We start from the raw sequence: 61,080 nt of genomic DNA on the forward strand, positions 1-61,080 counted from the left end.
ATACCCCAAGCTGCCCTCTCTCCACCACCAAGCATGGTGCTACAGTATATACCCCAAGCTGCCCTCTCTCCACCACCAGGCATGGTGCTACAGTATATACCCCAAGCTGCCCTCTCTCCACCACCAGGCATGGTGCTACAGTATATACCCCAAGCTGCCCTCTCTCCACCACCAGGCATGCTGCTACAGTATATACCCCAAGCTGCCCTCTCTCCACCACCAGGCATGGTGCTACAGTATATACCCCAAGCTGCCCTCTCTCCACCACCAGGCATGCTGCTACAGTATATACCCCAAGCTGCCCTCTCTCCACCACCAGGCATGGTGCTACAGTATATACCCCAAGCTGCCCTCACTCCACCACCTCCTGCCTGCTCCATCTGTCAATAGTGCCTTTTCCATCATTATTTAGAAATAAACACTTTGGCAGAAGGTAAGCACAGAGAGAGACGTGGCTAAATGAGAGACTTTAATGTGCTGCATGGGCCTCGAGAGCTCTCCAGGCCTGGTCCTTTTCAAGCTTAATCGTGAGCTCTGATGAGATTTTAAAAAGCGAGCTTAAGCTGTTGTATGCAATTTACACTTATTAGGAGGCCATTTCACAAGGATTAATTATCTGGCCAATTATTTTGAATTGTATCATGCGAAAGGTGCTGTAGGTGACAGGGGCGAGGGAACAGCCTGGGGCGGAGCCCAGAGTGAGCCTGTGCATTTTAATGCCGTCTGAAATTAACAAGCCTGCAGAGCAAATTACATTGACCTGGATCACACACACGTCAACAGTGAGGAGACAGAACCTGGCAGGAAACCTTTTAACCCTTTACCCGGCCATGGACACAGTCAGCCTGCCAATTGTACTTGCAGACAGACATGAATAGAGAGAGACATGGTCTACCAACACCACTGCTTGAGTTGAACAGTTTTTAATATTAATTTTCAAATAAGAAAATCGTGCAAAATGCACCTTTAAATGTCTACATGGCACAATGCTCATTTAAACTTCGGACGAAGATCTCCAATGAAAAGATGCCCAAGCCACGGGAAAAGAGAACTGCGAAGAGATTGTACTTTCAGACCAGCGGTACAAGAAACATGCCCTTATTTGTTTGGAACTTGTCTTCGAGTTATGGAGATTTGGTCTCACGCTTAGACTCCCAGCACAGAGAAATAAATAAACAATAAACAAACAACAGACAAGCAGGTCCCAATCAATACCCTGACCAGTACACCGGTATAACAGCCTTTCTTCCAAGCCACCCGCCCGAGCTGCTTGCGGAGGAGTAAGACAAACAGGGTTTGTGAAAGGGCTCCAACCCCCAGTGGAGCCAACCTGCCATTGATTATGGTGATGTCCTTTACCGTCCGGGCGCCTCGCTCTGCCACCACCCAGACAGACGGAGACGAACCAGACCAGTGGTCCACTGTTGATCTTCAGACACTGCATGCTTGCAGAACGATATGAATAAGCATTCAACATTTTTTTAAAGGGACACTTCACCTAAATGACAAAATGCATTGAACTATGGATAACTGGTTCAAACCACAAAGGAAGCACCTCCTTTACACACGTAGTCTTAATCCTGGTGTTGTGAATACATATTGTAGGTCTAACGCAAGACAGTTATACTAATCTCATTAAGGTATTTATCAATGAGCAGATAGAAATATCCCAGATTGTGTTTTTTAATATTTCAATAACCCAGACAGATGGACACCTGTCTAAAATTGTACCACAGACAGCCACAGAGTGGAGGCTCTGAATTGAACTTCTCAGCTCTTTGACTGGCTGGCTCTCTGGGCTGGAGTGTGTGTGACTACTGTATCTGCATAATACATCCTGTGGCATTTGCCACGGCTGGCGGTGGAGGGGGATGAAGGGAGCAGGCGGCTGCCAGTCATCCAGTGCTCAGTGTGACATTTGTTCCTCTTCAGTTGTCATGGGTACTCGCTGATGTGTTCACACTCCCGTTTTATCTGGGTTTTGGTTGGAGGGGGCAAGACACCGCAAATCTAACCCCTTAAAACGCTCATATAACCCGGTCTCCCTCCTCTCCCTCCCTCCTTCTCCCTCAGAGCAACCGTTCCGCTCCTCTGAATTTACTACTTTCACACCTCTTATTGTCTAATTCCATCTGCACCTGGGCCTCGTGATGAGACTTCAGCCCTGATGCTAGCCAACCACACACTACCAGCAACTTAACTCTCATTGTAAGACAAGGGTCTAAACATGAAGACAGAGACAGATATACAAATGCACCCAAACACACCCACACACCCACCCACCCACACAGACACAAATAGTTAATTTAAGTATGTCCCTCATATGTCCAATTAAAGAAAGTTGCCATTATGAGTTTTGTTTTTCCCACCCACTTTACACTGGTAAAAATACACATTAATTGAATTGCATTCAACATAGATTTTGTTACTGTCCATCAATTCCACTAATGGATTAGTGCTTGCTTGAACAACTAGACTGATGTGGACAAGGGTGGTATTGGACATGTCAAAGATGAATGCTTCCCAGTTGCCAAGTAGGAGATGGTTGCTGCACTCAATCTACTTGATGTGTGCACATAGAGCCAGGGCAGTAGCACTAAGGAAGCGAGAGAATGCTCTCCACACACTGCAAAAACAAGATTTTAAACTCATCTCATATTATTTTACATATCGCATAGTGGTTTTGTAAAAAATAACAATATAATTCAGGTGCAGGTTTTAGAGCCAGGTCAAGCAAACCGTTCAGGGTGACATTATTATCATCCAAGCCCACCCAGTTTCCCAGTTGGCCTTATGTAACCTAATCTAATTAATGGAACACAGAACGTTACCGTGCTAAGTGACTGTGTCCTTCTCTATTATCCTTGGAAACTCAGTGGCTAATCCCAGAAGCTAGTCATTTTGCACGTTCATGTACGGTATGTAGCCTCATACTGTAGTCTTTCTGAAGCAAGTCGGGCGGCAGGTAGCCTAGTGGTTAGAGCGTTGGACTAGTAACCGAAAGGTTGCAAGATCGAATCCCCGAGCTGACAAGGTAAAAATCTGTCGTTCTGCCCCTGAACAAGGCAGTTAACCCACTGTTCCTAGGCTGTCATTGAAAATAAGAATTTCTTCTTAACTGACCTGCCTAGTTAAATAAAAGGTAAACATTTTTTTTTTTTTTACTGAATTCTCATGCATTTAGATTAATGCAAAATGTTTTGGACACTGATTACCACCAACGATGACACAGCCTACAGGGATGAGGTGAGAGTCCTGGATGGGTGGTGCCAGGAAAATAACCTCTCCCTCAATGTCAACTAAACGAAGAAGCTGATAATAGACTACAGGAGACATCAGAGAGAGCACACCCCCCATCCACAGGACCGCAGTAGAGAGGGTCAAAAGCTTCAAGTTCCTCAGTGTGCACATCAATGACAACCTGAAATGGTCCCTTCAGTGCCTCTTCCACCTCGGGAGGCTGAAGAAATTCGACTTGGCCCCCAAGACCCTCACGAATTTCTACAGATGCACCACTGAGAGCATCCTGTCGGACTGTATCACCGCCTGGTATGGCAATCACACCGTCCGTTGCCGCAGGGCTCTCCAGAGGGTGGTGCGGTCAGCGCAACGCATCACCCAGTGTAACAGGAAGGCCAAGAAGATCACCAATGACCAAGCCACAGCCTGTTCACCCCACTACCATCTAGAAAGGTGGAGACAGTACAGGTGCATCACAGCTGGGCCCGAGAAACAGCTTCTATCTCCAGGCCATGAGACTGTTAAACAGTCACCACTAGCCGGTCTCCACCCAGTACCCTGCCCAGAACCTTAACCACCGCTGACTCTGCTATAGAGGAGTAATAAAGACCAGGTTTATTCATTTGTTGGAATAAAAATGTTTTACTTAAAAAAAAATATATATATATATATTGATTTATCAGGCACGCAGCACCCGTACTTCCTGCGGCTATGCTCTCTGACAGAGGAGTTATGGTGCCTTGGGGAAAGAAATGTAATGGATGGATGACTGGAGAAAATGACCTTACAAAAGGATGTTGCGACTGAAGTAAACTGAGAAAAAGCTGTATTTTCAAGGAGGATATCTTAAAATGCCTGCTATACATACACAAATGACAGGCATGCTCTCCCACATTAGACATTTTGTGAACCCTTCTCCCTTGAAAGGACTTGTACTGTGAGTAAGGTGACAAAAGAAGTGACAGATTTTGATAAATAACGTGTCTTCCTTTTTCTCCTATTTATTATATATTTACTAAATCCAAACTCAGTCACAGGTAGGGGGAGGAAAACCAAGGCCTTGTAAAAAATATTGACAAGATCATTTAAATAGGAAGAACGCTGGAACAAGCATCTGCCCTTCAATTTGCCACAGATGACAATTACTCACTGAACTGTGTTGAATATGTGCGTGTGCATGGGTAGACCCCAAAAAGGGAGAAATACTCCGTGTATGATTGGGGTGCCACCCAGTGGCTGAGAAAGCTCTCACTTTCAATCTCTCTACAATGGGCGAAATCCTCATAGCCCGGGGTTATTATTCAACAATGACATTTCTCAGCCAATCAATATCTCATCATTGGAGTCGACACAGCCTGAGGGGTATACTACGAAGCAAGCTAGATCTAATCAGGGTTTTCTAACCCTAGCCAGCTTCAGTTGGCTTCCCATTCCAGCTCAGGCTTCATTTGTACTACGTTGGGGGATTTTGCATGTCAACCTGCCGCTAACTCTAGCAGCTTTGTAGCTGCGCGTGGATGTTGCACGTGGCTAGTCGAACGCTTAACTCATCATTGAGACGATGCTTAAACATCAGTCCACATGGGCAAGTCAGTGTCACATTTTAATTTGTGCCGGAATCAAAATGAAAGAAAAGTTATTGCAAATTCAGCAGGCTATTGTGTGAAATAATTTAAAAACGTGCCGTATTTATGTTATTACTTTCGTGTGGTTATCAATGCACAGCACATTTTTTCACTCCCATTGATCAAATAATTGTATTTGAATTCTGTCTGTTTGAACGCCTATTTTTATATGTTTACATACCCCTTTATGTATGCAAGATTAACATATGACTGCATTGAGTATGAACTGTTGTATGCATTGCCCAGCCCAAATCAATAGCTCTTCCAGGTAAAACTACACATCAAGTGAAACACTGTTAAACTTTAGGCTGTTTAAGGTGGAAAGGGATGGTTTGATTAGGACATAATGACATAGGATATCAAATGTAAAAAATAAAACATGACACAAAAAAAATATTTTAACTCCCTCACCCCACTGTCTTGCAAATTGTGATACAGTTTTCCTCCAAAGTGACTGACAAGCCAGGCTTTATCGTAACCAATAGAAAGGCAAAACAATTAAGGCAGTTTCAGACACCGACTGTACAATGCCAATGAGATGAGATAGCTTTGTGACAGCACTGCCAGTGAGCAGGAAGAAAAAGACAGAGTGGGAGAAAGCATTGAAGAGAAAGTTCAATTTACATTTCGACCCATTTATGAATATGGAAAAATGTAAATACAGCCATTGAATGAATTATTGAATGTTCTATTGTATATAGGCTATGGTAGAGTATATACAGTGGCACACACGCACACTCTACAGCCCCTTACAAACCAGAATAAAAACACATTCAATTATATATTTTACACAACCTAGGCTACCCAACATTGAGAAAATACATTGTTACATATTTAATGAATTCAGTTTTATTTTCTACCACTGATCACATTTGACAACCAACCAAGTGCCAGGTGTAAACAAGTAAGAATAGTTTTGTGGTTACATACAGTGCCTTCGGAAGTATTCAGACTCCTTGACTTTTTCCACATTTTGTTACAGACTTATTCTAAAATGGATGAAAAAATAAATAAATCCTCAAATCAACACACAATACCCCACAATGACAAAGCAAAAACAGGTTTTTAGAATTGTTTGCAAATGTAGTCAAAAAAACAAACAGAAATACCTTATTTACATAAGTATTCAGACCCTTTGCTCTGAGACTAGAAATTGAGCTAATTCAACATCCTTGAGATGTTTCTACAACTTGATTGATGTCCACCAGTGGTAAATTCAATTGATTGGACATGATTTGGAAAAGCACACACCTGTCCATATAAAGGTCTCATTGTCAGAGCAAAAACTAAGCCATGAGGTCGAAGGAATTGTCAGTATAGCTCCGAGACAGGATTGTGTCGAGGCACAGATCTGGGAAAGGGTACGTACCAAAAACACAGTTGCCTAAATCATTCTTAAATAGAAGTTTGGAACCACCAAACACTCTTCCTAGAGCTGGCCGCTAGGCCAAACTGAGCAATCGGGGGAGAAGGGCCTTGGTCAGGGAGGTGACCAAGAACCTGATGGTCAATCAGAGCTCTAGAGTTCCTCTGTAGATGGGAGAATCTTCCAGAAGGACAACCATCTCTGCAGCACTCCACCAATCAAGACTTGTGGCCAGACGGAAGACACTCAGTAAAAAGGGCACATGACAGCCCGTTTGGAGTTTGCCAAAATGCACCTAAAGACTCTCAGACCATGAGAAACAAGATTCTCTGGTCTGATGAAACCAAGACTGAACTCTTTGGCCTGAATGCCAAGCGTCACAGCTGAAGGAAACCTGGCACCATCACTACGGTGAAGCATGTTGGTGGCAGCATAACGCTGTGGGGGTGTTTTTCAGAGGCAGGGATGGGGAGATTAGTCAGGATCAAGGCAAAGATGAATGGAGCAAAGTACTGGAGAGACCCTTGATGAAAACCTGCTCCAGAGCTCTCAGGACCTCACTGGTGCAAAGGTTTACCTTCCAACAGGACAACGACTAAGCACAAAGCCAAGACAATGCAGGAGTGGCTTCAGGACAAGTCTCTGAATGTCCATGAGTGGCCCAGCCAGAGCCCGGAATTGAACCTGACCGAACATCTCTGGAGAGACCTGAAAATAGCTGTGCAGCAACGCTCCCCATCCAACCTGACAGAGCTTGAGAGGATCTTCAGAGAAAAATGGGAGAAACTCCCCAAATACAGGTGTGCCAAGCTTGTAGCGACATACCCAAGAAGACTCGAGACTGTAATTGTTGCCAAAGGTGCTTCAACAAAGTACTGAGTAAAGGGTCTGAATACTTATGTAAATGTGATATTTCAATGAATTCTAACTTATTTTATTAGAAAAAAAATCTAAACCTGTTTTTGCTTTGTATTGTGTGTAGATAGATTTTTTTCCTCAACGTAATACATTTTAGAATAAGGCCTAACAAAACTTGGAAAAAGTCAAGGGGTCTGAAAACTTTTCGAAAGCACTGTATAAACAGAACACCGCCCTCAAGCAGAATTCTCGCCCAAACACTTTTCACTTACAGAATTCATTTTTATTTAGTCTCTCCTCCACAGCTTCTTTAGAAATCTATGCCAGAAGCAGTAAACTGTTATCCACACTCACACTCCAATGACAGAGAGAATGGCATTTTGATCAATTACATTTCAGTCCATGCTCAATTGGAATCATTTGTATCCAGAGATCCTTGCCAGAAGCCTGGCAGAAAAAATGTATTATCTGCCTGAAAATACCTTTTGAAAGGAAATATTGAGAAATCTTGTGGCTGCTGCCAAGAAGCCATCTACTGCCAGACAGTGTTTCTCTAGTTAAAGGCCTCCTTCGTGAAGTTCATTGTATTAATTCCGTCTTAATGGTTGCTCTCCGCATTTCTCCACCTAGAACTTACAAACTCAACCATACAACACGTACAGAAAGCATGTCAGAATATTCAGTAGGCTACAGTTGAAGTCAAAAGTTTACATAAATGACTTTTAATGACTCAAACCTAAGTGTTTCAACCACTCCACAAATTTCTTGTTAACAAACTATAGTTTTGGCAAGTTGTTTGGGACATCTACTTTGTGCATGACACAATTGTTGGAAAAATTAATAACAGTGAATTATAAGTGAAATAATTTGTGTATCACAATTCCAGTGGGTCAGAAGTTTACATACACTAAGTTGACTGTGCCTTTAAACAGCTTGGAAAATTCCAGAAAATGTCATGGCTTTAGAAGCTTCTGATAGGCTAATTGACATAATTTCAGTCAATTGGCAGTGTACCTGTGGATGTATTTCAAGGCCTACCTTCAAAATCAGTGCCTCTTTGCTTGACATCATCTGAAAAGCAAAAGAAATCAGCCAAGAGCTCAGAAAAAAAAAATGTAGATCACAAGTCTGGTTCATCTTTGGGAGCAATTTCCAAACGCCTGAAGGTACCACGTTCATCTGTACAAACAATAGTACGCATGTATGAACACCATGGGACCACACAGCCGTCATACTGCTCAGGAAGGAGACGTATTCTGTCTCCTAGAGATGAATGTACTTTGGTGCGAAAAGTGCAAATCAATCCCAGAACAGCAAAGGACCTTGTGAAGATGCTGGAGGAAACAGGTACAAAAGTATCTATATCCACAGTAAAACTGTGTAACCTGAAAGGCCGCTCAGCAAGGAAGAAGCCACTGCTCCAAAACCGCTATAAAAAAGCCAGACTACAGTTTGCAACTGCACATGGGGCCAAAGATCGTACCTTTTGGAGAAATGTCCTCTGGTCTGATGAAACAAAAATAGAACTGTTTGGCCATAATGACCATCGTTATGTTTGGAGGAAAAAGGGGGAGGCTTGCAAGCCGAAGAACACCATCCCAACCGTGAAGCACAGGGTTGGTAGCATCATGTTGTGGGGGTGCTTTGCTGCAGGAGGGACTGGTGCACTTCACAAAATAGATGGCATCATGAGGGAGGAAAATTGTATGTATATTTTGAAGCAACATCTCAAGACATCAGTCAGGAAGTTAAATCTTGGTTGCAAATATTTATAGTATTTATTTAGCTCCTTCGCACCCCATTATTTCTATTTCTACTTTGCACTTTCTTCCACTACAAATCTACCATTCCAGTGTTTTACTTGCTATACTGTATTTACTTTGCCACCATGGCCTTTTTTGCCTTAACCTCCCTTCTCACCGCATTTGCTCACATTGTATATAGACTTATTTTTCTACTGTATTATTGACTGTATGTTTGTTTTACTCCATGTGTAACTCTGTGTTGTATGTGTCGAACTGCTTTGCTTTATCTTGGCCAGGTCGCAATTGTAAATGAGAACTTGTTCTCAACTTGCCTACCTGGTTAAATAAAGGTGAAATAAATACAAAAAAATGGGTCTTCCAAATGTACAATGACCCCAAGCATACTTCCAAAGTTGCGGCAAAATGGCTTAAGGACAACAAAGTCAAGGTATTGGAGTGGCCATCACAAAGCCCTGACCTCAATCCTTTAGAAAATGTGTGGGCAGAACTGAAAAAGCTTGTGCGAGCAAGGAGGCCTACAAACCTGACTCAGTTACACCAGCTCTGTCAGGAGGAATGGGCCAAAATTATTGTGGGAAGCTTGTGGAAGGCTACCCGAAATGTTTGACCCAAGTTAAACAATTTAAATGCGATGCTACCAAATAGTAATTGAGTGTATGTAAACTTCTGACCCACTGGGAATGTGATGAAAGAAATAAAATGAGCCTGTGGATTCAGCAGACAGACAAGGATTGTTCTTCATTCCGAACCCAACTCTCCCTTCTTCCGATTCTTTCCCTTCTCTACCTGATTCTATCCTTTCTGTTCATTAGGCCCTCAGACAGTCTAGCCATCCATCCGCCACAGAATTGCTTTCTCTTTGACTGTGTGCAGACAATCACCCATTCCATTACTCTGGTGATATCATTTCTCCTCTCCATGCGAGCGCAGAATAGACTGTGAGATGGACAGTTCTCTTTCGATAAACAGAAAGACGGCTGATAATGAGAAACACCGCCAAGGTCATCTCTTTGAAAAGATGGTGGAGGAAAGAGGGGGGGGACTTTGGAACTGGGAAAACGCTCATGGATGCAAGTTTTTTTGTTGAGCAAATAACCCCGACCAGTACTTCTCTATATCAAAGCCAAGGCTCTAGATAGAAGCGCGGTTTAGATTTATTTTCAAATGGCAGTTGAACTGCAGGGCTGCTAGGTCATATAGTGGATCAAAGTCTCTGCAAGCAATGAGAACAGCAAGACGGATGATCATCCTTATTAGAGAAGAGAAAAGGTAACCTGCAGGTTCTAATAACTGGTTACTTGGTATGTTATTCTGGTGCGCTTTGAGAAGTTATTGAATCTGAAATACACATGGAAAAACACATATGCCAAGATTATGTTCAGAACAATATGCAATGTTGGTGTGGTGCTCATTTGAATTGTGGCAGTAGAAACTAATCTTAATTTAAATATAGTTGTGGAGTTTAATGACCAATCATTCAGTGCATATGTGTTGATGTCAATCCTTTCCTATCTGGTGGAATACCTTCCACAGATGTTACCTTGCATTTATTTTAATGTGGCACCTGTGATGCTTATTTACTCATCCCCAGTCGGCTGATGTGGTTGTGCGCTCAGTGGTATTTCTCTGTGAAGCAATACGGCATTAATATCTCCATTTCATCCCAGAAGCTCAGGCAGCAGACACTGCTGAATTAGACTGTCACAGCAGCAAATGGAGAATGCAATATCAACACTCACTCACAGCTTGCTTGTCTTGCATGAGTGTTCTACAGCGTAACTGAAAGATAACGGAGGGTGAGCGACAGAGGAAAAATGGAAGAGAGGCCACATTCGAGAACATATAATTACTTTACTGATCACTCTGTGCCAATCAATAATCACAGCGACGTCACCTATCAACAGGGGTGGCCTGTCGAAAGTCAAAGCACACTGCAACGTAAGCATCATCTTGCAAGTGAATACTCAAGAGTTCAGTAGGACATACAGTATATATTACACACATTGAATATGCATTTACAGCCTTATGCATAACATCAGTCTTACAAAGTTCCAGACCAGAAATGTACAATAACTTGGAATCCTACACATTACCGGTCAAAAACCTGCAGTCAAGATAGAGGGTTGTGAAAGCTGCCCAGGCCCACCCAGAAACACTGAACAAGAAGTCTTTCTTGTTGATCCATTGTTCAGAAAGTCTGGACTGAGGAGTATCAGTCTAGTGTTGGACAGATACTGAAAGTCCCTTTTTAGTCAGTGGAGGTGGATGGTTGGTTCCATCAGTAAAGGCTGCTGAGGGGAGGACGGCTCATAACGCCTGGATCGGAGCAAATGGAATGGCATTAAACACATGGAAACCATGTACTTGATGTATTTGAGACCATTCCACTTAATAAGCTCCAGCCATTACCACAAGCCCCCCTCCTATGGGTTCCATCTAGGTGAAGAGTGTGGTTGAAGCCATGTTGCAGAGGCCTACTGTGGAGTCACTGGTGCTTGTGGATCTTCTCCTGGTGTCTGTGTTTCGCCAGGTGCATCTGTCTGCAGTTCCGCCAGCATGTCAGTCAGCTTCATGCCCAACACTGGATCCCTGGTCTCTGACGCCACCTGCAGGTCAACCGGCAAAAGTGCAGCCATTCCGTTACAAACAGAAGGTCTTATGTTTGTAAGTGATTAGTATATACACACACACTATACAGTACCAGTCAAAAGTTGACAGCCCTATTCCTACTTCCAGGGTTTTTCTTTATTTTTACTATTTTATACATTGTAGAATAATAGAAGACATCAAAACTATGAAATAACACATATGGAATCATGTAGTAACCAAAAAGTATTTATATTTGAGATTCTTCAAAGTAGCCACCCTTTGCCTTGATGACAGATTTGAACACTTGTGGCATTCTCTCAACCAGCTTCATGAGGTGCATTTCAATTAACAGGTGTGCCTTGTTAAAAGTTAATTTGTGCAATGTCTTTCCTTAATGCGTTTGAGCCAATCCGTTGTGACAAGGTAGGGGTGTTATACAAAAGATTTGGTAAAATACTAAGTCCATATTATGGCAAGAAAACCTCAAATAAGCAAAGAGAAGTGACAGTCCATTACTTTAAGACATGAAGGTCAGTCAATCTGTAAAATTTCAAGAACATTGAAAGTTTCTTCAAGTGCAGTCGCAAAAACCATCAAGCGCTATGATGAAACTGGCTCTCATGAGAAACTAGCTTCAACAGGAAAGGAAGACCCAGAGTTACCTCTGCTGCAGAGGATATGTTCATTAGAGTTACCAGTCTCAGAAATTGCAGCCCAAATAAACGCTTCAAGTAACAGACGTCTCAACATCAACTGTTCAAAGACTGCGTGAATCAGGCCTTCATGGTCAAATTGCTGCAAAGAAACCACTACTAAAGGACACCAATAAGAAGAGACTTGCTTGGGCCAAGAAACACAAGCAATGGACATTAGCCCAGTGGAAATCTATCCTTTGGTCTGATGAGTCCAAATTTGAGATTTATGGTTCCAACTGCTGTGTCTTTGTTTGAAGCAGAGTAGGTGAACAGATTATCTACGCATGTGTGGTTCCCACCGTGAACCATTAAGGAGGATGTGTGATGGTGTGGGGGTGCTTTGCTGGTGACACTGTCAGGGATTTATTTAGAATTCAAGGCACACTTTACCAGCATGACTACCACAGCATTCTGCAGCAATACACCGTCCCATCTGGTTTGCGCTTAGTGGGACTAACATTTGTTTTTCAACAGGACAATGACCCAATACTTCCATACTGTGTAAGGGCTATTTGACCAAGAAGGAGAGTGATGGAGTGCTGCATCAGACAACCTGGCATTCACAATCACCTGACCTCAACCCAATTGAGATGGTTTGGGATGAGTTGGACCGCAGAGTGAAAGAAAAGCAGCCAAGTGTTCAGCATATGTGAGAACTTCTTCAAGACTGTTGGAAAAGCATTCCAGGTGAAGCTGGTTGAGAGAATACCAAGCGTGTGCAACGCTGTCATCAAGGCAAAGGGTGGCTACTTTGAAGAATCTCAAATAAATCAAAGTAACACTTTTTTTGGTTACTACATGATTCCATGTGTGTTATTTCATAGTTTATGTCTTCACTATTATTCGACAACGTAGAAAATAGTTAAAAAAAATAAAGAAATACCCTTGAACGAGTAGGTGTTTCCAAACTTTTGACTGTTACTGTATATGCAAAAGTTTTTGGACAACACTTCAAAATAGTAGATTCGACTATTTCAGCCACACCTGTTGCTGTATAAAATTGAGCACAAGCCATGCAATCTCCATAGACAAACATTTGCAGTAGAATGGTCTTACTGAAGAGCTCAGTGACTTTCAACGTGGCACCATCATAGAACGTCACCTTTCCAACAAGTTAGTTCGTCAAATTTCTGCCCTGCTAGAGCTGCCACGGTCAACTGTAAGTGCTGTTATTGTGAAGTGGAAACGTCTAGGAGCAACAACGGCTCAGCTGCGAAGTGGTAGGACACACAAGCTCATGGAACAGGGCCGCCGAGTGCTGAAGCGCGTAAAAATCGTCCGTCCTTGGTTGCAACACTCCCTACCGAGTTCCAAACTGATTCTGGAAACAACATCAGCACAACTGTTAGTCGGGAGCTTAATGAAATGGGTTTCCATGGCTGAGCAGCCATACACAAGCCTAAGATCACCATGGGCAATGCCAATTGTCAGCTGGAGTGGTGTAAAGTTCTCCACCATTAGACTCTGGAGCAGTGGAAACGCGTTCTCTGGAGTGATGAATCACACCTCACCATCTGGCAGACCGACGGACGAATCTGGGTTTGGTGGATGCCAGGAGAATGCTACCTGCCAACTGTACTGGGGCTGTTTTTCATGGTTCGTGCTAGGCCCCTTAGTTCCAGTGAAGGGTAATGTTAACGCTACAGCATACATACATACTAGATGATCCTGTGCTTTCAACTTTGTGGCAATAGTTTGGGGAAGGCCCTTTCCTGTTTCAGCATGACCATGCCCCGGTGCACAAAGCGAGATCCATACAGAAATGGTTTGTCGAGATCGGTGTGGAAGAACTTGACTGGACTGCACAGAGCCCTGACCTCAACCCCACCCAACACTTTTGGGATGAATTGGAACACCGACTATGAGCCAGGCCTAATCGTCCAACATCAGAGCCCAACCTCACTAATGCTCTTGTAGCTGAATGGAAGCAAGTCCCTGCAGCAATGTTCCAACATCTAGTGGAAAGCATTTAATACTCCATATACTGCCCATGATTTTGGAATGAGATGTTCGACGAGTAGGTGTCCACATACTTTTGGTCATGTAGTATGTCTGTCTATAGAGTATTTGGAAAACAGGCAGCCAGCATTAAAATGATTGAGTTGTATCATTTGAACAGTCTACTCACCGCAGGACCACCCCTCCTCCTTAATACTAAGCCCTCAGCAAGGAGAGCCTTCCCAGTCTCCTCAAACAGGGACTGTTTCTCCAGCTCTCCCCAGCTCTCTAACTCTGTATACTTCTCCACAAACCTACACAAAGGAAGAAAAAAAAACACTTTATAGAACTGCAGTAGTTAGGATCCAGCATTGTATGAGGAATCCTAAAACCTGACGAACCTATGATCAATGTGATTTATTGCCCATACCTTTGGCATGTTGAAACAAAGTTGGATTTGGAGAGATCAAAAGCTCTGGGCCCTGTTCCATACACCTCATAGAATTTCCTGGAACAGAGACCGATGCTGATCAACACATGTATATTCCTAACAGCTTTTGAATGGCAGTAAAAAGCTTAAGGCAACCCGTTTAATTAGCTTACGCTCTGATTTCATCCTCTCTGTAGAAGATGTCAGGCACAGCCTCTTCTTTCTTCCCATAGATCTTGGCCACTGGTCTGACATAAAGCGGGTCTTTCTTGGGTGGAAAGGCCTTGTATACATCATACCAAATGGGCTTGTCAGACTGTTTGACAACTCCAGAACGCATAAGATCTCGGACTCTGAAAATGAAACCAGTGCATTTGCTCCATTGTTGCATTCTCATTTTCACATGCGAAGAGCTAGACTAGCTAGCTAACGTTAGAATGTATATTATGCGGAACCATAGCCTTGATAGCATTGACTATCAGTTGCTGAAAAGACACTCCAACATCAAATAAAATTGTATCTAGCTAACCTAGCTAGAAAACTCTAAAGGGTCTAGAAAACTAGATGGCATCCTCCAGTAACCTTGAATGACAGAAATTAAGCTGGCTAACGTTAGCTAGCTAGCAACACGACATTTTGACCTACCGCGTGAACACTGTTCCGAATTTTTCAAGTCGACTTCCAGCCATAATGGACTTGAATTTAACTACACTATGCGCGTAAAATGCAGCTAGGTAATTATCCAGTAAACTCAAAGATCAGCGTTAGCAAACACCAACTACAGGGCCTCTTTTCACGTGCATGGACGACGACCACCACCACTTCCGCAAGTAATTTCTGCAGGGATAATTTGCACCAAAAGCGCACTGTAAACATGGGGCGCGTTCCAGAACATCTACATTTTAAGCGCTGCAGGCACGGATATTCTTCTTCTATGATCTCATGGCGGTCAGCAAACAATCATGTAAGTGCATGCCGCCACCTACTGTGCTGGAATGTACGCTCAATCATGATCTGCCCAATTCTGAACTACCATGAAAATTAAATAAAAAACATATAAATCCCTACTAACTTCTACCAGAAACACAAGCCCTGACATTAGGTCCACTTACTACAGGAGCAGCCATGGCAGCTCCATCATTCCACACTGTAGTTACACCAATCTGTCTTACAGCCTCTGCATACGATACATCATGACTAATTAAATATCTCTGAGCCTCTCTCTCTGCACCTAACATCCACCACATACTGCACTATGTTACCCCCACAATTACAACACTTCACCTTCACATTGTTCCCACATTCACCTTAATCATGTTCCTCTCCACACTTGGCATATATTTTCCTTCCTTTACATTGAACAGCTACATGTTCCATTCTTTGGCATTTAAAACACTGCAATGGGGATGGGACCAATTCTCTGACATTTAAACTAAGGAATCCTAGCTGTACTTTCCCAGGCAGAAACTCCTCAAACCTCAGCAGCACTGATAGGCTTTTACTTCTTTGACCTTCTTGTGGTCACTGATACTCTGAACCAGAGGCTTGCAAGAAGGCATCAACTACAATGATTATGTAATATTATTTTTATTCAAATTAATATTCACAATGAGTAAAACACATTCGGATTACAAGCATATTTCTATTATGTATAATTCAGATTCAACAATCCCACATTCTGTTATATTGTACAAACACTACATATACGTATCACCTATGCATCTATAATCTATCTTTAATATCATGACGTGAATGTAAATGTTATAATCATCTCTTTGAAATATACTTACAGTGCTTTAAAAATAAAAGTGAAAACAGTGAAATTGGGTACTTTTTCAAGCAGTGGGCCAAAGGATGGCTAGCTGGTTTGTTTGGGACCACCAACAGCTACAAACATGTTCCAAAGTGACAATCCTAATCAATCAACAAAAACAAAAACAGGGCATCACAAGCATAGAGGAAAATGCATGCTATGTGTCGATCGTTCTCCATCCCGATCACCTCACTTTTGAAACTGGGCTCCAAAAATGTCCTCATGGTACCTCTTCTGAATCTTCAAAAAAAGAAAAACATACAAACCATTAAAGCATTGTAAAACACTGTCCACTTACTACAGTATTGGAACTAGATTAAGAGGATACATGGCATTCACATTAGTTTTCATATTAGTGATTGAGAGGAAAGGTGAACCAACCTTCAGTTGGGCCAGGTATGCTCCTGCCTGTGTGAGGGTAATGCCAAGCTGGCTGCTCAGAATCTCCTGTACTGCTAGAGTAACTCCCTGGGCCATGTTCACACCCCCGCACACATAGAAGTGACCCTCTTTCTGTTACAACACACTCAGCACCTCCCCTGCCATCTTCTCCCTCAAGACATCCTGGACATAGATCTGCTGACACACAGAGGTCAAAGGTTAGGAATAGGAGGCACAGTACAGGGAGATAGGAAAAATGTTATGCTTCAACCTTCACTTGAATCTCAAGCCAATCAGATTCAATCAAGCTTTTCAAGTGCTCACTCAGTACATGATTTCTTTCAAAATGACAATGCAACAGTACCTTTGGGTGACCTGGCTAGCGGGAATATGTGGTTGTAACACTCTTCAGGACCCCTTGTCTTCTCATCTCCAGTGCCTCCTCTTTGTCTCCGAACTCTGGCAGCCAAACACCAGGCTCATAGGACTTCCAGAGAACCCTGCCAAGACAAAACCATAGATTTTGTATCAACAGACACACAAACAGACATACAGACACACACACACTACCTGGATGTTTCATGTCATGTAGCCGTTGTTGCCAGAAGCTTCGGAAGGGCGCAATGCCACTGCCAGCCCCCACCAGAATGACTGGAGTGCTGGGCTCTGCTGGGAGGTGGAACCCACCTGAACTGTAAACAATAACACAATCAGTTAACTTCACTTAAAATAATAATCTCAATCAATTATACTGGGGATAGGCTATAAGCAAGCATTTGGTACAATTGGAGAATGTACCAGCCTACTGACTGTATGTCAGTAGGCTGGTACAGTACAGTTACAGTACTACGTTCTATACCTGTAGATGAAACATGGTACCAGGTCTCCTTTCTTAATGGTATCCAGCCAGGTGCTGCAGACCCCGTGGTGAAGAGGACCCTGTCCATCTATAGGTAGTACAGAAAAATACAGTACAATTACTTTCACAGCCAAGAGATAGCAGTTCAAATTCCTTTCAAAGCATTTGATAACTGATGTATTGCAATTTCTAAGGTGAGTTGCCCTGTCCTGTACCTTGGATAAGAATGTTTGCTAAGTGACAAAAATGTCAAATCTAATGTCACATACCTTGTGTGTGATAGTTGAGCACCGTCAGAGTGAGATGTAGCTCATTGGGGTGGAGCTAAGGGGAGGAGCTGATGGAGTAGAGGCAGAGCTTGAGCAGGGGCAGCTGGCTGAGGAGGAAGGCTGCAGAGGGTTCTAAAGACGGGAACTCCTCCAGGACTTCCAGGAAGTTGGGAACACGGAACATCTTCCAGGTCGTGTACTCCTGAGAGTCCTGACGGCAAATTAAGACAGAAGCTAAATAACGAGAAATATCTGTTTATATAATTTTTTGGAAGGTTCATCGGCTTACAGAGTTATATGTATGAAACATAGTATTTTCTTCAATTCTATACAATTCCAAAGGGTGGTAGGTTAAAGTTTTTTTTCTTCATGATTTATCTCATTTTTATTTCAAGAGACAATAATGAACACAGTAGTCCTTGAGACAAACAGAAGTTACCTTTGCCAAGGTCAGCAGATGCTGGCAGTGCCCCTCCTGTCTTGCCAGCTGAGAGAGCTTGTGGAGGAGGTTCTGACAGGGGGGCGTGGTCACATCCAGGAAGTAGGTGAGCGCCTGAGACAAAGGGCATGCTGGGATGCGTCTGACAGTTTTTCTCATCATCTGTTGGGAAATAGAAATGCAGAGTAATTTTAACAGTGTCCATTTTTTGAAGATGATGTCTTCCTAAAAAAAATCTGATTTTACCATGGTTACCAATCACCACCATTATTACTGAATAGTGTTGTACCAAGGCAGGAGTCAGAGCGGTATTCCAGTTGTAGGCACTGGTTGGTTGGGAGTGTATGGGGAAGGAACTTTCGGATTCCAGCCACCAGTTGAGGGAGATTCCCTGGGAAAACACCAACATGGTCTCCTGGAGCAAAGTTCATGACCTCTGCACTTGTCTCTCTCTCCAGCTCCACCAGAATGGTGGGCCGGCTAGAAACAAGAACGACAATGCTGAATTAAACCCTGTCAATATTGAGTCCTGTCAATAATGTTAAAAGTATTGCAACAATAACAATGCTAGTGGGTAAAAAAAATTGTGTGGCAGATGACAAGAAATGAACCTTGAATGGGGGCTCTGCAGATTCTGTCTCCTCTTCAGTTTCATGGGGAAGACAGTTTTAGAGTGAGTGGCTGAAAGTGCTGCGAAAGAGAGGATAGTGAAAATCATCATGTACAACTGGCTGACTGAAATACAAAATTAGTTTATAATGCTTTAGTGCTACACCAGTCCCTTGTCAAATGTCCATCCCCTGGCCCAGGTGTAGTACCTGTGATGTGGTCCTGGGAGCAGCTACACGGTATCTCAGAGGTTCCCAGGCCTCGCAGAGTCACTCTGCCCCAGGGAGCTGCAGACTCAGCTGTCCCTGGATGTTGAACTCCTTATAGGCATCCTGGAAGCAGAGAAAGCGTGCTTAGGCTCAATTATTAAATACACTATGTAGATCAATAAGATATGCAAATGCTTATGAAATTAAAGATCATAACAGGTATTTTTTGTAATGTTACTTGAGCATATAGTAGACATACCAGGAGTATGTTAATATGTATACTATTAAATACACTGCAAAAAAAAAATGATCATCAACACGTAGCTAAGATCCACTTTTAAGCCAGAGAGCCATCCTTCCTTGTCTGCCTACCTTGAGAGCGGTGAGAGCCCAGGCAGAGAAGGCCTCCTCCTGTCCGTTCAGTTCATCCCCCTCTCCAGTGGGCGTCACCCGCTCTGCCCCCAGCTCCTCCAGCTTGGCATCCACAGCATGGGCAAACGCACAGAACTGTGGGTACATCCTCGAGCCCAGTCCAAACACACAGTACCTGGGGGAGAGGTGTCAGAGACTGAGCGGTGTCAGAGACTGAGAGGTGTCAGAGACTGTAGTCAAGCCACCACTTCATCAAATTAGTACATCTTAAAGACATGTACATCACCGGAGGTTGGTAGCACCTAATTGGGGAGGACGGGCTTGTGGTAATGGCTGGAGCAGAATCAGTGGAATGGTACCAAATCCATGGTTTCCATGTGTTTGATGCCATTCCATTCGCTCCATTCAAGACAATATTATGAGCTCCCCTCAGCAACCTCCACTAATGTACATGTACAGCACAGTACGGAGAGGCCTATGCAGAGAGAAATGCTTGAGATACTACTTACCTTAACTTGTTCCTGAGACACTGCAAGGAGAAAAGCTGCTTCTTGAAACTCTAGATAAATAAATATTAACATGTGGTGAATATTTAGACATTACATTTTATAAACGTGGGGAAAAATATTATTGTCAATATCTTCAAAATACAGAAACGCACCTCTCCATTTCTAGGGGAGTCTCCATTCCCAAAGGTGCTTGTTACCACAACCAGAAGGCTCTCCTGTTCCATGTCACTGAAGTTATAGTCCTCCATACAGAGCAACTTTGAAGATATACAGAGCAGCTTTAGTTAACTTTATAACATTTCTGGGAAATTCTGTATTTTGAGGACAGTAGTGACTTAAGACATCAACAGATTGTACATTGTACAAGCACATCTACTAGCTAGCTAACTTCCCATTGCTTGTTCTGTAAATTAACTCTAAATGAGCTCAATATAGTCCTCACATACATTTAGGTTCCAATTAAACTAGAGTTTTACATTGATTCACAGTGCTTAACACACACAAATGCCCTGAAGCATATTAGCCTGCGGCAGTAGGCCCCCTATCATCCTTCATAGAGATGAGATGGATCTCCTACCCTGCAGTTGAAGGCACAGTTTAGCATGGAGTTCAGTCTCTGGGCCAATGTCTGTGATTTCCCTGTTTCAGTAGCGTACAGGACAGTGCAACGCAACCTGTTAGCCAGCACTCTGCTCATAAGGGTTGAAGAAAAGAGCGCCGCACTATAGGAGGGAACCAGCCATGAATGATAATACTTTGTAATGCATTATGAGCATGGCTTGGCTCAACCTCAACCATTATATGCATTTATAGCTATGTCAATAATATGATTAGGACTGTATTCTAATTTATAACGCATCATGACTGTTTTCATAAAGCATTACAGATATGGGTGTCATAGTCCATGTAAGGTTACCTGGCCACCGCTTTGAAGCTGATCTGTTGCTTCCTCAGGCACTTCTCCCCATTTCTCCAGACATGGGTCGTCCAGGGGTCAGGCTTCAAACAACAACAACAGTTACAGATGATCATTCAGCAACTGCACTGTTGCCCTGGTGGAGCTTAACCAGATCAATGACATAACTTATATACTATGCACAGTACAAGATGGTGTCTCAGTATCTACCTGGTAGTAGAAGAAGGGAGAGAGGATGTAGTTGACCATCTCCTGGTGGAAGACGGGGGTGAGGGAGCCAGACATGGGAGGAACCAGCCAGGCCCAGTCTGCAGGGCAGCCGACACGCAGCCGGAACTGTGTCTCCATGTGCTTCATAAAGGACTCAGCTGCAGAGTGGTGGTCTGTGATGGTCACCTTGTTCTTCTACAGCGTACAGTAATGAGACAAAAGGAGTACATTTGTCTCAAGGAAAATTCCAGTTGATGGCTGAACAGTCGTAGCATCCTCCGGCTAAATATTATTGGATGGAAGTATCTTATTTAAAATTGTAGGTATTTAAAAAACGAATTATGTAACAAAACAGCAACAACAACAACATGGGATATCTACTGGGAAAAACATGCCTTTGGATTGGTCCTGTATACATGAAAATCATAGGTTACCTGGAAACTGTATATGACTGCAACATTGATGGTCACCAAGGCCTGGTCCTTCCACAGTGAGGACAGCTTGTGTGTCTCCAGGCCCATCCTGCGACCAACTTCCTGTACGGACAGGAAGCCAAAACATCTACAATCATTGCATCATTATCAAGTCAGCCAGGGTTGTGTTGCAGAGGTATGAAACAAGAAAACATTTTTAAACAGAAAATTATATTTTGGGTTATTCCAGACGAGGTTTCCGTCCATTTCAAAACATGCGCTACTCCTGCTGAGCACGACGCTGTGCTGTAGCCATGGTGAGTACCTGTGAAAGTGAGCCTTACCTCCAAGATGTTATAACGCTGATAGTCACAGAAATCCCTCACACCAATCTCAGTGCCCATGTACCAGCCATTAAAGGGACATGCTGGGAATTCAAGTCCACCAATCTCCAGCAGCATGTTGGACACCGCAGGCACAGCATACCACTTCAGTCCAAGGTCTTGGAACCACTTATACCTAATGAGGAAAGATCAACACAATATATCTGATAATACTATATAAAAGAGCATGCCCAAAAACACCACCACTAGGATAGATGTGTTTAGTTTCTATAGTGAATCATTCAGTCCTCATTGTGACACCTTTTTCATACAGAATGAGTTACACACACAGTTGATGTGCTCACTCTACCAAAGGTGCTTGAAACACTTGACTCAACTCAGTATTGTGTCCAGTGAAACGAATGAAGGAGCACTTTGGAGTGGTTAGACATTTAAATAAAAGAAAATGATACAGGTCATTGGGCCCTCCTAGACCTGGCTTTGGGAAACTATTTGGATAAAGGAATGTGCTGCGTAGTTAAGTTCTATAGAGCTCTTCACTCTCTCCTATTCAGCTCCATTCCTCAAGAGCTCCAGACGGAGGATTTTAAAACCTTTTTTATAGTTCAAGCTCTTGAGCGACTGGGGGCAATGGTTTGAATTTACCCAGGCAGCTACATAAAACATTGATTTAATTAGACAACTCCTACTTAAAAACATCACCATGGCTATGGAGGCCTGATGATCTGAATACTGTGTCTCTGATGAATCCAATCAATGGCAAATCTAGTATGGAATCAAACGGATTGCATACACGTGTCATAATATAACTGGACACCCCTTTTGTAGCGGTATCGTAACCAATGAATGTCGTTGTATGTAGTGGAATAGCTATGATGACACTCTGCAGGCTTAACATTGTATTTGTTCTCAAAAGTGTGTTTACATAATCATTCAATAGAAATGAGGCTAAAGTCACTCACTGAGGGTGTTCCATGGGAACCTCCAGGATCAGGTGTGGAGGGATTTCATAAAGGTCTGGGTCCTCCCCGTTGACCTGCAGGACTAGTGGCAATACATCGAAGAGGCCGTACTGAAGTTTCCATCCAAGCTGGATACAGATCTTTAAGAACACGGCACAAAAGTAACAGCAACTTTGAAAATGTATATTTTCAAACAAGTACATACAGTATGTGAGCCTGTTTGAATGCATGTTATTGAAATAGCTGGGTGGATCCTGGTGGCTATAGCTACTTTATATAGTACCTTAGTGAATTCTACACTGGATGGGTCTCCCTGGATACTGCCATCAGGCATCTGGTAACCTGCATACTCACCAACTGGCTGTTCCACACCCGGAAATCTTGCATGTCTTCCTTTCTCAGAGGGAAGACGGTAACCACAGACCTGAAATAAATAAGACAAGAAAGAAGAAGATATGTAATAACAGACAAACTGAAATACTCATGGAAGGAGCTTGTGAAACTGGCCCATAACAGAGTGAATATCCTACAGCAGGGTTCCCCAATAGGCAGCCCATTGGCAATGTTATTTCCAGAAAAAACAAAAAACAAATTGCCTAATAATTTAGTTGTTGACATAAAATACTAAAATCTAGGAAATCAGCTCAAAGTTATTTTAATTTTTAATTTAAAAACACATTAAGCAATATGCCTGGGGGGGGGGGGTAGTTAGGAAGAGTCTAAGGGCCTGTGACTGAGGGGCCCTAAAAAATTATTAGAACATTAGGTACATTTTTTTCAATATTAAATTATTAACCTATCATCATTAATATCTTATTTTACTTACAATGTACTAATAAAGGTAACTGTTTCTTTTTCTTTTCTTGTTTTTGGCAAAAAGTAAACATCCAGAGAGCCTCTGTATAGCCCCCCCAACCCCTCAAAAATGAAAAGAAAGAAAATAAAGACTGGAGAGAGAAAAGAAAGGGCGACAGTATGTCACACAATTTTTCACAAAGAAAGTGGGTGTAGTCCGTGAGTGGTGGAAATTAACCTGATAGCTTAGTCCGTAGTGAAATAGGCTACTTTTGCTCCCCTAACATTAGTTACTTAATATCTTCACAGAAAATTCAGGGTGTTTACATTTCACTCCTCTTTTAGCCAACATTTAATCAATGCAGGCAAACGTTTAGCAAGCTATTCATAATAAATCAGTTGTCCATCCCCCTGCCTGGTTCCGGGCCCAACAGATGCAGCTTCAGGCTCAGCAGCCCTGTCTCCCCATCCCCATACCCCTGAACCAGCCCTGTCTCCCCATCCCCATACCCCTGAACCAGCCCTGTCTCCCCATCCCCATACCCCTGAACCAGCCCTGTCTCCCCATCCCCATACCCCTGGACCAGCCCTGTCTCCCCATCCCCCTGAACCAGCCCCGTCTCCCCATCCCCATACCCCTGAACCAGCCCTGTCTCCCCATCCCCATACCCCTGAACCAGCCCTGTCTCCCCATCCCCATACCCCTGAACCAGCCCTGTCTCTCCATCCCCATACCCGTGAACCAGCCCTGTCTCCCCATTGCCATACCCCTGAACCAGCCCTGTCTCCCCATCCCCATACCCCTGAACCAGCCCTGTCTCCCCATCCCCCTGAACCAGCCCTGTCTCCCCATCCCCCTGAACCAGCCCTGTCTCCCCATCCCCATACCCCTGAACCAGCCCTGTCTCCCCATCCCCATACCCCTGGACCAGCCCTGTCTCCCCATCCCCATACCCCTGAAGCAGCCCTGTCTCCCCATCCCCATACCCCTGAAGCAGCCCTACTCCCAACTGAAGAAGGAGGTGAGCAGCATTGTGTTGAATGACATGTCAGTTGGCATAATTGCAGGTACTGCAATTCATTGAGAACAGGAATGTGATTCTCCAGTCAGGAAAAATCTCACTTGACACAGAGGCAGCCAATATCAGAGCCTTAAAGGAAGAGATGCAGGGTTCTTAGAGATGGATGGGAGTCTCTCCTGTCTGAGGCAACGTTACACCTCTATTTAACAAGGAACACAGCCGCCAGAGGAAAAGGAAGAGATTCCATGATGAGACCTCTCAAGAGGAGACAGCTCAGGACAGTGCAGCAGCGGTGTTTGGGAACACAGAGGAAAGGAAGAGATTCCATGATGAGACCTCTCAAGAGGAGACAGCTCAGGACAGTGCAGCTTACAGTGTTTCAGAACACAGTGTGTTTTACTGCTATGGACAACATCATAAGTAACTTGAACACTAGGTTCCAGAACACTGCAAAAATTGTAGAATACTTTTCTGCTGTTCTGAAAGATGGGCAGATTAGTGAGGATAAAGTCCCTTCTGTGTGCCATCCACTGATCATGAAGTATTCCAGAGATCAGAGATCTTACACCTGAGTTTCCAAATTAAGTAAGACACCTGAACACTGTATATGCTGCCACTTTCCCCCCTAACTTGTCCCCTCTTGGTCTCCTGAATGCAATTTGTAAGATGCAGATGCAAAGCATTTTTGGGGAAGTGTGCATTGCTTTACGTATATTTTGCACACTGCCTGTGAGTGTTGCTGGTGGCAAGAGAGCTTCCAGTAAGCTAAAACTGATTAAAAAAAACTATTTGAGGTCCACTATGTCCCAGGACAGGCTTTGAAGTCTTGCCATGCTGTCCATTGAAAGTCAGTTAGCTAGAAAGCTGGACTTCAAAGACTTGATCAGTGACTTTGCTAGCAAGAAGGCTCGGCGCTGGGCTCTGGGTGAATAAGGCTGAGCAAGGGCCAGTGATAACTGTTAAATGGCATGGCTATGGATATTGGATCACTACACACATGATGCCCACAGGCTGAGAACAAGACTGAGAACAGACTGAGAACAAGATATATCTCAAAGTAATGGCTGGATTGCCATAACATTTGCTGTGCACAATCAAGACTAAGTGGAAAAAACCTATTGATTTTGGTGACCACTTGACCTTTCCTCTAGCGCCACCATCAGGCCTTTTCATTTCTATTTTGTTTTCCATTTCCACTTTTACCACTGCTTATTTTCTAGTTGGTATGTATACTTAGATAAAAAAATTGGCTGCTGATTTTATTATTTTATTTGTTATATCATTCTATAGATGATAATGTTAATTTATTTTAATTGAAGAGGTTGATGCATATTTAAGTTATATTTATTTTAAGTTATTCATTAATGTTAAGAGAATTTTCCATTCAAGAATTTTACCATTAAAATTACATTTAGACTGTAAAAGATTTCTTATAGACGGGTGTTTCAGTTGTTTGGTCTTTTTTATTTGTTTATTTTATTTCACCTTTATTTAACCAGGTAGGCTAGTTGAGAACAAGTTCTCATTTACAACTGCGACCTGGCCAAGATAATGGTCTATCAATAATCAGATCAGTAGCATCATTTGCATGACCATACCAACTTCATCCCCAGGCTGGATGGGCGAGATGCCCAGAACCCTGCCCGCCTCCCCTTTATGATGGAGCACATCACCTGAGGTGTGCCTAATTTCATCTGGTTAGGTTCCAACACATTGTTTAGCAATCCCCATTTTAGAACAACATTGCATTCCCACAGATCAATATGCAGTGTAGAAACTATTTATAACTATGTTCCGGCCCCCAAATCCCTTCAAGGAAAAATCGGCCTATAGCTGAATGTAATTGGGGATCCCTGACCTACAGTATTGTTCTCACGGAGTAAAGGGTTGAAGGTCCAAGTCAAGTGCAAGAAATGACGCAATGGGACAGGAGTATTAGTAGAATTACTTTTACATTGGTGCATTTACATTTTAGTATTTTAGCAGACGTTGTTATCCAGAGCGACTTACAGTTAGTGAATGATTTACAGTTAGTGGGACAAATCTGTAGTTTACATTTGACACATTTCTAACTTCATACAGGGTTCATCTTTACTCAGTGTTTTCTGCCCTCTGCCTCATACTTCTCTATCCTTTCATGTTTCACAAAGAATGCTGCAGTAGTTAGGCTACCTCAGAAAGTAGGGCTGTTGGTCACCTAGGCCTAGATTCAATCTGTGTCGAAACGTGATTTAAATCGAAAGGCAATCTTCCCGCATTCGCAGAGACTGCATTCACGTAAACACTGCATATGATCTCTCAATCGAAAATGACCTTATAGTTTCAATCGCGCTATAACGCAGATGTTTGGATTGAAACTAGTCCCTGCTCTTTGTCCCAACTCTTTGTTTACCTTAGGTTTCCTCCATTTGTGGCAAACTGTGAGTGTTTGCACAGAGACTTGAACATATCCTGAGTAGTCTTGCACTTTCTGGCGTCAAACACCTGCAGAACAATCCAAGAAACATGTTGGTGAGTATTGGTTAAGTGGGACACCTAGCAAAGCTTTATAATGGATATCTTTAAATGTGTACAATAACATAACAAACGATCAATGCCTGTGTGTTAGTGAGGAAGTATGTGATGATAAAACATTGATTCAATGGGTGTGACATCATTGTGGGCGTGGCATCCCGTGTAATGACATGTCTCTAATGGTAAGTAAAATGACATAGGATTCTGAGATAAATAATGTTAAGCTTATAAAAAATTAAGAAAGGATATTCAGCTTTTCATTACAACATATTTTGTGAATGTAAATCAAAATAACTGTAAATGGTTATTTTACTACTCTCACCTTTTTAGAATATTTGCCTACTGCCAAACTGGGACACCCTGTTACTGTCACACTGGACACTCTAGGCCATTTTAAGGCAGTTTTTTCCCCCGGGGGATTATGAAATACATGTTGTTTTCTTAACAGAAATCAATTTTCTAAATAGGATCAAATGTTTTATTACATTTTCCTCAAATCTGCTATCATCTAGCTTGCAAGCAAAAGCAATCATTGTTGCATTTTACTTGGAAAGATATTACCTCACCAACATAAAAAATCCTAGCTAGCTATATTCATAACCATACAGGTAATATGATGATTAAAAAAGTTTATTTTGCTGTATTTGACTCTGGTGACAATAAAACAGTGATTGACATGTTTGAGGGGTGAGGTCTTAATGGTTTCATTCTACAAAATGCCCACTAGAGTGTAGTTTGAAGCTGGTGTACAAAACCTGAAAGTAAAAGACAATTTTTTTTTTTAAATTAAGAACTGGAAGCATTACAATAGCGCACATAGAACAGATCTACCACTTCTTAGACTTGCTTTCAGGTAGAATGATGGATCTATAACTCACATTTCTATGTGAATTTGGTTGGGTTACCCAAAAATTTACATATTGCCACTTTAATGTTCCACAAAATGACCTAAAGAATGTTTTAATACATTTAATTTGTATGAATAATTGAAGTTTATTATAAAAATATAGAAATTTCTCATATACTCTAATTTATCCTTCTTTACAATAAAGAATGAAGTGTCCCACTTTGATTATCAAGGTGTCCCAATTTGCCAGTATCTACAGAAAAAATGTGGTCTCAGGACAATTTGTGTTTGAAGAAGAGCCATCCATCCTGTGTTATATTGTTTGGGTAGATTGGAATGACAACAATGCCTTCTAATAATTTGAATGGAATATGTTATTAGTTATTGGTGGTTTTTAGATAAACTACTAATGCCATGTTTTAGTCCGCTGGAGAAAGAGAGTCATGCTCGCTGGGCTATATCGGGCTGTAAGGGACGCAGTGGGACATTTGAAGCCTGAATAGTTGGATTGGAGATGTTCTTTGACAGTTTCTGATTACTGTTGCTTGGTTTTATAGTTTAGGTAACACCAGTTAATTTGAGCATTAAGTTAATGTATTCTAACATTATAATCTGTTTCCATTACGTGGAACAATGTCCGGTCATTAAAGTGGATTGCAGTTTGAGTTTGAGTTTATTTTTACATGGACAGTGCACATTAATTAACGTTTCAGTTAAAGTTCCGGTTTTAGCCAGCGGGCTAATTTTCAACCGCAGTCCCTGGGCAGGTTATTAAAAACAATTACAATAACATTACAGACAATCAATGAGCAGTGAGCACACGCAGAGCAACATAGAACAAGTAACACGTAGCACGCAAAAAGCAACAAAACAAAATACATAAAAGTGTTTCCACACCTCACCAGCTACAGACAACATGGAAAGCATACCAAGGCCCATATCATGATCCAAACATACCAAGACAGTGGTGAAGAGGGCACGAAAAAACCTTTTCCCCCTCAGGAGACTGAAGAGATTTGGCATGGGTCCTCAGATCCTCAAAAGGTTCTACAGCTGCACCACCGAGAGCATCCTGACCGGTTGCATCATCGCCTGGTATGGCAACTGTTCGGCATCTGACCGTAAGGCGCTACATAGGGTAGTGTGAACGGCCCAGTACATCACTGGGGCCAAGCTTCCTGCCATCAAGGACCTATATAATAGGCGGCGTCAGAGGAAAGCCCATAAAATTGTCAGAGACTCCTGTCACCCAAGTTATAGACTGTTTTCTCTGCTACCGCACGGCAAGCGGTACCGGAGCGCCAAGTCTAGGACCAAAAGGCTTCTCAACAGCTTCTACCCCCAAGCCATAAGACTGCTGAACAAATTAATAAAATCGCCACCGGACAATTTACATTGACCCCCCCCCTTTTGTACACTGCTGCTACTCGCTGTTTGTTTGTCATTTATGCATAGTCACTTCGCCCCCACCTACATGTACAGATTACCTCAACTAGCCTGTACCCCTGCACACTGACTCGGTACCGGTGCCCCCTGTATATAGCCTCGTTATTGTTATTCCTGTTGTGTTACTTTTTATTATTACTTTTCATTTATTTTACTTGGTAAATATTTTCTTAACTCTTCTTGAACTGCACTGTTGGTTAAGGGCTTGTAAGTAAGCATTTCACGGTAAAGTCTACACTTGTTGTATTCGGCGCATGTGACAAATAAAGTTTGATTTGATTTGATTTGAAAGCGGTAATACACAGCTAGGGATTATTTTCACTAGTGTGATTGGCCTCTAGCCATGGGAAGCTCTCACAGAGAAAGCAGATTGACTAAAGGTGTTTTTCCTTAAGGGAACTATACAGACACCTCTCAAAGCAGACCTTGTAGATCTGCTGCCATAGGTTTGGGTTTTCTGTTTAACAAAAGTATTGAGTGGAGGGGGAGCCAGGCCACTTAGGATCTTGAATACAAGACATGCGTCGGTGTGTTGCACAAGATTTTTCCAACTAAGGAGCACATGCTTCCTGAGGATGTAACAGGTGATGATGGTTATTGGGCTTCCAATCAAGCACCCTGAGAGCCTGTGTGTTGACAGACTGAATGGGCTTTGATGTTGTACAGCAAGCTTGGGCCCAACTAGTCAAGCAGTATGTTAAGTGGGGGAGTATCATAGATTTGATGTACAGTTTTGCTACCTCTGTAGTCAAAAATTTCGTATATATATCGGAAATTAGCTAGGTTGAATTTGGTTATTTGAGTAACCTTTTTCACCTGCTTTTTAAAAGAGAGGTTGGAATCAAGTATGATGCCAAGGTACTTAAAATCGGATACCAGCTGGAGCTTCTCCCCAGACACATAGACATCTGGCTCAGTGGCATCAGTTGCCCTCTATGTGAGGAACATGCAGACTGGATTTTTAACATTGAGATGTGAACATGAGTCACTGAGCCACTTTGTAACCTGGACCATTACAGTAGTGAGTTCTTGTGTAGCTTGTTGTTTGCTCTTTGCATGCACATACACTACTGTTCAAAAGTTTGGGGTCACTTAGAAATGTCCTTGTTTTCCATGAAAACATACATGAAATGAGTTGCAAAATAAATAGGAAATATAGTCAAGATGTTGACAAGGTTCAAAATAATGATTTTAATTGAAATAATAATTGTGTCCTTCAAACTTTGCTATCATCATAGAATCCTCAATTTGCAGCAATTACAGCCTTGCAGACCTTTGGCATTCTTCCTGAAGCACCTCCCACAAGTTGGAATGGCTTGATGGGCACTTCTTACGTACCATACGGTCAAGCTGCTCCCACAACAGCTCAATAGGGTTGAGATCCGGTGATTGTGCTGGCCACTCCATTATAGACAGAATACCAGCTGACTGCTTCTTCCCTAAATAGTTCTTGCATAGTTTGGAGCTGTGCTTTGGGTCATTGTCCTGTTGTAGGAGGAAACTGGCTCCAATTAAGAGCCGTCCACAGGGTATGGCATGACGTTGCAAAATGGAGTGATAGCCTTCCTTCTTCAAGATCCCTTTTACCCTGTGCAAATCTCCCACTTTACCACCACCAAAGCACCCCCAGACCATCATGTCGCATCCACCATGCTTTACAGATGGTGTCAAGCACTCATCCAGCATCTTTTCAGTTTTTCTGCGTCTCACGAATGTTCTTCTTTGTGATCCGAACACCTCAAACTTAGATTTGTCTGTCCATCACACTTTTTTCCAGTCTTCCTCTGTCCAGTGTCTGTGTTCTTTTACCTGTCTTAATCTTTTATTTTTATTGGCCAGTCTGAGATATGGCTTTTTCTTTGCAACTCTGCCTAGAAGGCCAGCATCCCGGAGTCGCCTCTTCACTGTTGACGTTAAGACTGGTGTTTTGCAGGTACTATTTAATGAAGCTGCCAGTTGAGGACTTGTGAGGCGTCTGTTTCCCAAACTAGACACTCTAATGTACTTGTCCTCTTGCTCAGTTGTGCACCGGGGCCTCCCACTCCTTTTTCTATTCTGGTTAGAGACAGTTTGCGCTGTTCTGTGAAGGGAGTAGTACACAGCGTTGTACGAGATCTTCAGTTTCTTGGTAATTTCTCGCATGGAATAGCATTCATTTCTCAGAACAAGAATAGACTGATGCGTTTCAGAAGAAAGTTCTTTGTTTCTGGCCATTTTGAGCCTGTAATCGAACCCACAAATGCTGATGCTCCAGATACTCAACTCGTCTAAAGAAGGCCAGTTGTATTGCTTCTTTAATCAGTTTTCAGCTGTGCTAACATAATTGCAAAAGGGTTTTCTATTGATCAATTAGCCTTTTAAAATGATAAACTTGGATTAGCTAACACAACTTGCCATTGGAACACAAGAGTGATGGTTGTTGATAATGGGCCTCTGTAAGCCTATGTAGATACTCCATTAAAAATCAGCCGTTTCCAGCTACAATTGTCATTTACAACATTAACCATGTCTACACTGTATTTCTGATCAATTTGATGTTATTTTAATGGAATGGTAGTGCAGTGTAGTGGAGTTCTTAAGCTATTTGGAATTGTATCATGTTGGGGGTTAAGACAATGGGATGATTCTGTAAGGTGTTCCCGAAAGCATATTTTCAAAAAGTGTCCCACTTTACCAATACTCACCCTCATCATTCATTAGGTTAACCTACACATAGACGCCCATGTGCATGCATGAAAAACACATACAAGAATATAATTGATACTGATATTGATTCCTAATAGATAATGAGAAACGGAAATGTATCTTCTGCCTTGTTAGTATGTTTTCTTACTTGTAAATTGGACCACTGAATCCTGCCGATGCATCTTGGGGCGTTCCTCCATGCTTGTCGAGCACCAAACACTAATTCGTCCATAGTCAGCGAATATGTTCCTGTGGAACCTATCTCCATAGCAACTTCCTCCAATCTGACAAGGTGGTGTTCAGTTTTGGGGCTATGCATTTGGGATTAAATTAGGCTATGTGTAAATCATTGAAAACAAACAAATCATAAAATAGAGGGGATTTACATTTTTCCCATTGCAAACCTTTTGTAAGGCCCACATAGATGCTTCATAAATGATCTATAAGCAAATTCGTACAATAGGCTATAAAGGCTAACTGGCTTAAATATTTTCCCATACTGTCATAATATATGAAGCATCTAAGAATACATTGTACAGTAAAGGCTTTATAAAGGCTCATAAATGAAGTACAGAAAATATAGGCAACAATCTATAAATGCCTAAAAGGCATTAAACAATATTGCAATTTTAAGCAACAGTGTGTCTTTTACAGATTCCACACTTGGGTTGAACAATTTTGCAATAATAATAGTCATCGTCTTTAGAGAAGTATTACACTTAGGCCTATTAGTTACATTTTGAAGGACTTGTAGTATTGGTTGATTAGGTCGATCAGCTGAGGTAGGATCTCAAGAGGAGTGTCTTTGGGACAGCGTGTTAGAGCCTTGGGAGTCATGACAGAACCTTCACAAACTTGTGATGTTGTAACGCCCTGGCCACAGAGAGGGGTTTTTGTTCTTTATTTTGGTTAGGCCAGGGTGTTATATTGGGTGGGCGTTCTATGTGCATTTTTCTATGTTGGTTTGTTTCATTGATTTTGGCCGTGTGGCTTCCAATCAGGCACAGCTGTAGAGTGTTGTTGCTGATTGGGAGTCACACATAAGGAGCATGTTTTTCCTTTGGGTTTTGTGGGTAATTGTTTCTGTTAGTGTTTGCACCTGACAGGACTGTTTGGCTGTCAGTTTTCTCGTTTTGTTTTGTATAGTGTTCTTTCTGCTATTAAATATTCAATGATGAACACTAACTCCGCTGCACCTTGGTCTACTCTCTCTCACACGACAGCCCTTACAGATGTACATTGTTGGTTCTGCATATGAAATAAAATAAGACAATTTAAATTCAAATGTATTGCTTTATTTTATAGTGTTCAATCTTTACTGAAATAGAAAACACTCAAATTGAGGCGCGGCTTCATAATTTGAGCAAAAGAGCCAAGCAAATAAGTTGCGGTACGGTACCACGTCACACACAAAGCATCATAAACTGTAAACACACCTTAACTGCCTGGTGGTGCAGCATATCATTGAGACTTGAGCCATCCTTCACGTTACGCACAGGTATAGACAACGGACACCTGCTTGCTCTTGTTTCCCACTATGGGATGAACATAGAGGAGAAACGGGTTTAACATATGTCGCTTGCTTTTAGCACATTTTCTAATATTATTTCAGCTGTAATCTCAATTCGTACCTTCATTGGTTTAGTCTGGAGAGCAATTTTGGTTTCATCATCTTGAAGCACCATCTCCATAATTGTAAAATAAATGCAGTTCATTTTCATATATGGAAATGTCATTTATCTTAATAATTCAAACATTTGTGGCCTATTAGATCGAAATGTAAGTGCTTATAGGTTATTTTGCTTTGAGTAAAATCATTTTGAATTCCTTGGTAACAAAAGAAACATGAATATTTAGTTGAATTAAAAATGTTAAGTTAAAATGTGCTCAATAGCCTTCAGTGTTGTGGCATAAACTCTAAAACGATCGAATTCGAGGTGAGACAGGCATCAATTCCTCTCTGAAACTTTTCCTCCTGAGATTTTTCAATTTATACCTGCCTGTAACGAAACATGGGCAGGCTTGTAGGAAAATTCCCTGGTTGTGTTCCAGGTAGGTAGGCTAAAATTAATTACAATTAACATTTTTGTGGCCAACCGGTTTTTCAGTTGTTTGGTCTGCCAAGAATCAGATCAGTAGCATGACCAGGGCAACTAGACCAGTAACTACTGCAGTCCAGAGGAATGGGGGTTTTCCAGGAGTGTGGAGGTAATAGTGCTATTCGTGACATTATGGGAAACAAGACAGCTTCCTGCACTGTAAAAAATATGGTGCCCCTTTTACATAAAAAAAATGTAAGTAACTATTTGCATCATCTTTTAAGTATAATATACTTCGCTTTTAGTGTATGACAAACTCAAATATATTATGTGCAAACAACTAACTGGATCTCAAAAATTCCTTTAATTCTGTAAGGCGTGTATATGGGAGGCGGAGTCAAGTGCAGGAGAGCGGAGTATAATGAACAGGCGCACTTTAATACCGGTTAACATATGACAGCAACTAACACATACTAGTGCCAAAATCACGGTCTAAAACAAAAGTGCAGCGCCTGACAAATATCCACGTAACAATAAACAATCACTCACAAATACAACATGGGGAACAGAGGGTTAAAGAATAAACAAGTAAATTGACTGAGTGAAGCCAGGTGTGATAAGACAAAGACAGAACAAATGGAAAATTAAAAGTGGATCGGCGGTGGCTAGAAAGCTGGTGACGTCGACCGCCGAACGCCGCCCGAACAAGGAGAGGGACCGACTTCGGCGGAAGTCGTGACAGTATTCCCCCTTGACACGTGGCTCCAGCAGCACGCCGACACCGACCTCGGGGACGACCCGGAGGACGAGGCGCAGGGCAATCCGGATGGAGACGGTGGAAATCCCGCAGCAACTAAGGGTCCAGGACGTCCTCCACCGGTACCCAGCATCTCTCCTCAGGACCGTACCCCTCCCACTCCACGAGGTACTGAAGGCCCCTCGCCCAACGCCTCGAGTCCAGGATGGCTTGAACAGCATACGCCAGGGCCCCCTCGATGTCCAGAGGGGGCGGAGGACCCTCCCGCACCTCAGCTTCCTGGAGTGGACCAGCCACCACCGGCCTGAGGAGAGACACATGGAACGAGGGATTAATGCGATAATCTGGGGGAAGTTGTAACCGGTAGCATACCTCTTTCAGTCTCCTCAGGACTTTAAATGGCCCCACAAACCACGGACCCAGCTTCCGGCAGGGCAGGCGGAGGGGCAGGTTTCGGGTCGAGAGCCAGACCCGGTGCGGTGGCGGTCGGCGCTCTCTTTTTGCCGCATCACGGCCCAGTGTAGGTGCACATGGACGGCGTCCCAGGTCTCCTCCGAGCGCTTGAACCTCCGAGCGCTTAATCTCCAGACCCTGGACGTGAACTGGGGACCCCGATCAGAAACTATGTCCTCAGGCACCCCGTAGTGCCGGAAGACGTGTGTGAACAGGGCCTCCGCAGTCTGTAGGGCTGTAGGGAGACTGGGCAAAGGGAAGAGACTGCAGGACTTAGAAAACCGATCCACAACAACCAGGATCGTGGCGTTGCCCTGTGAGGGAGGAAGATCTGTCAGGAAGTCCACAGACAGGTGCGACCAAGGCCATTGTGGAACGGGTAGGGGTTGTAATTTCCCTCTGGGCAGGTGCCTGGAAGCCTTGCACTGGGCGCACACTGAGCAGGAGGAAACATAAACCCTCACGTCCTTGGCCAAGGTGGGCCACCAGTACTTCCCACTAAGACAACGCACCGTCCGACCAATGCCAGGATGACCAGAGGAGGGTGACGTATGGGCCCAATAGTACGTTCCAGACAGCAGACGGAACGTACAGGTGCCCAGCTGGACACTGGGGGGGAGTGGGCTTGGTACGTAACGCCCGCTCTATGTCCGCGTCCAGCTCCCACACCACTGGTGCCACCTTAGCGTTCTGGGAACCTGGTCTGTAGGATAGAGTGAAAACAAAACAGGTAAAGAACATAGCCCACCTTGCCTGGCGAAGGATCAGTCTCCTCGCAGCCCGGATGTACTCCAGATTGCGGTGGTCAGTCCAGATGAGAAAAGGGTGTTTAGCCCCCTCAAGCCAATGTCTCCACGCCTTCAGAACCTTGACAACAGCAAACAGCTCCCGGTCCCCCACATCATAGTTTCGCTCCACCGGGCTGAGCTTCTTCAAAAAGAAAGCACAGGGGCGGAGCTTTGGTGGCGTGCCCAAGCGCTGAGAGAGCACGGCTCCTATCCCAGCCGCGGACGCATCCACCTCCACTATGAACGTCAAAGAGGGATCCTGATGAGCCAGCACGGGAGCTGAGGTAAACAGAGCCTTCAGGTGACCAAAAGCCCTGTCCGCCTCAGCCGACCACTGTAGCCGCACCGGTCCCCCCTTCAGCAGTGAGGTAATGGGAGCTGCTACCTGACCAAAACCCCGGATAAACCTCCGGTAGTAGTTGGCAAACCCTACAAAACCGCTGCACCTCCTTTACCGTGGTGGGAGTCGGCCAATTACGCACGGCTGAAATGCGGTCACTCTCCATCTCCACCCCTGACGTGGAAATGCGGTTCCCTAGGAAGGAGACGGACTGTTGGAAGAACAGACATTTTTCAGCCTTGACATACAGGTCATGCTCCAACTGTCGACCAAGCACCCTGCGCACCAGGGACACATGCTCGGCGCGTGTAGCGAAGTATATCAGAATGTCGTCGATATACACCACTACACCCTGCCCGTGCAGGTCCCGGAAAATCTCGTCAACAAAGGCCTGGAAGACTGATGGAGCATTCATCAACCCGTACGGTATGACGAGGTACTCATAGTGCCCTGAGGTAGTACTAAATGCCATCTGCCACTCGTCTCCCTCCCGGATAAGCACCAGGTTGTACGCGCTCCTGAGATCCAATTTTGTGAAGAAGCGCGCCCCGTGCATTGACTCGATCACACTGGCGATGAGAGGCAGCGGAAGCTGTACCTCACAGTGGTCTGATTGATACGTGGATAGTCAATACACGGGCGCAGACCCCCATCCTTCTTCTTCACAAAAAAGAAACTTGAGGAGGCAGGTGAAGTGGAGGGCCGAAAGTATCCCTGCCCCAGGGATTTGGAGACATATGTTTCCATAGCCACCGTCTCCTCCTGTGACAGAGGATACACGTGACTCCTGGGAAGTGCTGCGTCTACCAGGAGATTTATCGCACAGTCCACCCGTCGATGAGGTGGTAATTTAGTCGCCCTCTTCTTACAGAAGGCGAGAGCCAAATCGGCATATTCTGAGGGGATGCGCACGGTGGAAACATGGTCTGGACTTTCCACCGTAGTCGCACAGATGGAAACCCCCACACACCTCCTTGAGCACTCTCGTGACCACCCCTTGAGAGCCCTCTGTTGCCACAAAATAGTGGGGTCATGACAGGCCAACTAGGGTAAGCCCAGCACCATGGGAAATGCAGGAGAATCAATAAGGAAGAGACTGATTCTCTCCTTATGACCCTACTGCGTAACCATGTCAAGTGGCGCGGTGGCCTCCCTAATCAGCCCTGACCCTAATGGTCGACTATCTAGGGCGTGCACAGGGAAGGGCATATCCACAGGAACAAGGGGAATCCCTAAACTATGAGCAAATGAATGGTCAATAAAATTCCCACCTGCGCCTTATGCTGGGAATGCAGGGAAAACTCAGGAAATGAAATAAACACATACATGTGAGCAACAGGGGGCTCTGGGTGAGCCTGGTGCCAACTCACCTGGGGTGACACGATAGTGCCCTGCCTGCTGCCTCGACTCCCTGAGGAACCCCCCCAGCACCGACCAGCAGTGTGCCCTCTGCGGCCACAGATGGTGCAGGGAATGGCCCCTCCTCCGGTCGCCCTAAGTGCAGCACCTCCCAGCTCCATGGGTGTCGGAGCGGAGGTGCTGGGGGATGGAACTGACAGGTACCGATCCGGACGTCCGCGGGCAGTCAGCAGGTTGTCCAGCCGGATGGACAGGTCCACCAGCTGTTCCAATGTGAGGGTGGTGTCTCGACAGGCCAACTCCCGACAGACGTCCTTGCGCAGACTGCACCTGTAGTGATCGATCAGGGCCCTGTCGTTCCATCCTGTGCTGGCGGCCAGGGTCCGGAAGTCCAAGGCGAAATCCTGCGCGCTCCTCGTCCCTTGCCTCAGGTGGAACAGACATTCACCCGCCGCTCGACCCTCAGGCGGGTGGTCGAACACTGCCTGAAAGCGGCGGGTGAACTCTGCGTAATGGTCCAACGCCACGTCTCCCTCACTCCATACAGCGTTGGCCCACTCCAGGGCTTTGCCTGAGAGGCAGGAGATGAGGGCGGACACACTCTCGCCCCGAAGGAGCCGGGTAGACGGTCACCAGGTAGAGCTCCAGCTGTAGTAGAAATCCCTGGCATCTGGCAGCCGTCCCATCATACTCCTTCGGGAGCGCGAGTCGAATCCCGCTGGGACCAGGTGAAAGAGGGGTGGACAGTGGGACCTGTTGTAGTGGGGCTGGTGGAGGCGCTGAAAAACCTCCTCCTCTCTCCACCTTTGCCTTCTTGGGTACAGGAACAATGGTGGCCATCTTCAAGCATGTAGGGACAGCAGATTGGGATAGGGAGAGATTGAATATGTAAACACACCAGCCAGCTGGTCTGCGCATGCTCTGAGGACGTGGCTAGGGATGCCGTCTGGGCCAGCAACCTTGCGAGGGTTAACACGTTTAAATGTTTTACTCACATCGGCCACGGAAAAGGAGAGTCCACAGTCCATGGTGTCACAGGTCAGGGTTTCTTCCTGGAGTGTACTACCTATGGTTGCCACTGGAGAGCACCCTTCAGTTTCCTCTAGTATCCAGGTGACCCTGATTGGGCTAATTGGGATTACCTGCTGGATGACTATTTAGGTTCCTCTGTGGACTGGGCCAGTTGCTCAGGTCTCATGTTTTGTTCAGTGATCTCGTGTGCCCTTGCTTTGTTGTTTTGCTATGAAGACCTTAAGTAAATATTCTGGATTTACCCTTACCTCTGCCTGCTGTGTTTCTCTGAGCCTGGGTCCAAGTTCGTACTAGCACTATTGTCACAGTAGACCTGAGCCCACAAAAATGGACCCAACAGAGATTTCTACATCGTCCGAGGGACACTCCAAGCTCTCACTCACCATGGAACAGTGATTGGTCGCCATGAGGCGCGGCTGAAGACTTTGTCGGAGGATTTAGGAACTCTTGTTCACCTCCCAGGACTTCCTCCCCTCGGGATCCTCATCTCTCAGCACTGGAGTTCTATGAGGGGCATCCTGGGAGGTGTCGTGGGTTCCTGCTCCAATATTCACTGGTCTTCGAGCTGCAGGCATCAACGTTTCCCACCAAGCGTTCCAGAGTGGCATATGTCATCTCCTTGCTCTCAGGATGAGCTCTGGCCTGGGCTACTGCCATCTGTGAGTAGCAATCAGACATTTGTTTCAATTGGCAAAGCTTCACCCAGGAGATGAGGGTTTTTGATCATCCTATCAGTGGTAGGAATGCTGCTCAAAGACTCATTGCGCTTTGGCAGGGCAGCCGGAGCATAGATGATTACGCCATTGACCTTCGGACGCTCGCCATTGACCTTCGGACGCTCGCCGCTGAGAGTGTTTGGAATATATCGGCACTTCACTCAATCTTTCTGAATGGACTCAGCGAGGTTCTCAAGAATGAACTGGCTTCCCGGGATAACCCTGACACTCTGGAGGAGCTTATCGTTCTGGCTATCCGGATTGACAACCGGCTTCGGAAATGTCGTCATGAGGGGTCCCGAGTTGGTTCCAGTGTTTCGGGCCCCGCTGAGGGAGTCGACTCTTCATTTGTTCCACTGCCATGTGCTGGGCCTGCTTGTCCTGCACCCCGTCAGGGTTCTCAATTCAGCTATGGTTCTCCTTCATATCCTTTAGAGGAGCCGATGCAATTGGGAGGCACCAGACTTTCCGCTCTGGAGAGTCAGATACAATCTCCTGCGTCCGATATGGTACGCACCTTGCTTCCGGCCAACCTGCGGTTGGACAAGGGACAGTTGGACATTCCGACTTTCATAGACTCTGGAGCTACCGGCTGTTTTCTGGATCGCACATTAGCTCGCCAACAGAGGCTGCCACTCACTAAACTGGACATGCCATTGTCGGTCACTGCGCTGGATGGTCTACTCCTAGGGTCTGGGAAGTTGAAGCAACTCACCATGCCTATCCAGCTACAAGTTCTGGATGACCATGTGGAGCTTATCCAGTTACATCTGGTGGACTCTCCTGAGCTTCCCCTGGTTCTTGGACATCTGTGGCTTTCCACCCATAATCCTCAAATTGACTGGCCTTCGGGAAGAGTTTTGGGATGGAATCCTTCATGCCAGTTCACCTACCAGCAACTCTCTCCACAGCTTTCCGGCCCTGCTCGTCTGGAGACTTCCGATCTTCCTGTTCCTCTGGGTGGGAATAACAAGCCTGATCTTTCCCGCATACCTCGGGATTACTGGGATTTGGGTCAGGTCTTCAGCAAAATAAATAGCCAACAAACTACCTCCTCACAGGCCCTACAATTGTGCCATCGACCTCCTGTCCGGCACCACTCCTCCGAGAGGAGGGCTGTATTCTCTCTCAGGTCCAGAGACTGCAGCCATGAACAGTTATATTGAGTAGGCGCTGGTGGCTGATTTATTCGGCCATCCACTTCACCTGCAGGAGCGGGTTTTTTCTTTGTTGGGAAGAAGGATGGGGATTATGCCTCTGTATCGATTACCAGAGTTTAAAATAACATTACCATCAAGAACAGTTACCCCCTTCCTCTTATGTCATCAGCTTTTGAGAGACTCCAGGAAGCTACGGTTTTCCATAAATTGGATCATCCCCAGGTCGCTCATCCTCGCGCCGGTGTCCTGGGGTATAGAGACTGTAGTGAGGGAGGCAGTTCCAGACAGCTGTCCATCTAACAGACTTTTTGTTCCTCTTGGGGCACGGTCCACTTCAGTGGGCTCACTCGTCGCGTCTCACCTTTCATCCGGGAGGGCAGCAAATGCTAGAGTTTTTTGAGGTTGAAGTAATAGTGGCCCTCGGCAGAGGCGGACACTCTGTGGCTGCCTGTCCGACATGCGCCCGGAACAAGACTCCTCGTCAGCAGCCTCTGGGGCTTCTTCATCCGCTGCCAACACCTTCTCAACCATGGTCCCGTCTCTCTATGGATTTCATCACGGGCCTTCCATCTTCAGAGGGACACACGATCATCCTGGTCATTGTGGACTGCTTTTCCAAGGTGGCACATTTCATTTCGCTGCCTAAGCTTCGATCTGCCCATGAGACTGCTCAGCTAGTCATTCAGCATGTTTTCTGCCTTCACGGACTTCCTCTGGATATAGTCTCCAACCGGGGTCCCCAGTTTGCCTCCAGATTTTGGAGGTCATTCTTTACTCTTCTGGGGTCATCAGTCAGTCTGTCCTCGGGTTATCACCCTCAGTCCAACTGTCAAACTGAGCGGGTGAACCAGGATCTGGAGACCGCCTTAAGGTGCTGTGTGTCCGTCAACCCCGCCACTTGGAGTCAGCACCTTCCCTGGGTGGAGTATGCACACAACACTCTCCAGTGTTCCTTCACTGGCCTGTCACCATTTCAGGTGTTGTACAGTTACCAGCCCCCCCCCTCCCCGTTTCCAGATCAGGAAATTTAAGTGACGGTTCCTTCCCCTCAACGCCTCAACTCTCGTTGTCGCCGGACCTGGAAGAGGGCTTGGTCAGCGCTCCTGAGGTCCTCAGCTTGGGTTCAATGACAGGCCAACCGTCATCACCGCCGAGTCCCCTCCTGCATCCAGGCCAGATGGTCTGGTTATCTACTAGGGATCTGCCTCTACGCATGGAATCTAGGAAGTTGGCTCCCTGGCCATTCAAGGTCCTATGGCGCATCAATCCAGTGGCCTATCAACTTCGTCTTCCCCGGTCATGAGGGTTCATCCCACCTTCCACATCTCCAGACTCAAGCATGTGGTGTTCAGTCCTCTGGTTCCTGCTGTTTCTCTCTGCGCCTGGGTCCAAGTTTGTACTAGCGCTATTGTCACACATGGTAGCGGGCCACATCGGTGGCACTGTGTTATCCTCAAAGCATGCGAAGAATGTGTTTAGCCTGTCCGGAAGCAAGACGTCGGTCTCGGCGACGTTGTTGGTTTTCCTTTTGTAGTCCGTGATGGTCTTTAGTCTCTGCCACATACGTCTCGTGTCTGAGCCGTTGAATTGCAACTCCACTTTATCTCTATACTGATGTTTAGCTTGTTTGATTGCCTTGCGGAGTAAATAACTACACTGTTTATATTCTGCCATATTACCGGAGTGAATAACTACACTGTTTATATTCTGCCATAAAACAGTGCCCTTCAGTATCTTTCCCAGCACAGGAATAAAAAGTCCTTCCTCCTCCAATTGTGCAAGATCTTTTAAAAGTGGTTCTAGCACCTTTCCATATCTATGTTTTAACATCAACAGCCTTGAAGAGAACAGCTAAGTAAATAGACTTGGGTGTATACCTAAACTGTAATGGGACCTTTGCTAACACCCAATAGACTCCTGTGATTTTGTGCTTTTTGTGGGATATTCCCACAGGGGATTGCACACTTCAAAGTCAACAACATAGTGAAGTAAAGATAAACATTTCAGTGAAATGTGTGTCATCATAAAAAGACTCGTATCGAGAAACTATTTTTTTAAAAGCTTTCTCCTGAATGTCCTTGTTGCTCAATACTTGTAATAGTGACTGTGGAATAGGAGCATACTGAAAGCTTCTTCCTTTCTTTGCATATATTCTACCGGCTCCACCACAAAGTTTTTCTTAAACTCCTTCCGCTTGTACGGTGTGGCGAGGGGTCCATCCGGCTCTAAAACTGTGCTCATGGGATTTGTCTCACAGACATCTTGAACCAAATCTGAGATCATGTCATTGTCAATGACACAGCCATGTTCCCTGACACAGAGCACGATATGTACTGCAGCTCCTCTACTACCTCATTGATACACTCGTTTGACACGTTGTAAATACTTTCCAATTTGAGCAAAAGGTGACCTTTTTTTTGGTCAATGTCATTTTGCAATTCTGGTTCTTCTAAAGTTTCCTCCTCTTCATGGACTTATGTATTTGAATGTTCAATATGTTTTTGTATGACTCCAGTTCTAAAGTTGCCCAGAGTATGAGGATTGTGTTTTCGACTCCTATTAGATGTAAAGGTACCATATATATTTGTTCTAAATCCGCACTTCTCAACGACGCAGAGGACCGTTTTGTGTTTCCAAGGTGTTCAAAAAAAACTTGTCTGTTGAGAAACTGCAAGCTCTGCAAATTTCACATTTAAAAGGAAAGACCTCTCCTGGCCTTACTGACTTGTCAGTTGCATGTTGCCTTGACAAATGTACTTTAAGGGGACCCCATGTTTTGAAGGAACAGATGCAATCTGGGTGGAGGCAGGGCAGTGGTTGATTGTCCATGTCTCAGTCTATAGTTTTTCAAAAGTTCTGTTTGTTTGAACGCAGCAAAACTGCAGATCTTACATTGCATGTGCCGCCTGATCCCCACGGAACTAAGATGAAATCAATAATTTTTTGTGTATACATAAGCACTACAAAAGCTCAAAACATATTATTACTTACACATCCCATATGTTCTCATTCTAAAATAAGGAACACATTGTCAATACCTGCCTGGGCGACAACGCATTGTGTAAAACACTAATAGGGCCCTATGAAATCCTTGTTATTTTTTCCCAAATGTGGTTTTATTTTCCGGAATTCCGTGTAAACTTTTTGTTGCCTAACATGTTCAATCCATTTGGTTGATTTAAAAATACAGTATATATGTAATACCTATTATTCACACTAATGTTGGGTTACTGTAATAAAAATATCCTGTGTATCCTGTCCGAGGGGTACCGTGTATTCTGTTGAAATTTCTGAATTCCATAGGATTCTGTCTGAGTTTTCCGCATTGCGGAAATCATAGGGCCCTACAAGCCCTAATGTGAGCTACAATGAAAATACGCAGACATTTGAATACATTTACATACCTTGTCAATGTATTCTGGAAAATATGGTCTGTCCAGTATTCAGGAATGTATGAATACCTATACCTAAAGAAGAGGAGTTGAATTAAAATCTATGACAATGTCAGGAAAATAAAACTTGAATGACTTCAGCTTTAGCTAGTTAGCTAAACGGATACATTGCAATCCTAGCTGACTTAGATAACAAGCAGCTCTTCCATCTTACTAGCCAGCCCAGTTATTTAATTTAGCTAGTTTGGCTGTTAGATTATTGACTAGATAACTACTACACAAGGTCAACGTTTGCAGTGCTGCCTTGAACATGTTGTCAATACGTGTACAACAAGAAGGTTTCTGCAAGGACAGGTGTAGCTAGATAGCTAGGTGTAGTTAGCTAGCTAGCTACGTATTGTTCGTTCCTGTCTCTGCCTTGCTAGCTTGCCTAGCAGGTAAACATTCAATTGTAGGGGCACCATGTGTTCAGTTCTACTGTAATGTTTGCTGATGATGCATTTTTTGGTAAGCTTGGTAGCTAATATGTTACATAGCTATTTCGGCTAATATAAACCTTACACAAAAATAACAAACGTTAGAAACAGCGCTGAGGTGAGTAAACGCACTGCTAACTTACTAGCTAGTAGCATGCCCTCCACTAGCTGACTATACAGACACCACAGCTGTTAACTAGCTAGCTTATCAACGTGCAAATATATAACGTACTCTGGCAACATAGCGAGCTAAAGGCTTTTCATACTTGAAGAATATTATTTAATGTTTTCCACTAATATTTTTTACATTTCATTGAAAATATGTGTAGAGAGATCCAAACTACATTCCAAGTTATAATTTGGTCCTTACCTGCCACATGGCCATTCCAGAGGACAAAGATCAAGACGACGTCCGTTGAACTTTTCCAAGCACAATTGACGTTCAGAACTAGATCTAGCATGTCAGTCCAACATAATAATGATAATTTGAATATCCTATTTTTAAGTTGTTGGTTGTTACTTAGAAATATTTGTTCAAATTTAGCAGCATATTACCTTGGATTTTTATTTTCAAAAGCCAGTCTTTTTCAACACACATCATTTAGGTACTATATACAAAACTCTAAGTAAAACCAGAAACCTATTATTTTAAATAAAAATCAATCAATCAAATGTATTTATAAAGCCCTTTTTACATCAGCCGATGTCACAAAGTGCTGAACAGAAACCCAGCCTAAAACCCTGAACAGCAAGCAATTCAGATGTAGAAGCACGGTGGCTAGGAAAAACTCCCAATAAAGGCAGGAACCTACAAAGAAACCTAGAGGGGAACCAGGCTCCGAGGGGTGGTCAGTACTCTTCTGGCTGTGCCGGGTGGAGATTATAACAGTACATGGCCAAGATGTTCAAACTTTCATAGATGACCAGGTCAAATAATAATAACCACAGTGGTTGTAGAGGGTGCAACAGGTCAGCGCCTCAGGACTAAATGTCAGTTGGCTTTTCATGGTCGATCATTCAGAGTTCGAGACAGCAGGGACAAGGTAACACGTCCGGTGTACAGGTCAGGGTTCCATAGCCGAAGGCAGAACAGTTGAAACTGGAGCAGAAGCACAACCAGGTGGACTGGGGACAGCAAGGAGTCATCAGTCCAGGTAGTCCTGAGGCATGGTCCTAGGGCTCAGGTCCTCTGAGAGAAGAAAAAGAGAAGGAGAGAAAGACAATCAGAATGAGCATACTTAAATTCACACAGGACACCGGATAAGACAGGAGAAATACTCCACATATAACAAACTGAACCTAGCCCCCCGACACAAACTAGTGCGGCATAATTACTGGAGGCTGAGACGAGGGGTCGGGAGACACTTTGGCCCTGTCCGACTATACCCCCTGACAGGGCCAACCAGGCAGGATATAACCACCCACTTTGCCAAAGCACAACCACACACCACTAGAGGGATATCTTCAACCACCAACTTACTACCCTGAGACAAGGAAAAGTATAGCCCACGAAGATCTCCCCCACGGCATGAACCCGAGGGGGGTGTCAACCTGGACAGGAAGATCACGTCAGAGTAGGGCTGGGCGAAACGGCCAAAATCTCATATCCCGACATACAGTTGAAGTTGGAAGTTTACATTCACTTAGGTTGGAGTCATTAAAACTCCTTTTTCAACCACTCCACAAATTTCTTGTTAACAAACTGTAGTTTTGCAAGTCGGTTAGGACATCTACTTAGTGCATGACACAAGTAATTTTTCCAACAATTGTTTAACCTGTTTGGGCTTGCCCCCCTTCTTCTCAATTTCCGCCTGAAGACATACCCTAATCTAACTGCCTGTAGCTCAGGCCCAGAAGCAAGGATATGCATATTCTTGGTATCATTTGAAAGGAAACACGCTGAAGTTTGTGGAAATGTGAATGTGAATTGAATGTAGGAGAATATAACACAATAGATCTGGTAGAAGAAAATACAAGGAAAAAACATACGTTTTCTGTTTTTTATTGTTGTTGTATCATCTTTCAAATGAACAAGAACAGCCAAACATTCAGATAGGATGCTGGGGATAATTTCAATGAAGAACATAAGAGGGCAACAGAAGTTGAGCAAAGTTTCAGACAGATAACTTCAGGAATGAGTGAGCTACATGACTGAGCATGAAGTCACCCAGGTGTCCCACACAAGTTGCCCAAAAGTTGCCCAAAAGTGGCCGAATTTGTACAGTGATACATTTTGATGCAAATAACTATATACAAAATACTAAAATGTTATTCTAACACACCCCCCCAAAACATTATACATTTATTTTTTTTGAAAAATTGATACAAAATAACAAGGGTAACTATTTACACACTTTCAATTCACAATATTGTGAAGACCCTCAGTCCTCTACACAATATTGTGCTGCTGATGCCATAGCCCATAGCAGTCTCTTTCTGGGTCACCGAACAAGTGGTGCAGGTGCCGGGGGATTTCCTGTGGCAAAGAGCACAACGACACCTCCCTACTGTGCCCTTTTTGCCCTGAGGCACATTCATGCCTGCAGAGATGAATTTGGGCAGGTGAACACCACTGGTTGAAGGAGCAGAAGGGACAGAGGTAGAGGGGACAGAAGGTGATGGAGTAGACTTGCTGTAGCTAGCAAGCTCCTGGATGAGCAGCTCTCTGAAGGCTAGCTGTGAGATGGGGGGCTGTCCACAGCTTTTAGCCATTTCCTTCTGGAGGATGAATGAATTCACCACAGCAATGTCAATGAAATGATAGAACAATGTCTTGTACCATTTCATTGTCTTGTGGAGAACATTGTAGTAACCTATCAGCGCGTCTGACAGGTCCACACCTCCCATGCTCTTGTTGTAATCCTTCACAGCAGCAGGAATGGGGACATTTTTGGTGGTCCATGCCCCAGTAGCGTCCTTCACACGCCTGACGACGTGATCGCCACTGAAGGACTTGTGGATAGTGGTGCACATGACCACCTCTCTGGTATCCATCCACTTCACAAAGAGCAGGCCATCTCCACGAAACCATCACATGGTACCCCGATCAGCCCGCTTAGGCATGTCGTTCACCTTGGTTTTTGGAAAGCCCACTCTGTTGGTACGAATGGTGCCACAAGCCCACATATCCAGCTTCCTCCGGTCTGTAAACAGGGTAGGGCTTGTGTAGAAGTTGTCCACAAACAGTTTGTAGCCCTTCCCCAGCAATTGAAAATCCAATAACTCCATAACAGAATCATAGCTAAGTCCCTTACCGGTTGCAAAACGGCTCTTCCCCTCATAAACAAAAGAAATGCACGTGTATGCACACGCAGAATCAGCCAAAACAAACAGTTTGTAACCTCATTTAGTAGGTTTGTTACGCAAGTAATGTTTGAGGCCAATTCTGGCCTTTGAGGCTACCATCCTCTCATCTATGGAGAGGTTCTGGGCAGGCTGAAAATAGGTCTTGCAGGCCTCAACCACGTTGTGGTAAAGAGGTTGGATTTTACAGAGCCTATCAAACCTTGCTGTGCCTCTCTTCTTCTCATTGTCCTCATCAACTTCTGGGTCACTAATATGAAGCGCCCGTGAGATAGTCAGAAGCCTTTTGGAAGATATGACAGTGGTGGGGAAAGGCAGTTGATAGAAGGGTGCAGTTTTCCAGTAGTCCTTCATGGTTTTTAGCTTCACAAGACCCATGTAAATGACAATTGAAAGGTAACAAGAAAGGTCTGGCATGGAAATGGGCTTCCATGCCTCTTTCTCGCCTGCCCACTTCTTAGCACCATACTTATTAGTGTTAGAGACCAGGGAATCAACAACTGACGAGGTGAAAAACAGCGGAAAAAGTTCAGGGGGGCTGTACTTTGCAGTCATGTCTAGCTGAGGGCCTGGCTGCCTTTTTGGTCGAAATGTTGGTGGATGTGGCACCACATCATCTTTGAGCACAGTGTGCCAACACCCCTCTGGCTCTTTTTCAGCAGGTTTCACACTTCCCCTCCTCCGCTTCTTTGTCACTGACTTCACACCTCTTGATGGCCGGGCGGGGGTAGGTGTGGAGCCGGAGACAGCAGGGGTCTGGCTGGATGAACCAGCTTCAGTGGGGGATGGGCACCTTGGCACCGGGGGCTCCCAGTCAGAGTCGGTAGCACTGTGAAAGACAGAAATTCAGTAAGAATACTTTCACGTCTGAGCCCTGTATCAACACGTAAAATAAACAGATATGTATTATATATTATATAGAGAAGAGGGAACCCAATCACTATGGTGAGGTGCTGTTCCATTCTACTCCATTCCATGTTTATATAAAATAAATAAATAAAAAATCTAATATATACACACACACACACACACACACACACACACACACACACACACACACACACACACACACACACACACACAGATTATATAGAGAAGAGGGAACCCAATCACTATGGTGAGGTGCTGTTCCATTCTACTCCATTCCATGTTCAAAGGTAAGTGATTTATCTTATTGCTATTTCTGACTTTCGTGATTCCTGTGCTTGGTTGGAAAATGCTTGTTATGCTTTTGTAAGTGGGGCGCTGTCCTCAGATAATCGCATGGTATGCTTTCGCCGTAAAGCCTTTTTGAAATCTGACAAAATGTCTGTATAAACAACAAGTTAATCTTTAAGCCGATGTATAACACTTGTATTTTTTATGAATGTTTATTATGAGTATTAATGTATTGTGAACTTGACACACTGCAATTTCACCAGATGTTGTCGAGGTGGGTTGCTAGCGGAACGCCTGCGCCAAAGAGGTTAAAGAAAGATTATTTCACTTATAACTCACTGTATCACAATTCCAGTGGGTCAGAACTTCACATACACTAAGTTGACTGTGCCTTTAAACAGCTTGGAAAATTCCAGAAAATGATGTCATGGCTTTAGAAGCTTCTGATAGGCTAACTGACATAATTTTAGTCAATTGGAGGTGCACCTGTGGATGTATTTCAAGGCCTACTTTCAAACTCAGTGCCTCTTTGCTTGACATCATGGGAAAATCAAAAGAAATCAGCCAAGACCTCAGAAAATAAATTGTAGACCTCTATAAGTCTGGTTCATCCTTGGGAGCAATTTCCAAACGCCTGATGGTACCACGTTCATCTGTACAAACAATAGTACGCAAATATAAACACCATGCGACCACGCAGCTGACATACCACTCAGGAAGGAGACACGTTCTGTCTCCTAGAGATGACAGCAAAGGACCTTGTGAAGATGCTGGAGGAAACAGGTACAAAAGTATCTATATCCACAGTAAAACGAGGCCTATATCGACATAACCTGAAAGGCCGCTCAGCAAGGAAGAAGCCACTGCTCCAAAACCGCCATAAAAAAGACAGACTATGGTTTGCAACTGCACATGGGGACAAAGATCGTACTTTTTGGAGAAATGCCCTCTGGTCTGATGAAACAAAAATAGAACTGTTTGGCCATAATGACCATCGTTATGTTTGGAGGAAAAAAGCGGAAGCTTGCAAGCCGAAGAACACCATGCCAAACGTGAAGCACGGGGGTGCCAGCATCATGTTGTGGGGGTGCTTTGCTGCAGGAGGGACTGGTGCAATTCACAAAATAGATGGCATCATGATGGAGTAAAATTATGTGGATATATTGAAGCAACATCTCAAGACATCAGTCAGGAAGTTAAAGCTTGGTCACAAATGGGTCTTCCAAATGGACAATGACCCCAATTAAACTTCCAAAGTTGTGGCAAAATGGCTTAAGGACAATAAAGTAAAGGTATTGGAGTGCCCATCACAAAGCCCTGACCTCAATCTTATAGAAAATGTGTGGGCACAACTGAAAAAGCGTGTGCGAGCAAGGAGGCCTACAAACCTGACTCAGTTACAGTGGGGGAAAAAAGTATTTAGTCAGCCACCAATTGTGCAAATTCTCCCACTTAAAAAGATGAGAGAGGCCTGTAATTTTCATCATAGGTACACGTCAGCTATGACAGACAAAATGAGAAAAAAAATCCAGAAAATCACATTTTAGGATTTTTTATGAATTTATTTGCAAATTATGGTGGAAAATAAGTATTTGGTCACCTACAAACAAGCAACATTTCTGGCTCTCACAGACCTGTAACTTCTTCTTTAAGAGGGTCCTCTGTCCTCCACTCGTTACCTGTATTAATGGTACCTGTTTGAACTTGTTATCAGTATAAAAGACACCTGTCCACAACCTCAAACAGTCACACTCCAAACTCCACTATGGCCAAGACCAAAGAGCTGTCAAAGGACACCAGAAACAAAATTGTAGACCTGCACCAGGCTGGGAAGACTGAATCTGCAATAGGTAAGCAGCTTGGTTTGAAGAAATCAACTGTGGGTGCAATTATTAGGAAATGGAAGACATACAAGACCACTGATAATCTCCCTCGATCTGGGGCTCCACGCAAGATCTCACCCCGTGGGGTCAAAATTATCACAAGAACGGTGAGCAAAAATCCCAGAACCACACGGGGGGACCTAGTGAATGACCTGCAGAGAGCTGGGACCAAAGCAACAAAGCCTACCATCAGTAACACACTACGCCGCCAGGGACTCAAATCCTGCAGTGCCAGACGTGTCCCCCTGCTTAAGCCAGTACATGTCCAGGCCCGTCTGAAGTTTGCTAGAGAGCATTTGGATGATCCAGAAGAGGATTGGGAGAATGTCATATGGTCAGATGAAACCAAAATATAACTTTTTGGTAAAAACTCAACTCGTCGTGTTTGGAGGACAAAGAATGCTGAGTTGCATCCAAAGAACACCATACCTACTGTGAAACATGGGGGTGGAAACATCATGCTTTGTGGCTGTTTTTCTGCAAAGGGACCAGGACGACTGATCCGTGTAAAGGAAAGAATGAATGGGGCCATGTATCGTGAGATTTTGAGTGAAAACCTCCTTCCATCAGCAAGGGCATTGAAGATGAAACATGGCTGGGTCTTTCAGCATGACAATGATCCCAAACACACCGCCCGGGCAACAAAGGAGTGGCTTCGTAAGAAGCATTTCAAGGTCCTGGAGTGGCCTAGCCAGTCTCCAGATCTCAACCCCATAGAAAATCTTTGGAGGGAGTTGAAAGTCAGTGTTGCCCAGCGACAGCCCCAAAACATCACTGCTCTAGAGGAGATCTGCATGGCGGAATGGGCCAAAATACCAGCAACAGTGTGTGAAAACCTTGTAAAGACTTACAGAAAACGTTTGACCTGTGTCATTGCCAACAAAGGGTATATAACAAAGTATTGAGATAGACTTTTGTTATTGACCAAATACTTATTTTCCACCATAATTTGCAAATAAATTCATTAAAAATCCTACAATGTGATTTTCTGGATTTTTTTTCTCATTTTGTCTGTCATCGTTGAAGTGTACCTATGATGAAAATTACAGACCTCTCTCATCTTTTTAAGTGGGAGAACTTGCACAATTGGTGGCTGACTAAATACTTTTGTTCCCCACTGTACACCAGCTCTGTTAGGAGGAATGGGCCAAAATTCACCCAACTCATTGTGGGAAGCTTGTGGAAGGCTACCCGAAACGTTTGACCCAAGTTAAACAATTTAAAGGCAATGCTACCAAATACTAATTGAGTGTATGTAAACTTCTGACCCACTGGGAATGTGATGAAAGAAATAAAAGCTGAAATAAATCATTTTCTCTACTATGATTCTGACATTTCACATTCTTATAATAAAGTGGTGATCCTAACTGACCTAAGATAGGGAATGTTTACTAGGATTAAATGTCAGGAATTGTGAAAAACTGAGTTTAAATGTATTTGGTTAAGGTGTATGTAAACTTTCAACTTCAACTGTGTGTTTGTCAAAAGAGAGATCAGGGTTACACCGAGGTCCTTTACAGTTTTATTTGAGAAAACTGTACAACCATTAAGATTAATTGTCAGATCCAACAGAATATCTCTGTTTCTTGAGACCTAGACCTAGCATCTCTGTTTTGTCTGAGTTTAAACGTTTAAAAAAATGACGCCATCAACTTCCTTATGTCTGAAACACAGGCTTCCAGGGAGGGCAACTTTGGGGCTTCACCATGTTTCATCGAAATGTGCTGTGTGTCGTCCGCATAGCAGTGAAAGTTAACATTATGTTTCCGAATGACATCACCAAGCGGTAAAATATATAGTGAAAACAATAGAGGTCTTAAAACGGAACCTTGAGGAACACCGACATTTACAGTTGATTTGTCAGAGGACAAACCATCTACAGTGACAAACTGATATCTTTCCGACAGATAAGATCTAAACCAGGCCAGAACTTGTCCGTGTAGACCAATTTGAGTTTCCAATCTCTCCAAAAGAATGTGGTGATCGATGGTATCAAAAGCAGCACGAATGTCTAGGAGCACGAGGACAGATGCAGAGCCTTGGTCTGACGCCATTAAAACGTCAGTTACCACCTTCACGAGTGCAGTCTCAGTGCTATGATGGGATATAAAACCAGACTGAAGCGTTTCGTATACATTGTTAGGCTTCAGGAAGGCCGTGAGTTGCTATGCAACAGCTTTTTCAAACATTTTTGAGAGGAATGGGAGATTCGATATAGGCCGATAATTTTTTTTAGATTTTCTGGTTCAAGGTTTGGCTTTTTCAAGGGAGGCTTTATTACTGCCACTTTTAGTGACTTTGGTACACATCTGGTGCATAGGGAGCCGTTTTATTATGTTCAACATAGGAGGGCCAAGCACAGGAAGCAGCTCTTTCAGTAGTTTAGTTGGAATAGGGTCCAGTATGCAGCTTGAAGGTTTAGAGGCCATGACTATTTTCATCAATGTGTCAAGAGATATAGTATTAAAAACTTGAGTGTCTCCCTTGATCCTAGGTCCTGGCAGAGTTGTGCAGACTCAGGACAACTGTGCTTTGGAGAAATACGCAGATTTAAAGAGGAGTCCTTAATTTGCTTTCTAATGATCATGATCTTTCTTTTTTTTTTTTTTATATATTTTATTTTTGCATTTTCCAATTAAGAACATTCAAAACAAAAGTGAAAATATGTTAGACAACAAAGGACAAAGTGACGGTAACAGACGAGCGTAATAAAAAATAAAAATTATATATACGGGCATACATAATACATAAAAAACATACATGATACATAAATCATAATAAAGAGTAAAATAAAAAATAATAATAATGAGACATTGAATCATATGGTCACCTGCTGTAAGCTACATATTATACTTTACGTGTGAAACATTATGTAAGAATTATATAGAGATTCAATCAATGTGATTTGAGGGGAGATTCTCCATATAGTCAATAAAAGGTTGCCAAATTCTGTAAAATGTCTTTAACTTATTCCTCAAGCAGTAAGTGATTTTCTCCAGTGCGATACAACTATTAACTTCCGATAGCCACATTGCAACTGGCAGGAGGGAATCCGATTTCCATTTCAAGGCAATACATTTCTTGGCAATCGCTAGCAATATTTCTATTAGCTTTATAGTATGACTTTGCCTAAGATTGGTGTTAGTAAAGTTACCCAGTAGACAGACCTCCGGGTCTAAAGGGAATGCAACCCCGTGGATTGAGGATATGGTATCGCATACCCCCTGCCAGAAACCCTGTAGTTTTGAACACTGCCAAGTGGAATGGAGGAATGTTCCTTCATCTGAGCCACATCTAAAACATAGGGAGGAGATATCAGGGTTGAACCTGTGCAGTCTAGATGGGGTGATATAGAGCTGATGGAGGAAATTAAACTGGATCAGTCTGTATTTGGAGTTCAATGTGGATGTAACACCATCCCTGCATAGGTCACTCCATAGGCCCTCATCAAGATCAATACCCAGATCTTTTTCCCATCTAAGTCGGGGTTTATCTAGCTCAGGCAGTGTTAGTACTGACATTAGAGCATCGTAAACACGGGAAATGGTCTTGAATAGTGGTTGGTCTGCATGGCAGAGTTGTTCAATAGGTGACATCTTAGGTAGGTTCCATTGTCCCTTGAGAGTCACCCTAATAAAGTCTTGTAGTTGTAGGTAGCTAAAGAAGTCCCTGTTAGACAAGTGGTATTTCTGTTTCAGCTGTTCAAAAGACATAAGAACTCCCTCCTCATAACAGTGTTCCAGAAGAGTGATCCCCTTATCAGACCATGGTCTAAAGTTACTATTCTGGAAGAACATAGGGATCAATCTATTGTTCCATAAAGGGGTTTTAGGGGAAAGAAATCCCCCTCGTCTGAACAGCTCATGCAGTTTGCACCATGCCAGGACAGAATGTTAGATTAAATGGTTGTCTGTCATGGTTTTTATAGATTTTCTGTCCCATTTGTAAAACAATTCTGCCCCCGTGTCATCATTCATCTCAAGCTTTTCAATGTTCAACCATGAGGGAGAGGGACCATTGTCAAACCTCTGAGCCAGATCCTAGACTGTGCAGCCCAGTAGTACATTCTAAAATTGGGGAGGTTTAAGCCCCCTTGACCGTAATCTAGGGTCAGTTTGTCCAGGCTAACCCTGGGGGTTTTGCCATGCCAGATAAACCGTCTGGTCAGCTTGTCGAGAGAGGAAAAGAATGCTGCGGGCACAGGGATAGGGAGAGATTGAAACAAATATAGAAATCTGGGCAGGATATTCATTTTAATCACATTGATTCTACCCAGTAGGGTGAGAGGCAAGTCCATCCACCTACACAGGTCACCCTCCACCTTTTGCAACAAGCCGGCCAGATTGAGTTTATAGAGGTTGTTCAGGTTACCATCCACCATTATGCCCAAATATGTGAAGCCCAGAGGCGACCATCGAAAAGGAAACTTGTGCTTGATGGTATGATGGTCAAAGACAGACAACGGTAAGATTTCGCTTTTATCGAAGTTAACCTTATATCCAGAGAAAGAACTATAACACTGTAGTAGGATCTGTAAGTGAGAGAGGGAGTGTTCTGGGTTTGTTAGAAATAAGACAAGGTCGTCCGCAAAGAGTGATAGTTTATGGGTATGGGGGCCCACCTCAAAGCCATGTATGTCAGGGCACGATCTAATAGCCTCAGCCAACGTTTCGATGGCGAGGGCAAAGAGGTGGGGGCTAATTGGGCAACCTTGTCTGTTCCCCCTATAGAGAGGGAAAGAGGAGGAAGTAATCCCATTGGTAGCAATCCTATCTTTAGGAGATTTGTAGAGTGATTTTATCAAATTTACAAACACGGTACCTAAACCAAACTTTTCCAAGACGCGAAAGAGGTATGGCCATTCAACCCTATCAAAGGCCTTTTCAGCGTCGAGGGAGACTGCGACACTAGGTATTTTGTTTTTGTTAGCAAGGTGAATTATATCAAAGAACCTTCTGAGATTATTGGAGGACAGTCTATTAATTATGAAGCCAGTCTGATCTGGGTTGACCAGCAGGGGAAGACATGACTCCAGTCTCTTAGATAGCATCTTGGTGACCAGTTTACAATCTGTGTTAAGGAGAGAGATTGGTCTATAGGAGGCGCACTTTAGCAGGTTTTTCCCTTTCTTGTGGATTACAGTAATCACTGCTTGAGAGAAAGACTCTGGAAAGCAGTTGTCTTCCCCGGCTTTTTGAAGTACCTCCATAAGGTAGGGGACCAACAGCTCCCTAAATTCTTTATAGAACTCTGGAGGGAAGCCATCCTCCCCAGGAGATTTATTAGAAGGTAAGGATTTAATGGCTTCCACCAATTCAGGAAGAGAGAAGTTTTCACTCAGGAGCTCTCTGTCTTCCTCTGACAGGCATGGGAGGTTGAGAGAGGAGAGAAAGGAGTCGATCTCTGATAGATCATCGCTTGATTGGGAAGTAAAGAGGTCTTCATAGTATTTCTTAAAGGTATTATTAATTTCGGTAGGGTCGAAAGATATCTCATTAGTAAGAGTTTCTATAGCATTAATTGTCCTCTTACTTTCCTCTGCTTTCAGTTGCCATGCCAATACTTTGTGAGCTTTCTTTCCAAGCTCGTAATAACGCTGTTTTGATTTAGTGATGGTCCTCTCAGCTTGATATGTGTTCAGAATATTATATTTCAGTTTTTTATTTACCAAAAGCCTATATAGATCTTTAGTCGGGCCTCTTTGGTAGGTTTTCTCCAGCTCAGAGATTTCAGATTCAAGGACATTCAGTTGCGCACCGTGTTTTCTCTTCAACCCTTTAGTATAGGAAATGATCTGTCCCCTCAGATAGGCTTTCAATGTGTCCCAAAGAATGAAACTGTCAGGTGCGGAGGGTTTGTTTGTCAAAGTAAAAATATTGATCTGCTCTTTGATAAATGCACAGAATTCAGGTTGCTTTAGGAGTGTAGGATTTAGTCTCCATCTATATGCTCCATTTACCTTGTTAGGAATGGAGATTGATAATACCAGAGGAGAATGGTCGCTAAGCAATCTGGGGAGATACTCGATATCTAACACTCTATGAAACAGTTGGGTCGATAGTAAAAAGTTATCTATGCGTGTGTGTGTCTTGTGTGGGTGTGAATAAAAAGAGTAGTCCCTATCCTATGGGTGCAACTGTCTCCAGATGTCTAGTAAATTAAGATCTTTCATGAATGACATGGTGAGCTTGGCGGCTTTGGTAAGAAGGGAGGGTTCAAGCATCCTGGTGGTGCTTGAGCGACCTGAAGGAAGACATTCTGTATAAACATATGGTCATCGAAGTTAGGAGCATAAATATTCAACAGGGTCCAAGACTCTGAAAACATATGCCCCTGCACCAAAACAAACCTGCCCGAGGGATCAGAGATGGTGTTGTTGACGCAGAAGGGGATGTGTCTACTTATCAAAATTGCAGTTCCTCTTGCTTTGGAGTTAAAAGAGGACGCAAAAACTTGTCCTACCCATTCCCTCTTCAATTTCTTGTGTTCGCTGGCTGTAAGATGTGTTTCTTGTAGAAACACAATGTCAGCCTTTCATTTCTTAAGGTATGTATAGACTCTTTTCCTTTTAATCGGGCTGTTAAGGCCTTTTACGTTGAATGTGACATATTTTAGTGGATTAAGCATAGGTTGGGTTTCAAATATGTAACCGAATGGAAATCTCTCATATGTAAATAGTCAGGAAATGTTTCAACTTTAGTTTGAACACAGAAGTGACCTATGTGTCTCTTTAGGAAGGAAACAACAATAAACATGGAAAAAAAAGAAAAAAAAATCCCACCCACCCCGATTGTCAGACTAAAACAACAATCCCAACAATCAAACATGAATACACTTGTAGAGATACGTTGCTGCTCGCTTTCCACCTTACTCTTACTAGCTAAACCTTGGCGTAAACTAAAACCTGCAAGCTCTCTAAATTGGAAACAAACGTTGTGAATAGACATTTATGGCTGAATAATTACTGCCCACGGTAAGGGCTGCTTGAGTCTCTTTTCGGGAGAGGAGAAACATAAATGGAGGGGGGGAAGCGGTGGGCCTAAACCCACTTATTGCTTCGCCCAGTGGATAATGACTAAACCAAAATATAGTCTCCTGTAAATGTAATAGAACTCACCCCGGGGAAAACGGTTAGTTGAAAATGTACAAATCAATTATAGCGACCGGATAGCGGGGTAAACGGATCCGATATCAGCAGTTCAGTCCAGATAAGAGAAAACAAACAGATTGGATCTTATCCCCCAGAGAGACCGTTTTTCAGTCGCGGTTCGGTTCTTTGAGAAAAGTGAACACTTCTCCCGGTGTGTTGAAGATATGGCATCGGCCTTTGTACTGAACTTTCATCCGCGCGGATGAGGTAGCCGGTGATGTTCTTCTCCTTCAGTGCATTGGTGGCAGGTCTGAACTGCTTGCGACGTCTGGCGAGATCGGCACTCATATCCGGGAAAAGGCTGACCCTCTTGCCATCGAAGGTGATGTCCCCTTTGGCTCTTGCGAGTTGCAGTATCTTCTCTCTGTCTTGGAAACGGAGGAACCTGACCAGAACGGCACGTGGGGGCTCCTCTGGCCGGGGTTTCGGCGCTGATGTTCTGTGGGCGCGTTCGATTTCCAGCGGCTTGGTGAAGTTGGTTATGCCTAGGACATCCGGGATCCATTGAGTGAAGAAAGTGACCGGGTCACGGCCCTCGCTGTCCTCTTTCAATCCCACCACACGGATATTACTGCGTCTGCTCTTTTTCTCCATCTGGTCTATTTTGTTTTTGAGGTAGGCATTATCCTTCTGCAGTTCTATCAGAACCTGGTCATGTCGAGCGACGGTGTCCTCAACTGTGCTAATGCGCATCTCGGCCTCAGTCGTTCTCAGAAGGAGATCATTCATGGAGGATTTCAGGTCGTTGATGGAAGAATGGAGTTCAGCCGATTTCTTGTCAATTTTCATAGAAAGACCTTTGTTACCATCCTGAATTTCCCGGAGGAGAGTAGCCAGCATGTCGGCAGGCTCGCAAGAGGCTGCCGAGAGCAATAGTCTGGAACTGTCGTCTGAGATATGAGGGCTAATGCTAAACTTGCTAGCTGTGGCGTTATCGTTGTCTTGGGATACAACGACGTTTTGGTCGTCCTTCTTGCCTCTCGGTCGGAGGTCCATGGCTCTTTGGGAAGGTAAGTATTTGACAATTTATCAGCCGATGTTTGAATATTGTTTCAACGTCGTTATTTAGGTAATAATAGGATAACTTTGAAGAGCTCGGTTTGTCAACGTCTGTTCATCACGTGTCTCCCCGATCATGATCTTTCTATCAAAGAAGTTCATGAATTTATCACTGCTGAAGTGAAAGCCATCCTCTCTTGGGGAATGCTGCTTTTCAGTTAGCTTTGCGACAGTATCAAAAATACATTTAGGATTGTTCTTATCCTCTTACATCTAGATGTTCCGCTAGCGGAACACCGTTCCAATATCCAATGATAGGGCGTGGCGCGAATGACAAATTCCTCAAAAATCCCCAAACTTCCATTTTTCAAATATATGACTATTTTACACCATTTTAAAGACAAGACTCTCCTTTATCTAACCACATTGTCCGATTTCAAAAAGGCTTTACAACGAAAGCAAAACATTAGATTATGTCAGGAGAGTACCCAGCCAGAAAAAATCACACACCCATTTTTCAAGCTAGCATATAATGTCACAAAAACCAAAACCACAGCTAAATGCAGCACTAACCTTTGATGATCTTCATCAGATGACATTCCTAGGACATTATGTTATAGAATACATGCATGTTTTGTTCAACCAAGTTCATATTTATATCAAAAACCAGCTTTTTACATTAGCATGTGACGTTCAGAACTAGCATACCCACCGAAACCTCCGGTGAATTTACTAAATTACTGACGATAAACGTTCACAAAAAACATTTCAATTATTTTAAGAATTATAGATACAGAACTCCTTTATGCAATCGCTATGTCCGATTTTAAAATAGCTTTTCGGTGAAAGCACATTTTGCAATATTCTGAGTAGATAGCCCGGCCATCATGGCTAGCTATTTTGACACCCACCAAGTTTGGCACTCACCAAAATCAGATTTACTATAAGAAAAATTGGATTACCTTTGCTGTTCTTCGTCAGAATACACTCCCAGGACTTCTACTTCAACAACAAATGTTGGTTTGGTTCCAAATAATCTATAGTTATATCCAAATAGCTGTGTTTGTTCTTGCGTTCAAGACACTATCCGAAGGGTGACACGCCGGCGCGTATCATGACAAAAAATGTCAAAATATTCCATTACTGTACTTCGAAGCATGTCAAACGCTGTTTAAAATCAATTTTTATGCGATTTTTCTCGTAAAATAGCGATAATATTCCGACCGGCGACGTTTTCGTTCAAAGACTGAAAATGTAAAATGGACTCTTCACGTGCATGCGCACGCCCGTTTCATTGTTCTCTGATCGACCACTATCCAAATTCGCTACTGTTTTTCAGCCAGGGACTGCAGAGTCATCATTCAACGTTCTGGCGCCTTCTGAGAGCCTATGGGAGTCTTAGAAAATGTCACGTTACAGCAGAGATCCTCTGTTTTCGATAAAGAGGGTATAGAAGGCCAAGAAATGGTCAGAGAGGGCACTTCCTGTTTAGAATCTTCTCAGGTTTTGGCCTGCCATATGAGTTCTGTTATACTCACAGACACCATTCAAACAGTTTTAGAAACTTTAGGGGGTTTTCTATCCAAATCAAACAATTATATGCATATTCTAGTTTCTGGGCAGGAGTAATAACCAGATTAAATCGGATACGTTTTTTATCCGGCCGTGAAAATACTGCCCCCTATCCTAAACAGGTTATTCTCCTCAATTAAGTTGGAAAAATAGGATGATCGAGCAGCAGTGAGGGCTCTTCGGTACTGTCTTTCCAAGCTAATCGGAAATCTTAGAGTTTGGTGTAGCGCCATTTCTGTTCCAATTTTCTGGAAGCTTGCTTCAGGGCTCAGGTATTTTCTGTATACCAGGAAGCTAGTTTCTCATGACAAATGTTGTTTTTGTTGTTTTTGGGGTGCGACTGCATCTAGGGTATTACACAAAGTTAAATTTAGTTTCTCAG

At 43.7% G+C, this 61,080-nt stretch overlaps 1 protein-coding gene and 1 pseudogene across 1 annotated transcript; both read right to left on the reverse strand.

The window, feature by feature from the left end:
• Positions 1–10,686: 10,686 nt before the first annotated feature.
• Positions 10,687–15,373, reverse strand: LOC115163593 (28S ribosomal protein S23, mitochondrial). Its single transcript, XM_029715610.1, has 5 exons — positions 15,153–15,373; positions 14,681–14,860; positions 14,508–14,585; positions 14,268–14,391; positions 10,687–11,461 (listed from the first exon to the last, which is right to left on the reverse strand). The coding sequence occupies exons 1-5, from the start codon at positions 15,194–15,196 to the stop codon at positions 11,330–11,332; spliced, it is 558 nt and encodes a 185-aa protein (XP_029571470.1). The 5' UTR covers positions 15,197–15,373; the 3' UTR covers positions 10,687–11,329.
• A 705-nt stretch (positions 15,374–16,078) lies between these two features.
• LOC115163878 (nitric oxide synthase, inducible-like) lies at positions 16,079–59,123 on the reverse strand (annotated as a pseudogene).
• Positions 59,124–61,080: the final 1,957 nt, after the last annotated feature.

Source organism: Salmo trutta, chromosome 26, assembly GCF_901001165.1.
Source record: "Salmo trutta chromosome 26, fSalTru1.1, whole genome shotgun sequence".
Lineage (NCBI taxonomy): Eukaryota > Metazoa > Chordata > Actinopteri > Salmoniformes > Salmonidae > Salmo > Salmo trutta.

Bases quoted from the DNA above. Each gene is read 5' to 3' on its own strand.
- LOC115163593 (XM_029715610.1), bottom strand. From the start codon at position 15,196: ATGGCTGGAAGTCGACTTGAAAAATTCGGAACAGTGTTCACGCG. The intron at 14,586-14,680 runs GTAAGCTAATTA...TCTCTGTTCCAG, and splicing joins AGAGAGGATGAAATCAGAGC to GAAATTCTATGAGGTGTATG. The intron at 14,392-14,507 runs GTATGGGCAATA...TCCTTTGTGTAG, and splicing joins TTTGTTTCAACATGCCAAAG to GTTTGTGGAGAAGTATACAG.